Raw genomic sequence first — 72089 nt, forward strand, 5'->3', positions numbered from 1 at the left:
ATAATTTGTGGTTAATTACATCTGGCATGTTCTTGCATTATATTTTGTAGGTACTTAGTTCTTGCATTATATTTTGTAGGTACTTACTGCAACTTAAGAGTTGCATATGTAATAAAAGTCAACCAAAAGGTTCCATTATAGAAAGATATTTGTCGATGAGTGTATGACATTTTGTTCAACATATTTTTGTGATATTGAGAAAAATTCAATAAACCTAAAGGAACAGCGAAAACATTATTGTGCATTCAGAACATAAATCTTGTTTGACTCGAGTATGAGATGTCATAGTGATAACTTTGGACGCTTTAATACATTAACAAGTACATGCATATATACTATTCAATCATAAGGCAATGGAATAATATTTTATGTAATTATTTCCTTAGGGATTTGAATACGTTCATTATTTTGATATATATGTATATATACATTATCTTTCCTTTAATGTGTACGTATTTGTGTAGGCATCACCTTAGATTAGTCAGACATCAATGCTCTAAAAGGCCCCACGATGTTGAACATGTTCATAAAGAAACATTTTCAGATTGATTTCAAAATCACTTATGTATTGGTAATATAGAAGTCTATCTAGGTCATTCCTCAAAAAATCAGTCTACTACATCTAACGTTCATGGTTTTGTATGTGACAGATTCATTGAAAACGTGACCAGCAATGTGTCAATATAGTAGAATATGTTGTATGGTTGTCTCAATTTCCTAAAAAAATTGCACTATGATTTTAAGTCACATCCAATGGCTTTAGATTTCATACAAGGAACAAAGAAATGAACATAAAGTACCAAAATAGTAGTGTACTTGTACTTGCACAGACTCTAGTTTCTCGAGTTCTATGGATATGTCATGGACATGTATGGAGGTCACCTATACAAGTATTCTAAAGTATAGATGTCACCTACATGATGGATATGTCACAGACATTATAAAGGTCACACGGTCATAGCATTAAATGAAATAAATTCCGATTCACTTGCATCAACATCAACTTCAGACGTTTGAAAGACAAAGCTTTCAGCTTATCATCACAAGCGCAACAAGTTTTTTACGTAGAAGACCCGCTAAAAAGTAATTTTATGTTGCTATTAAAACAAGATCTAGAGATATGTATGACATTTTAGGAAGAGAAGTGGATGACAGTAATGATGACTGTAACATAGATCTAGACTTGCATAATGTGCCGGTTGCTGATTATGATAATGTGACTTGTGGTGATGTGCTCTCCCAAGTGATGGGAGAAGATAGTTATGGTCGGGTACGTGCATTGAGAATACTAGATGTGAAATGTTCTTAGTTTTCTACTAAAAGCACAAGGGTCAAATTGAAGCACAAAATTCAACATTAAAAGAATAAGTCAGTACTTTGCTAAGAAAGTCATGCTTGAGGAGAAATAAGTATGATATCATAAACTCAAAGAAACATGTGCTAGAGTATCTGAGTTCGAGGCAACCTATGGTAAGGTCTCTAATATAGAGGCTAAATGTGCAAGAGTGAATATGCTCGAAGATCGAAGAAATCAAATTATGACTTCGCTTTCGAAATTATTAAGTTAAATTTCAGTATATTATGTGTTCAACTGTCTTCTTCATTTTTTCTAACATTGTCAACACCTTTCAACTTCTCTCATTGATGCATGTCAACCAAAGTTGAAGGCTAAAATATTTGTACTTCTTTTATATATTCAATGTCATGTACAAGTGCCATGTTAATATGAAAGATGAACTAAAATTATCCAAAACATTGTTTATTTTATTTCAGTTTAAATGAAGACAGGAATTGTGGTTTTTGCTGTTATGTTTATTGCAGGGGTTTGAATTGCATTCTCATTATTTGGGGTGTGCAAATATAATGTAATATTTTAAAAAAATTACATTATTTTTACTGAAGATATCAAGCCATCAATAAAAATTGACTTATTGTTGGCATCTTCACGTCAACAAAAGAGGAGGTTTACTGATGGAAAACCTTAATGTAATGGACCTACCATGATGGGCAAGAGCTGCCAGTAAATATAATATTTATTGACGTACTCATTAGTAAATATCTAGGATTTACTGATATTCTACAATGGACGGTTAGCAAAGGTTCGGATTTTATTGACATGCTTTTCTGTCAGTAAACATGCAAGTATACTAACGTTCTTCACATCCATCATTGGAAGTTTCAGGGACACTGTTTTATACTGACGGAATGCAACTTCTATCAGTGATACTTATACTGACGGTTTGGTCTTTTTATTGGCACTTACATCCCGTCAGTAAATCTTCTTTTTTTGTAGTGTCTCTAACATCAAATACTTGTATATGAGATCCTCAACAATGTCAGATCACCTTCGGTCTCAAACTATGCTCCAATAACATGCAATCTTCTGACTTGTAATCTCTTTAACAATCTGCAGGTGTCCAACTCGTGCTGAATCATCCTTCATTCCAGCACCTTCCAACTCTGGTTCTGATGTCCTTCACACATGCATGCGACAATCCAGAAAGGAAAATACTAACTATGCAGTAGAATACCTAAGCAGAGTCTTTCCAAAATTTCATTTAAATTTTTAATTAAGCTATCTTTTTTGAAAAAAAAAACTGTTTAAAAACTGAAATTATGAACTAAATAACTAAAAGCCAATTAAAATGCATGAAAGAGGAAGAAAATAAAGTACCTATAGAACATGTTACCCTTATTCCTAGACAACATTTCAAAAGCTTATTTATGAAAGCATATCTGAGGGTATTCAAAATCTAGAGGTAACTAAAAAATGCTTAATCAAACTTGGGAGACAAAGATACTGCGACCTGATCTAGAAAAATAGAGAAAAAAAACTTCAAATTTGTCACGCAGAGACAATTTACTGTCATGCAAAGACAATGTATTTTATATCATTATCACAAATATCGAGTCTTTTTCAAAAAATACCAGATATTTATGTTAGAGATGATGAAAACTAAAAAACCAATTTTCTGCTTTTTTTGGAAAAAACACCAAAATGAATTTAACACCTACTTTTCGCACTTTGATTTCTTTCTATGACATTATTGTTGCCTTAATTTTACTTTAAAGTTTAAAATTTGCCGAAAAATGCCCAAGAAAAACCTTGCCCTTTAAAACCTCAGACCACTATTTATGGCAACGCTTTACATATCCAAAAACATTCAATAAAAAATCTTTAAGTTTAAAACACAGAATATGCTACCTAAGCTCCTTATATCCTAAATCTAATTCCAAATTTCTTCTGGGATTGTCTAGCCCAAAAATTTCAGGAAAAACTACACTTCTGAGATGGACAAAGGTCTGGCTGAACTAGGTAGGATGACGTAGTTCTTAAATTGATTTTCCTAATTGGATTTTGAGTATCAACCACGGATTCTTGACAATATCACTAGCGCTATATAAAGGTCAGAAGCTAAAGTTTCTAAAAAGATAATAATTCATCGACCTTTAATAATTAAAACAATGAAAATCAAGTAAGGCCACAAGTGGGTGGAGAGATCTACACCTTATGCCACCCTAATTTACTAAAAAAAAAACTCTGAATATACTCATTAAATCATACTTTTCTACATTAATTATGCATGAAACATAAAAGAAAAAAATTCTACCTAGTTCATCGTTGAAGAAGATGGTATTATGAATGTCTTGGCTAGAGCTTCCTCTAGTGACACCATTATACCCCTTGCAATATTTTTTTAGAAACTTCTGGCAGTTTTATCTTCATGGTAGGAAGTGCGCAGTTTGGGGGAAAATAAAGGAAGGAGAAAGAAAGAAGAAGATGAAGGAGGACAAGACGAGGGCAAGGAATATTTTGGAGGAAAAAGAAAAAGAGAGGCCATAAAAAAACCCCTAAGGGAAGTGGGAACTTGGGATTTTATGGGGCTCTAAAGGCTAAACTGGTTATATGTGTCATATTGGTGCTGGTGTATGAAATTTCGTGCATTAATATAGTTAACAATGAAAGTAACCCCAGTCTATAAAAAAAAGGAGTTTTTGTAAGAACAAAAATAAAGATCTAAAAAAATAAAAAGATTAGAAGGACATTCTTTTATAAAATTGCCAAAATGTCTCCTCTGCTCTTACATGCTTACGTAAAACTCACTCCGCTCTACAGGGGCTTTTGTAAATGGACAGGAAAGGGGATTTATGGCTTAATTATTTTTGCTAGGGAAGGGGAGAGAGAGAGGAGAGGGGAGAAGACATGATGCCGTCAACGGTGGACATTAGCACAAAAGTTTTTTCTTCATTTATATTTACATATCTGAATACTTATACATATTGAGGGGCACAAACATACTTCATGAAAAAGGTCCCCTAAAACAAGGACACAAACAAGATGGTAGTAGCAACATGTATCTAGCAGAATCTCCCCCACTCCTCGAACTGGCACCTCGATCTATGGGCCCGATTGTCTGCCTGACAAGAAGAACGATATACTAAACCTAGGTATCCTAAATTGAAGAAATTGGATAAGAAGACAAGTGTGGCTGGGGTAATGCATGAATAAAGTAATCACTTTGACCTAGACAAGTTTTTAAGTGCTCTCCAACTGAAGTTCATTGATGTTCTTCAACCGCTTTTCAAATGATGGACTTCTCCAATTTTTGGAGCAACAGTGACATTTATATCATCAACTAAGTACTCTTAGATATTTGATTCCGGAGCTTCATTTCATATGATCTCTTGTAGTTCACTACTTATTGAATGTACTAAGGAAGAATCATGCCCTTTTGTTAAAACCACCAATGAAACTCCTCTTAAAATCAAATGTACTGGGAATATTGATCAAAATTTAATTCAAAAGTTTTCAAAATACCAAAAGTTAGATTTATTCTCAAACTTAGCTTGAATTTCTTGTCAGTTTCTCAAATAACCAATCATGGATGTGATATTGTCTTCTTACAAAATAAATTTTTGATACATGACCATCTTTCCAAGAAGACGATTGGTGAAGATTCTAGGAAAAATGATCTCTACTATATTGATTATTTGGATCTTTTTAACCCTACTTGCAATGTTGTCAAGAAGAGTGACATTCAAATTTGGCATAGAAAACTTAGACATTCAAGTTTAGAAAAAATATCTTGCGTCCCATTTTCGAAGAGAAATGTAAAGAAATGATTTCTTGTGATGATTGTATTGAAGCCAAAATTAAGGCTTTACCTTTTGGTAATAGAAACTTTATTGCAAAAGCACCCTTTAAATTAGTGTATTTGGATGTATGGGGGTTCACTCTTATTATGTCTAAAGGTGGTTTGCTATATTATATTATTTTGGTGGATGATTACCCTTGATAAGCTTGGGTTTATTTTTTTAAACACAAATTGAAAGTCTTTATGAATTTCAAAAACTTTTACAAGATGATTAAAACACAATTTGATGCCAACTTAAAAAATTTTAAAAGTGATTTTGGGGGAAAATTCATTTCCAATGAATTTAAAGAATTTTTAAAGGAAAAATGAATTATACATCAAAAGTCTTGTTTCAAAACCCCCAAACAAAATGGAGTTGCTGAAAGAAAACATAGACATATTCTTGAAATAGCAAGAGCTTTTCTTATATCAAAAAATATTCCAAAAAAACTTTTGGGCAAAAAACATTTTAACATCCATTTATTTAATTAATAAAATGTCTTCTAAGGTTGTAGAAAACATTTCACATTTTCAAAAACTTTTTAATTTGAAGCAATTTGTAAACGATTTAAAGTCTTTAGTTGCAAGTGTTATATTATAAATGACAAAAATATCAAACTTTCATCTAAGGCTATTCAATATGTCTCTATTGGCTATTCTGAAACTCAAAAAGGATATAGATGCTATGTCATTGAAAAAGATAAAGTGTATGTTTCAAAAAATGTGATATTTTTTTCGAAGAAGAAAATGACTTTGAAGCAAATGAACCTAGCGTGAAGAATAAATATTTTTTCATATGGATAAAAGATAATGATGATGATGATGTTTGACATTCTTCATATGATGGTTCTTTGAATGAGATTGATAGCATTTCTTTTGATAATAGACCACCAAGAGAAATTATAGTCTATAAGAGAAAGCCTCAAGAAAACGCATAAGGGTCTCAACCTACTCTTAAGAAATCTCAATGAGATAGAAATCCACCTCAAAAGTTTGTCTCATACGAGTCTTTCTCCCCAAAGCATAGGTCTTACTTATTAGCTATTTATTCCTTTGATGAACTTTCATCCTATCTTGAAGCCAAAACTAACCCACTTTGGATTGAAGCTATGAACAATGAATTTAGAACCCTTGAAGACAATAAAACTTGGAACATTGTTTCTCTTCTTATAAAAAAAAAGACAATAGGATGTAGGTGAGTATATAAAGTTAAGACTATAAGTGATGGATCACTTGAAAGGTGTAAGCTAAATTAACTGTTAAAGGGTATACTCAAAAATATAACATGGACTATGAAGAGACCTTTGCTCCTTTTACTAGAATGACATCTATTAGGACCCTAATGACTGTTGCAACCATCAAGCAATAGTCTATATATCAAATGGATGTCAAGAATGCTTTTTTGAATAGTTACTTCAATGAGGACGTGTACATGGACTTACCCCCTGGGCTTGATTTACCTAAAAGAAAAGTTCTTCATCTTAAAAAGACACTATATAACTTGAAACAAGCTCCAAAAGCTTAGTTTAACATGTTTAACAATGCTATATTTAAACAAAGTTTTAAATCATGTTATTCTGATACTGCTATGCTTGTTAAAATACTATTGTAAGTATAATTGTGTTGCTTTTATATGTAGATTATTTGATTATTATAGGTAATGACGCCAACAGAATTATGCAAGTAAAGGATTTCCTAACTAATGAATTTGAAATTACTAATTTAGGTAACTTAAACACACTATCACTAAGGGGCTTTTTCTATCCTCATCTAATTAAATATGATTGTCAGATTCTAACAATAGGCATTTCATGTGTTTTTCTATGTGACTCTTATTTCTTGAAGGCATGAAAAACAAAATAAAGTCTCTCTATCTTTAACCAAAACGGAGATTGTATAGTTGAAAAGTTTATTAAAGGACATTGGAATTGACTTCACTGAAGCCACTAAAGCCCTATTGCAACAATAAAAACGTCATCTACATTGCTAGCAATCATACTTTTCATGAAAGGACAAAACATATTGAAATTGATTGTCACTATGTGAGAGAAGAATGTCTTAGCCAAACAATTAACATATCTTATGTTCCTTCAAAATATCAACTTGAAAATTTCTTCACCAAGGCACTTGCTTCAACATGATTTCAGTTTCTTCTTGGCAAACTTTTGGTGATCACACTATAAGTTTGTAAGTTTGAGGAAAGTGTTAGAATTTAAGGTTTAGACATCATGTAAGTATACATACGTGCATTTTACTGTCATATATCAAATACTCTCGTTAGTTTGATGTATGATTTATGTATATAAATATATCTGTATGCATAGACTTTTTATGCATTTATTTTCTCTCTTTTTTTTTGTATTTATTTTCTCTTTTTCTTTGTATTTTTCGTATCTTTTTATCTTCTTTTTTTATCAGCTAAGAGAGCTAGTTGTTGGCTGCTCCCAATGGCTAGATTTCTAGCTTTTGGAGCATTCCCAACAACTAGTTCCTTTAACCCCTTCTTCTTTCCCTTTCTTCTACAAATAAGGGACTTGGGTCCCTTGCTTGGTAAGGGCTTTAAGGGCCTGATTTTATGTATCATTTGAGATTTTATACAAGTTCTTTTCACCTCTAGTTTGACGTTTCTCCTTGTGTGACTTCTTAGAGTGGTTGGTATCTTGAAGAGTGTAAGTCTTGAAGTGTTTCTATCATCAGGTTTGGGCCTGGTTTACAGATTTCACACTCTCTACTTTAGAACACACCATGGCCATCAGAGGAAAGGCTTGCTTCAAATATTTTTACCAGCTTAAACTACAATACTTTAGCTTTATAATCACAAGTAATCACAATTAACTCCATACCCACAAAGATACACATTTTCTTCTCATTTGGCAAAATTCAGTTCATACCAAGGAACTATTACAATCTTCTATATTTCATTCCTTCTCATTAAAAGAACAAGCTAATATGACTTTTTTTTATTACAACTTAAACTTTCTTGCTCTAGATTTGAAATGAAATAGGAATCATGCACCAAAAGTGCCTCTTCACGGGATTATGAATGGTTTTGCCTATATGGCTTTACCAATTAGGTGTCTTGTTTTCATTGGAATGAGGTTTTTATGGTCATTGATCTATAAAGCCAAACTAGGGAGGGGAAATGGTCCTAGCTTTTACTAGGAACAGCACAGCGGGGGAGGGATATGTGCTTCAACTAATCATGGTTTATTGGTTCCATAGAAAAAAAGGTCTTAGTTTCTGCTGTGTTGTGATTTGGAAGTAGCATCTGTTAATTATACATGAACTGTTTTAACTTTCAATGGTAGTCTGTAGGAGGAAATCTTCAGTTGAATTCATGTGAAAAAACCTCTTCATCCAGTCTCCATAGTCACTGATGGTATGCTTCTGGTGCTACATTCTTGTTTGCTACAGGTCTTCCTGAAACATGTCCAAGGACAGGTACATATGCAATGGTGAGCTTTCTCCATCCCTTTCAGCCATCTTTTTGTGGATTTTTTAACTCTACTATTAGCTCCATTGAACTTCATGCATGAACGAATGTTGCTTATTCAGAGCAACCGTTAGTATGCGATTTGAGGCCCATTTCAATGACCTTGGAATCTTAGATATCCTGAATTATATGTACTTGAAGGTCTTTTTTTCCTTTCCTCTCAAACTGTCACTTTTTGGAACATCACATCCTCCCACGTTTTTTTCCCATGTTGTATTGACCTTTTGTTGACCATGTGTATAGACTTTTGGTTCAGTTCTCTTAGCGAAACGTGGTGATTTTACCTTCATAACTGAGCCTGAAGTTATGGGGTAAATGGTTAATTTGACGCTGCTCTTAAATTCAATCCGTTTAAATTTGGTGCATAGGAAACAAACGATTGCTCAAGCACATTGATCTCTCATATTACCATATCTGGTCAGCTGAGAAGATATTTCCAGGCAAGAACTTTGCTTGATTTGTTAATATTTTTGGCATGCAACCAGTGTTTTTGGGATAATTTGCATTTCTTCATTCTAGCTCTTTATTCATTTGTCATTTTTGTCATTAAGTTTTAGTACATTAATATAGATTTAGTTAGCTGCCTCGTTAGATATGAATTCCCAGGTGGCCTATTTCTGATATCTAAAAAGATCATATAGCAGGTTCTGTTCAGCTGCCACTGTGATAGCGAAAGATCACAAGTGGTTTATTGATAAATTTAGGAAGGTAACCAGGCTTCTGGTTATTTCAATAAAGCTACACCTTTTTCAAAATATGAAGCTAATATTAGACTACTATTTGGCCTGAGGTTTATTTCTACTCTAAGAGGTTCCAGGTGGCAGGTGTTCATGGAAATTTCAATTGTGTCTTTTGATAGGAAGCTTGGCAATCACCTTAAAGATCCCATACTTTGGTTTTTTCAAATCGTTATTTGTATGTGCCACCTGCAGAAGACCTTTAGAGAGATGATTTAGTGAACTGATGACGTAAAAACAATACAGTAGAGAACAGATTTTAAGGGTGAACATATTTTCACTTTTCACGACAGAGATGTTAAAAATAGATCTAGTTCTTCTCATATCAGTCAAGGTCTATGTATGTCCTCCTTATTCTAATACGTTTTCACTTAGTTTGTAGTTTTAGCCCTTGTAAGTGGGGTCAGTCTTTTATTAACTGAGGGTAGTCTTATATTTTACCGTCTTTAGTAGAGTATTAGTTAGAACTTTGTTCCCTATTGCATGCTCTATTAAGAAAAAAACTCAAGTGGTTTGGTTAGCCCGAATAAAGCACCAAGAGTGGATGAGAATATTAAGCATCATGCCAACAAGTTGAGTTTCATTTCTATTTCACATCTTTCTAAAAAAGGCTAAGCTTAAAAAAGGATTTGAAAATTTCATTTTTTCCCAAGAAATATTGGAGACATTCATACGCTTCCCACTGCAAATTTAAGTTGTACCTAAACACATGCAAAAACAACAATGCTAAACTTATGTAACTTGGTCTGGGCTGCATTTTCCCATCTTTGTCAGCAATTGCAACTACCATTCAAGATTTTACTATATATTTTGCGAAACCTATCATAAAGTTATAGCACATATTATCAGATGAGGATAACATTCAGCTGAAAATGCTTTTACTAAAAAACTAAAAAAGGAAAACACAAAATTCAAAGTATGCATGATAATACATTCTGATCAATCTACACCTAAGGAAAGAAACTATCATCTTCCATCTCCAACAAGATCATGCAGGGCAGCCTGCTCATCAGTAAGGGGCACATAATGTGACACTCCCGCGTCTGATGTTGTAATTGATTGAGTGTGACCATCTTCAAGTTTAGAAGTTGCAGAAGTAGAAGTGACATTGCTGATGAAGTTGCTTGTGTCATCGAAATCCCAATCAGTCAAATATCCAGGTCTTGACATCACTGGGTTTACGTCTATGTCACCTGATATCATGGCTACCACACGGGACATGGGTGGTCGAAGTCCTGGAGATGCTTGTGTGCACAGTAATGCAACTCCAATCAATCTAAGAGCTTCTTTCTCATTAAAATCTGTAAGAAACTTGTCCACCAAGTCCAACTCAGAGTTGCTTTCATGTAAATGCCAGGCCTGGCATGTTAAAAGAGAGGGTTAGATCTAACAGGAGATGACCTCACAAATGCACTTCATAAATGTTTAGTTGGAAACAAGAAGAGCAAAGATCATTGTGGATCCACTATCCTGGATTAAATTTGATTTTACAGCTAACAACTTCTGTATAAACTATGAGAAGTACATATCTCCATATTTCTATTTATATCCATATAGTTGTGAAAAATGTTCAACATCATCTGCACATTGGCAACAATTCTATCAATCTTAGGAACAAAAGAGTCTCAAATGGTAATATAACCTATTTCATATAATTTTCAAGCATTATATTTTTACCCATTCTAGTAAATAAATCTTGCTTCTATCCAAGCTTGTGTCTGCATTGGGCCTTCCACTGAGGATTTCAAGCATGACAACACCAAATCCAAAAACGTCTGCTTTCTCTGTTAGGTGCCCACGCATTGCATACTCTGGTGCAAGATATCCACTACAAAAGGTTCCCAGTAACCAGGTATCATGAGTTTTGAGAAATTCTACATCCAGAATTTAGAATAGAGAGCTGAATATTGTGAAAGAAAAACTTACATCGTTCCAGCAACTCTTGTACTAATATGAGTCTTCTTATCATCATAGAGCTTTGCTAAACCAAAATCAGAGATCTTTGGGCTAAGCTCGGCATCAAGCAGTATATTACTTGCTTTCACATCTCTGTGCACAATCCTTATCCTTGACTCTTCATGAAGATAAGCAAGCCCCTGAGCTGTGCCCAGGCAGATTTCATAGCGAGTAGGCCAATCAAGGTTAAGTCCACTTTTTCCTACAAGAAAGTATATTGACGCTTATTACAGAGGCAAGTCTCTGGTGATGTAGCAACACACATATCTCTTAGTTCTGGACCGGCCTCATAGTCCTTATGAAGTCTCCAGCACATTTTCCAGGTAAACCAAAAACAGAGCTAAAGATGATGGTCACATCTCAAGAAGAGCTTGTATTGCTAGGTTTTAAGATACAGAAAGTTAGTTCCCAGGCCAACTTATAGTTCTAGTCTTTGGATTAGTTCAATAGATTTGGTAATTTCTTTTTAGAAAATTCATTAAGAATCTCATAGCGTCATGCTGTAAACCCTTAAATAAACAAGCAACTGGACATACTGGTGCACTTACATTATGTTCTTCTAGTACATAACCATTAACCTGCCTAAACACATTAAAACACCCAAAGAACCCCCAACCTTAATGACAATATGTTATTTATACTGTCTTATCTTTCTGGATTGGATCCCAATGTCTAACTCCTGTCAGACCAAAACTCTAATAGCTCACCATCCTAATTGTCCTGGAAGTCCTTTGGCTCACACAAGTTACTCAAACTATGTAAAGGCATTGAGTAGAGGCTAGGATATCTTAATCAAGATGTCAAAAGATACATGTAACCAACATTTCATGGGGGTGTGTCAGAAAGCTTGAGTGAAAATAAGATCTTTTCATTTTTCTTCAATCACAAACCTGAAAGGTCAGGCAGCATAGTTTGGCTGCCATTAAGCAGACTGACCAAAAGAGCTCTTCGAAGTAATCATGCCAAAAGCTAATAGTAAAGGAAAAGGGCAAAGGGAGTAAGAGAAAGAAACTCAAATTTTTAAGCTTCTGATCAGGCTATGGTTGCCCAGCTACACAGCATCAAAAAGAGGACGTACCAAAAAGTGCTTGGTCCAGGCTTTTGTTTTCAAGATACTCATACACCAAAAGACGTTGATCTCCCTCAAGGCAGCATCCGTACAATTTTACAAGATTCCGGTGCTGCACTGCAGATATGGCAGCAATCTCTGTAAGAAACTGACTCCTTCCCTGTTGAGATGCAGCCGAGAGACGCTTTACAGCAACTACCTTCCCATCAGCAAGAGAGCCCTACACAAGGTATTCTGCGATGAAGGCCTTCGTTTCTTTGTTTAAATGCACAAAGATCAATTTCAGGCATGGGAACTAAGAGTTAAATTGTTTACAATCCTCAATGTTTCCATTTCTCAGGCAATAGAAGAATAGGAAGTACATAACAAGCTTCTATAACTAGACAAGAAAGTTATTTCTTCATAATTGTTATGACCAGAGAAAGAGAGCGTAAAAACATATCATTAACTTTACCCTGATCTCAAAATTAAAAGTGATTATGGTTGGCAGTAACAAAAATTAAAATATCAGTCCAAATAAAATAAGATATCCTTTAAAAACACACACTCTAACTTCCTAATATTGCAGAAAGACTTTAAGTGACAGTTAAAGATATTTAACACTCCCCCTCAAGCTGGAGCATAGATGTCAGTCATGCTCAACTTGTTACATCCTTTCAAGAAATCGCCTATGGGAAGGGCCTTGGTAAAAATATCAGTTGCATGATCTTCATATGAGACATGAATAGTACTATTACTCCTTCCTGTACCAAGTCTTGAACATAATGACAATCCACTTCAATGTGTTCTATTCTCTCATGAAAAACAGGGTTGTTGGCAATATAGGTGGTTGCCCTGTTGTCACAATGCATCTTCATTGGGAGATTCACTGACATACCCAAATATAAAAGCATTGATCTGACCCATGACATTTCAACTGTATTTTGGCCCTGATGGTTCAATTGAACGGTTCAAGGCATGTCTTGTCGCTGAAGGATATACTCAAACTTATGGTGTTGACTTTTTTGAAACTTTCTCACCTGTGGCTTGGTTGAGCACTATCCGATTGATTATATCCCTTGTTGTCCAGCGATAGTGGCCTCTATTTCAACAGGATGTGAAAAATGTTTTTCTGTATGGAGACCTTTTCAAAACCGTCTATATGCAGCAACCACCTGATTTTGAGCGACAGGGGGAGTGTTTCAAAGTATGCAAATTAAAGAAGGCTATTTATGGACTTAAACAAAGTTCTCGTGCATGGTTCCAGAAGCTAACTAAGGTTTTATCTATGTGTGGATTTCGATGATCCCAGCTTGATCACTCGTTGTTTATCAAGTGAGGCACATCTGGTATAGTGATATTGATTGTATACGTGGATGATATTGTTCTCAATGGAGAAAGTAATCAAGAGATAGCTCAGACAAAGGAGTTTTTACAGCAACGCTTTGTCACAAAAGACCTTGGACAACTCTGTTATTTTCTTGGTATTGAGGTGACTCGTAGTAGTAAAAGAGTTGTAGTGTCTCAAAGAAAATATGTTCTTGATCTTATGCAGGAAACAGGTTTATTGGGAGCTAAACCTGCCATACTTCCCATGAATCCCCGCATTCATATACATGATGATGAATCAGAGCCTTTTGACTCTAGATCTTACAGATTTCTGATAAGGATACTGTTATATTTGACTGTCACTCGCCCCGACATTAACTTTGTTGTGAATAAGCTAAGTCAGTTTATGGAAAAACCCAAAAAGGTTCATTGGGACGCCGCTCTAATGATTGTCAGATACTTGAAATCAGCCCCGAGAAAAGGGTTATGGTTCAAAAAGGGAGAAGGTGTTGACATCGAAACGTATATTGATGCTGATTATGCAGGGTCTAGATGACAGAAAGTCTACTACAGGTTTTTGTGTCTTTGTGGAAGGTAATCTTATTTCTTGGAGGAGCAAGAAGCAGAATGTGGTGGCTCGATCTAGTGCTCAATCGGAATATAAGGCCATGGCTCAAACTGTGACTGAAATGTCATGGGTCAAATCATTGCTTCTAGAGTTGGGTGTTTCAGTGGATCTCCCAGTGAAAATGTATTGTGACAACAAGGTAACTATCTATATTGCTAAAAATCATGTCCATGAGAAGACGAAACACATTAAAGTTGATTGCCACTATGTTCGGAACCTAGTTCAAGAAGGAATTGTTAGCACTATTCATGTCTCTTCAAAAGATCAGGTAGCTAATATCTTCACCAAAGCTCTTCCCATAGGAGATTTCCTGAAAGCTTGTAACAAGCTGAGCATGATTGATATATATGCTCCAGCTTGAGGGGGAGTGTTAAAAAGTGTTTCTGCAATATTAGAAAGTTAGATAGAAGGTCTTTAAATATTTTCTTATACTTGTTGAACTGTTTTTGTAAATTTTGTATCGTCAGCCCTAATCTCTTTTAACTTGAGATTAGGGTTACTATCATTATTTTGGGCTCTCTCTCTCTCCCATCGTAACAGGCATTAGGGAGACCTCCGCTCTGATACCATGTTATGACCAGAGAGAGAGAGAGCGTAAAAACATATCATTAACTTTACCCTAATCTCAAAGTTAAAAGAGATTAGGGCTGGTGGTAACAAAAATTATCATCTCAGTCCAAATAAAATAAGATATCCTTCAAAAACACACACTCTAACTTCCTATTATTTGCAAAAAGACTCTAAATGACAACTAAAGATATTTAACAATAACAACTGAGAGCTTCTGTTGACTTGTATACAAGACATGATCGAGAGAAGAATTTAAAAAGAAATATTGGTCAAGCCACTGTAGCTGATAAGCCAATATCAAAGTCATGCAGATAGAAAGACATATCAATTAATTAACAAGGGAAAATATAAAAGAATAATTTTAATGAGGCAAGCATTAGGGACCAAAACTGGCAACATGAAAGAGTAAATCTGCTTTCATAAGAATGCCAACAAACGGTGTGTTTCTCTGTGTCTTAATGGGCATGTGCAGGATACCTTATAAACTGTTCCAAAACCCCCTTGTCCCAATTTATTTGCAGGGTTGAAGTCTTCAGTTGCGGTCTTCAGTTCAGCATAGCTAAATGTGTTTGGTCTTGCACCCGTTACCAAAAGCTCTGTATTTTCAAACAAAGCATACTTACAATTATGATGAATGATTTAATCAAATAAAAAGCATTTTACCATGCAACATTTACAACAGCTAAACTTGGAATCAGCACCAGCAATGCAATTATGTTCTATTAACCAGAGGTCATTGAATATATATGGTACTTCTTTTTCAATCATCTCAAAAAGATTTCATCACCTTCATCTGCAGATGCCAAGAGGAGTTTTTTCTTTCTTTGCTTTAGAAAAAGAACTGAAATGATGACCGTGATTCCAATTGCCACTATGACAGCCGCAACAGTCCCAACAACTAGTCCAGTTCTGCTCTTTTGGGGGGGAGGATTTGATGAGGGGCTACTTTCTGGTATAAAGTCTGGATGCCCGAGCAAATAATCAGTCACATAGTCCTGCTTTGTAATTTCTGGCAGATAATTAATCTATTGTTTGAAGTTTTCCTGAATTTTAAATGAGGGTAATACCTGGGGTTACACTAATTGCTGAAACAGTTGGTCCATAAGTGCCTGCTACTGGAATACAACAAGTTCCTTTTCCAGCCCAGAAGAAGTGGATTTCAAGGAAATTTTGAGATACATTTGCCGTGTAGTTCAATGAAACAGATCTTAAATAGGTACCGCCTGCTTGCTTTGTTATGTCAAAGTCTTTCTTTGCCAGGTTACCCTACAGAAGTGTAGGCCCAAATTGTTTAACCTTATGATAATTTTTCCCACTTCTATTAGATATACGATGATAGATAGCACAACTATTCCAATGAAGTGTGTCGGGCAACTTGCCTGAATGTGGATGTCAAAAAGACGCCTGCCAACAGAACCTTGGATAGTTGTCTCAGCAAATTCTAGCTGTACCGTATAGTTCCCATTTTCAAGACCCAGGCCATAGTATCGCAATGATCCAGGCGATGCCCTTGCCGTTTGGAATAACTCAGAGTCTAAAGTGTTGGTAAACTGTGACTGGCTGTTTAGGATATATTGAGGATTGTCGATGTCAATAAACACCCCATTGCTACTGACAGCCCACTTCTTTGTCTCAGTAGTAAAATAGGATGAAGCATTTAGAGATGCATTGTCTCTTTCAAATAGTGTGCCCAGAGTCCCGGATTTAATGTCAAGGCCACCACAATTTACTGCAAAGGAAGAATCTGTAAAATAGAGAAAGGCAATCACCACCTAACTCACATTTCCTTTTTGATCATGAATACTTGCATTTCATACATGCATGACAATTTGAACACAAGTTTCCATTCATATTTGATGATTTCGATTAAAACTCTATTGCCTGTCGTAAAAAAGGAAGCATACAACCACATACCAAGCATACAGTGTGTAATACAAATCAACCCTGAATTTTCTCGCTACTTTTACCAACACATCCAAAAGAGATTTGTGCTTTTACATATCATCACAGTAACACATTTTCCTGATATCTTCGTAGTGTCTTTATCATGAGGAGAAAGCAATCTAAAAGCAAAAATCTCACAAGCTGTTGAATATACAAGACATGTATTTACAACACTATGATACTATTACAATATTATAAAGAAAATTTTGTTTATTTGGTTAATAAATAACTTTCAATTTTTTTTCCAGTTTTTTATGAGTTCCCAGTTCCTAAGAATTATCAGAAAAATGTCAAGATCATAATATTATCCCTGTCGAGATATTGAATCCAGAACTGAAACTATGACCAAGATTCTCCTTTTTCAATTGGGGATAAGCCCCAATCACCAAGACTAGCAAGGAAAACATTATGAAAAAGCCTAGGCAACACAATGGCAGGTTGAGAGTTGATCCAGAGTCTCCAATTTGACACCTTCAACATTATCCTCCTACCACTTGCAATTCTGGTGGTTTACGATTATGATTGCCATGAAGGTAGCTTGCACACTACATGACAGGTTGCTGAGGAAATTCAATGAAGGTTGTTCTACTTGTTAACGATGCAGGATCTATACTTAGGTGGTTATGCATTTGTTAGAAACAACTTTATTCTCTTTCTATGTCCTTCCCTTATTTGTTTTTCTGTATTTTTCCTGAACTTCCTTTTTATGAATTTTTCTGTTACCTTTCCTTTTTGTGCTTTATTGGGGACTCCAATGGCTAGAATTTATAGCCATTGGGTCTCCAACAGCCCTTTCTTATGCTCTATTTAGGGTACCATTTGGCCCCATTCAAGGTAACCTTCCTTGAAGTTATTTTTTAGTGAACTCTTTAATACCTTAAGTGCACTGCTTTTCCTCATCTTGTGAGGTACACTTTGTGTGAGAAATGTAACTTTCATATTTATATTTGTTTCTTAAGTGGATTGAGTATTCTTAATCTAAATAATGCGTCTGAGAGAACATGATAACATATCACTATTTCAGCAACTACATAACACTGAAACCAATTATGATAGGTTTAAGGTTTTTGGCTGCAAATGATACACATTGGATGATAAAGCTGTTCCTTTAAACACTAACTTTTGCTCCTTGGTTGTAACAGCAACAAAAGAAAAGGATTCACGTCTGGGTTATCATTTTCCCTTGTCAGATCTCTATATTTGCATGTTGTTGAGTCATTGACTGCTGATTAAGTCCTTTCTTCCTTTCAGTCTCAAGTCATACTTTCTTGGCCTTAAATTCTTCCTTGTCCTTTATGGATTCCTCTACTCATACTGGGTTTTCCTCAAATTTCATGATTCAACTTTTTTCTTTTTTCTTTTTTGAAAACTTAGCCCAATTTTTTGAGTTGGAAGATGCAAATAATCCCTTTTATAAGAAGTCATGATTTGTTTGGCCATCTGGATGGTTCCATTCTAGTCTCACCACAGTTTAGTTTGCAGGAAATAGAGGATGAGAAGGGATTGCCTGTAGACTATGTTGTTAAGACCTCGCCCAGCCGTGGACTAAGTGTGAGTGCACACCCGTCGCCTACGTCCACCACTTAGGCGACGGGATATATGTTGGCGCTTAGGCTGGTGCCTAAGCTCGCCTAGGGTGGCATAGGCTCCAACACGCCTATGTTAAATAACATTAGTAGCATGAGAATACGTCTTCTTCAGGAAAGACCACATATCTTTAGCTTTGGTGTAATATGCAATTTTTGGAGCTATACGGGACTCTACACTGTTCACAATCCATGCCATTACAATGTCATTATCTTCAACCCATGCAGCATATTTCCCTTTTTCCTCAAGGGGTTTGTCTTCTTCAATAATATATTTCTTTCTATGACCAGCCACAGACATCATAAATACCTTCATAATTCGAACCATCAAGTTTGATTGTGGTTCCATAAGAAAAAGAGTTCCCAGCCATCTTGTATTCATTAGGCCCTTCTGACCTACTACCGTCAGCCATAGTAGGAAACCAATGTAATAGAACACGATTACCACAGCCAAAGGACGTGCAGGCAGCATTTTAATTTTTTTTCAGACGACGGCAACAAACAGCAATTTCAGATATAAATTGCAGGCAGTAAACATACACAGGTCTAGCAGTAAATCTCAACACAACATGTTAGCTCCACTCAACTTCAACTATGTTGTAACTGTTAAGTCTGTACGTATAAGTGTAAGGGGATCGGGTCTCTTCAGACCCGATCCACTTTGTTTTTATGTCTTCACGTCTAAGTGGTGGCATCTCTTGTAATTACTTCATGTTTTATTCCTCTTTTTGTTGTAACCTAATTAGGTTTATGTTTTAATAATAGAGATCAAGCATCGTGTGGCTGCATTGGCCGACGGTTCTCTTACCTTCATTGCTTTCTTCTATTCTCTATTTTCCATCCTCCTTATTTTCAGACGGAGAGACGTGATTCGGTGGTGTTTTAGTGAAGATTCTCACATGGTATCAGAGCCAGGTTACATCGTCCTCCGGTGAGTGATTTCTGCTTGGAGTATTCTGCCATAAATCTTATTTTCTGTCGTGGTTATCCCCAAACTCTGTTTCTGCCCTTAATCCCACGATTTGCCCTAATTTCTGTTGCCCTAAATTCTGTTTTTTGCCCTAAGTCACACGGTTTTCCCTAATTTGCCCTAATTTCTGTCGTGACCTTTAAAATTCTGCCCCAATCGTCTGTTCTAATCCTCTCTTTCAATCATGGACCAGCCGACTCCCTCTCTTCTATCTTCTAGTTTTCTCTCACAACTCATCTCTCAAAAACTGAACCATAGTAATTATTTGACTTGGAAACGTCAAATTGTCCCATTTATTAAGAGCCATAGACTGTATGGGCACATCGATGGGACTACTCCAGCACCTCCAAAGTATGTTAACCGTGAAATAAAGAAGACAGTCGTGGGAGATAAAGGTGTTGGGGCCTCGGCTGGAAGTGAAATCAGTTTTGAATATGAAACTCTTCCTGAGAGCAATCCCGAATATGAAGTTTGGCTGGCTCACGACCAGTCTCTTGTTGCTTATATCACTTCTACCTTGTCAGAGGAGGTATTGGGAGGTATTGATGATGATTTAACTGCCCTAGAGTTGTGGTCTACCCTTGCCACAACATATTCTCAAGTCTCGGAAGCACGTTTTCTACAATTAAGAAGGCAATTTCAGGATATCAAGCGTGGGACGCGTACAGTTTTGGAGTATTTGAATGAAATCAAGAGTGTTAGTGATCAGCTTGCTGCAATTGGACATCCCGTCAGCGACAAGGACAAAGTCCAACAAGCCTTGAGTGGACTGGGAACAGAATTTGATATTTTTTGCACAGCCTTGGAAGTCTTACCTGTTCTCCCATCTTTTGAAGATCTAAAGGCCAAGCTTTTTCAACATGAAGCTAGTCGAGTTCAACGACATAATCTGGTTCCTTCCAACAGCCACAATGTACTGATCACAGGAACTCACGCACTGCAAGGAAATCGCACTCGTTCTTGGACTCCTCAGGCAGGCATGGGAAGAGGGATTCTCCCAACACCGCCAAGCATGAATACTACCTCTGCCACATCTAGAAGAATCCCAACATGCTTCTATTGCAACAAGAAGGGGCATGTAAAATCAGAATGTTGGCACAATCCTCAGAACAAGAATAGTCAGGTCAGGCGCGAGAACAGGACAGCAGTGGGGTCAGCTCCATCCTCATCTGGATCAAATCCAACTTCAAAGGTTTCAGCAGACGTGCAGCAACTTCTAATGACAGTCTTATCCAAACTTAACTTGAAGCAAAATGAGCAAGGAGAGTGGTATGTGGACTCTGTAAGAATCTTTGCTTATGCACGTCTCTCCGTCTGAAATCTGCTAGAATGAGAAGAAGAAGTAGAAGAGAAGACAAATGGAGAAAGAGAGTCACCGGCAGTTTCCTTTTTTTTTTTAGCCGTGTGATCCTTAAGCTATATTAAAGAATAAACCTAATCAGGTTATAACAAAATGTACACAAATTATATAACATTTACAGATGTGCCACCGCCTAGTATGTTTAGGCGTGTGGATTAGAAAACAAGTGGATCGGGTCTGAATAGACCCGAACCTCCATACGCTAACAGCCCCCCTCAAGTTGTGCATGAGATTTGACCATGCATAACTTGTTCTTCAAGTCCCAAAAATGCTGCCCTGTGAGTCCTTTAGTAAAGATATCAGCTATCCGTTCACTGGTGGATATATAAGTAGGCACGATCTCGGCTTCTTCAACCTTCTGACGGATGAAGTGTTGATCAATCTCTATGTGTTTGGTACGATTATGCAAAATGGGATTGAAGGCAATTTTTATTGCACTTTGATTGTCACATAGTAATGATGATTGGGCAATAGGAAGATTAAGCTCTCCAAGCAAATGTCGTAACCATGATGCTTCAGCGGTCCCTGCAGCCATTGCTCTATACTCTGCCTCAGTGCTGGATCGTGCAACAGCACGCTGCTTTTTACTGCTCCAACAGATGAGATTAGAATCAAGAAAAAGACAGAAGCCTGAAACTGATCGTCGATCATCGGGATCGCCTGCCCAGTCTGCATCAGTATATGTATATATGCTATGTCCAAGAGAAAGATTGGGGCATTTTGTGTAGACTAGTCCATCTCCAAGAAAAGCTTTGAGATACCGCAATATCCGCTTAGCGGCATCCATATGTCCTTCGGTGGGGGCATGCATGAACTGAGAAATCTGATTTACAGCATATACTATGTCTGGGCGAGTAAAAGTGAGGTATTGTAACATACCAACAATGCTGCGATAGAATGTAGGATCGGAATATGCTGCAGTTCCATCAGATGAAGTCAACTTAGTGTTTAGAACACTAGGAGTAGTTATGGGTTTGCAATTAGTCATGCCTGCCCTGTCCAAAACATCTAGGGTATACTTGTGCTGCGTAAGAGTCAATCTATCATTTGTCCTGTCAAGCTCAACACCCAAAAAATACCGTAATTCGCCGAGATCCTTCATCTTGAATTCTTGCTTCAACATATTTTTAACATAGGATATATGTGATGTCGAGTTCCCAGTGATAACAATATCATCAACATATATAAGCAACCAAGTGGTAGCTTCTCCGGAATGATAGATAAACAAAGAGTGATCGAGAGAGCTTCGGAGAAAACCAACTTGTTGTATATGATGAGAAAAACGATCGAACCATGATCTAGAAGCTTGCTTCAACCCATATAGAGATTTTTGTAATTTACAAACCCATTGTTGAGGATCATGAGTAGTATAGCCAGGGGGTTGCTCCATGTAGACCTCCTCCTTAAGAATCCCATGAAGAAATGCATTTTTAACATCTAACTGATAAAGAGGCCACCCATATGAGACTGCAAGAGAAATAATCACGCGTATTGTTCCCATCTTGATGACTGGACTGAATATTTCATCATAATCTTCCCCATATTGTTGAGTGAACCCGCGTGCCACAAGACGCGCCTTATGTCGATCAATGCTACCGTCTGGCTTATATTTCAGCTTGTAAACCCACTTAGAACCTACAACATTCTTAGTATTTGGACGAGGAACAATCTGCCAAGTTTGACATTCATGTAAGGCTGCCATTTCCTCATTCATAGCTTCAACCCAACATTTTTCCTTACTCGCATGGTGATAAGATTTTGGTTCCACCTTTTTGTTGACTTCTGTCATAAACAACTGAAAATCCAAAGAAAAAGTATTATAGCTCACCCATCTATCAATAGGATGTCTCACGCGTTGTGACTGGCGTGGAACTGCGGTAGGTTCTGCCGTAGGAACCGATCGCCTAGAATACACCAGGCCTGAAAATCGATTATATGGAGGTGGATCATTGGGTTGAGGAAATGGAGGCACGCTGTCCAAGGAGCTACTGACAGGTGTTTCGGGTTCATTAACAGCTTGCTCCTTGTGTTCATTCAACTTTTCCGCCCCTTGTCTTAAGATTTCAGCATGTAACCAAGTATCATAAACCTCATTTTTGTCCTTGAGTGTTAGAGAAGTTGCCTTGGAGTCCTGTAACCTGCTTTCATCAAAAACAACATGCCGTGAAATATGTACACGCCCAGTTTTAGGGTTGTAACACCTATAACCCTTGTAATTTTCTGCATACCCTATAAATCTGCACAAAACAGCACGATCTTGAAATTTGTTTCGTAAGGAAACATCAACATGGACATAGCACACACATCTAAAAACACGTAAATCTTCATAACACGGTTGTTCTTGATGTAATAGAAAAAATGGAGATTTTCCATCAAGCAAAGCCAATGGCAGTCGATTTATAGCATGAACAGCTGTATGAAAAGCCTCGGTCCACAATGTCATAGGTAAGTCTGTGTCATGCATCATGCTAAGGGCGCTTTCAACAATATGTCTATGTTTCCTTTCAGCAATTCCGTTTTGCTGAGGTGTATGTGGGCATGAAGTTTGTCTAGTGATCCCATTATCTAGTAGATACTCAGTAAATTCATTAGAAATAAATTCACCACCACCATCACATTGAAAATGCACAATATTGCTGGAATATTTGTTCCGAACCAAAGCATGAAATTGAGTAAACAGGCGGAAGACTTCTGATTTGTGTTTGATGAAGTGAATCCAAGTATATCGGGAATATGAATCAATAAAAATAACATAATATCTACTCCCAGAAGAAGAAGGAATTGGAGCAGGCCCCCAAACATCGGAATGTATAGTGTCAAAAACCTTTGAAGCTCTTTTATTTATTAATTGAAAAGGAAGGGCATGGCTCTTACAGAGATGACAACTCGAGCACATGCTGGACTCACTGACTGAACTCAGACTGGACTTATCTAAGCGCCCGTCTGCAACAAGACTTCGAACAAAAGACTGACTACAATGAGCTAACCGACCATGCCAAATGGATGGCTTATTATATTCTGCGACATTGATTTCACTATGAATTGAAAAGGATGGATCTGAAGGGTGAGATTTTGACAACTTTGGAGCTTCTTCAAGAACATACATGTCGCCTTTGCGAGTGCCCTCAGCGAACGTCCTCTTGGTTCGAGCATCCTTGACATAAACAGAAGACGGTGTAAATTCAACAGAGGAGTGAGTATCATCAATCAGTTTGGACACTGAGATAATATTTTTCTTGACACTTGGAACAACAAGGACATCCTTTAATGGAATGGAAGAGGAACCCATAGATATTTGTGCATTTCCAATGTGCGATATTGTGTGATGGGAACCATCTCCCGTGACAACTGAGCCTTGATCTAAATAAGGGAAAACACTAGATAAAGTACCTGTGTCACCAGTAACATGAGCTGCTGCTCCAGAGTCCACATACCACTCTCCTTGCTCATTTTGCTTCAAGTGGAGCTTAGATAAGGCTGTCATAAGAAGTTGTTGCACCTCTGATGAAACATTTGATGTTGGATTTGAGCTAGATGAGGATGAAACGGACCCTGCTGCTGCCTTGTTTTCACGCCTGACTTGATTATTCTTATTCTGAGGATTGTGCCAACATTCTGATTTCACATGTCCCCTCTTATTACAATAAAAGCAAGTTGGAACCCTTCTAGATGTGGCAGCAGTAGTATTCATGCCTGGTGGTGTCGGGAGAATCCCTCTTCCCATTCCTGCCTGAGGAGTCCAAGGTCGAGTACGATTCCCTTGCAATGCATGTGTTCCTGTGATCAATACATTGTGGCTGTTGGGAGAAGTCAAATTCTGTCGCTGGACACGACTAGCTTCGTGTTGAAATAACTTGGCTTTCAGATCTTCAAAAGATGGGAGGATAGGTAAAACCTCCAAGGCTGTGCAAAAAATATCAAACTCTGTTCCCAGGCCACTCAAGGCTTGTTGCACTTTGTCTTTATCGCTGACAGGATGTCCAATGGCAGCAAGTTGATCACTTACGTTTTTGATTTCATTCAGATATTCCAAAACTGTACGCGTCCCACGCTTGATATCCTGAAATTGTCTTCTTAATTGCAGTAACCGTGCTTCCGATACTTGAGAATACGTTGTGGCAAGGGTAGACCACAATTCTAAGGCTGTCAAATCATCATCAATGCCTCCTAATACCTCCTCTGACAAGGTAGAAGTAATATATGCGACAAGTGACTGGTCGTGGGCCAGCCAAACATCATATTCAGGATTACTTTCCGTAAGAGTATCATATTCAATGCTAGTTTCACTTCCAGCCGAAGCCCCAATAGCTTGATCTCCCACTACGGTCTTCTTCACTTCACGGTAAATATATTTTGGAGGTGCTGGAGTAGTGCCATCGATATGCCCATAGAGTCTATGACTTTTAATAAATGGAACAATTTGACGTTTCCAAGTCAAATAGTTACTATGATTCAATTTTTGGGAAATAAGTTGGGAGAGAAAGCTGGAGGATAGAAGAGAGGGCGTCGGCTGATCCATGACTGAATAAAGATGATTAGGGCAGACAACGTGAGGCAGAAAACAGAATTAGGGCAAAAACGGACCGGAATTAGGGCAGAAAACAGAATTGAGGCAGAAAACAGAATTAGGGCAAAAACGGACTGAAATTAGGGCAAATGGATTTAGGGCAAATCACACAAGATTCAAGGCAGAAACGGAAATGAGGGATATCCACGCCAGAAATGAGTACTTAGGGCAGATTAGGGATAATCACGTCAAACTGAAACCACTCACCGGAGGACGAGGGAACCTGGCTCTGATACCATGTAAGAATCTTTGCTTATGCACGTCTCTCCGTCTGAAATCTGCTAGAATGAGAAGAAGAAGTAGAAGAGAAGACAAATGGAGAATGAGAGTCACCGGCAGTTTCTTTTTTTTTTTTAGCCGTGTGATCCTTAAGCTATATTAAAGAATAAACCTAATCAGGTTATAACAAAATGTACACAAATTATATAACATTTACAGATGTGCCACCGCCTAGTATGTTTAGGCGTGTGGATTAGAAAACAAGTGGATCGGGTCTGAATAGACCCGAACCTCCATACGCTAACAGACTCTGGAGCAGCAGCCCACGTTACTGGTAACACAGGTAATCTTTCTAGTGTTTCCCCTTATTTAGATCAAGGCTCAGTAGTCACGGGAGATGGTTCCCATCACATAATATCGCACATTGGAAATGCACAAATATCCATGGGTTCTTCTTCCATTCCATTAAAGAATGGCCTTGTTGTTCCAAGTGTCAAGAAAAATATTATCTCAGTGTCCAAACTTATTGATGATACTCACTCCTCCGTTGAATTCACACCATCTTCTGTTTATGTCAAGGATGCTCAAACCAAGAAGACATTCGCTGAGGGCACTCGCAAAGGAGATATGTATGTCCTTGAAGAAGCTCCAAAGTTGTCCAAACCTCACCCTCCAGATTCATGTTCTTCAAGTCATAATGAAGTCAATGTCGCAGAATATAATAAGACATCCATTTGGCATGGTCGGTTAGCTCATTGTAGTCAGTCTTTTGTTCGAAGTCTTGTTGCAGACGGACTCTTAAATAAGTCCAGTCTGAGTTCAGTCAGTGAGTCCAGCATGTGCTCAAGTTATCATCTTTGTAAGAGCCATGCCCTTCCTTTTCAGTCAATTAATAAAAGAGCTTCAAGGATTTTTGACACCATATATTCTGATGTTTGGGGCCCTGCTCCAATTCCCTCTTCTTCTGGGAGTAGGTACTATGTCATTTTTATAGATTCATATTCCCGACATACTTGGATACACTTCATGAACCACAAATCTGAAGTTTTCCATTTGTTTACTCAATTCCATGCCTTGCTTTGAAATAAATACTCCAGTAATATTGTGCATTTTCAATGTGATGGTGGTGGTGAATTTATTTCTAATGAATTTACTGAGTATCTACTAGATAATGGGATCATTAGACAGATTTCATGCCCACATACTCCTCAGCAAAATGGAATTGCTGAACGGAAACATAAACATATTGTTGAAAGCGCGCTCAGCATGATGCATGACACAGATTTACCCATGACATTGTGGACTGAGGCTTTTCATACGGTTGTCCATGTTATAAATCGACTGTCATTGGCTTTGCTTGATGGCAAATCCCCATATTTTTTATTACATCAAGAGCAGCCACGCTATGAGGAATTGCGTGTTTTTGGATGTGTTTGCTATGTGCATGTTGATGTTTCCTTACGTAACAAGTTTCAAGATCGTGCTCTTTTGTGCAGATTCATAGGGTATGCAGAAAACTACAAGGGTTATAGATGTTACAACCCTAAAACTGGGCATGTTCATATTTCACGGCATGTTGTTTTTGATGAAAACAGGTTACAAGATCCCAAGGTTACTTGCATGGCACTCAAGGATAAAAATGAGGTTTATGATACTTGGCTGCATGCTGAAATCCTAAGACAAGGGGCTGACCGTTTGATTGAGCACGAGGAGCAAGATGTTAATGAGCCTGAGACACTTCTGAGCGATTCCTTGGACAACATGCCCTCATCCTCACAACCCCATGATTCACCTATACATAGTCGGTTCTCAGGCCTTGTGTACTCTAGGCGATCAGCTCCTACTGCAGCCCCACGTCAGTCCCAACGTGTGCGACATCCCATTGATCGGTGGGTAAGTTATAACTTTTCTTTAGATTTTCAGTTGTTTATGACAGAAGTCAGCAAGAAGGTCGAACCAAAATCCTATCACTATGCAAGTAAGGAAAAATGTTAGGTTGAAGCTATGAATGAGGAAATGGCAGCATTGCATGAGTGTCAGACTTGGAAGATTGTCCCTCGTCCAACTGATAAGAATGTTGTGGGCTCCAAATGGATCTACAAACTGAAATATAAGCCAGATGGTAGCATTGATCGACATAAAGTACGTCTTGTGGCGTGCGGTTTCACACAACAATATGGAGAAGATTATGATGAAACATTCAGTCCGGTTATCAAGATGGGCACCATACGTGTGATTATTTCTCTTGCAGTCTCATATGGGTGGCCTCTTTATCAGTTAGATGTCAAAAATGTTTTTCTATATGGGATTCTTAAGGAAGAGGTATACATGGAGCAACCTCCCGGCTACAATACTCATGATCCTCAAAAATGGGTTTGTAAGTTACACAAGTCTTTATATGGGCTGAAGCAAGCTTCTAGATCATGGTTCGATCGGTTTTCTCATCATATACAACAAGCTGGTTTTCTACGAAGCTCTCTAGATCATTCCTTGTTTATGTATCATACCGAAGAAACTACTACTTGGTTACTTATCTATGTAGATGATATTGTTATAACTGGGAATTCTTCTTCTCATATATCTTATGTTAAGGATTTGTTGCAGCAAGAATTCAAGATGAAAGATCTCGACGAACTTCAGTACTTCTTGGGTGTTGAACTTGACAGGGCAAATGATCGATTGACTCTTACGCAACATAAGTATACTCTTGATATTTTGGACAGGGCAGGTATGATTCATTGCAAACCCGTAACTACTCCTAATGTTCTAAACACTAAATTGGCTGCCTCTGATGGAACCGCTGCCTATTCAAATCCTACCTTCTATCGCAGCATTGTTGGTATGTTACAATACCTTACCTTTACCCGCCCAGACATAGTCTATGTTGTAAATCAGATCTCTCAATTTATGCATGCACCCACAGAAGGTCATATGGATGCCGCTAAGCGGATCTTACGGTATCTCAAAGCTACTCTTGGGGATGGATTGATCTATACAAAGTGTCCCAATGTTTCTCTTGGACATAGCATATATACTTATACTGATGCAGACTGGGCAGGAGATTCTGATGACCGACGCTCAGTTTCAGGTTTCTGCCTTTTTCTTGATTCTAATCTCATTTGTTGGAGCAGTAAAAAGCAGCGTGCAGTTGCACGATCTAGCACTGAGGCAGAGTATAGAGCAATGGCTGCAGGGACAGCTGAGGCATCATGGTTACGACATTTGCTTGGAGAGCTTCATCTACCTATTGTTCAGTCCTCATTGCTATGCGACAATCAAAGCGCCATCAAAATTGCCTTCAACCCCATTTTGCATAATCGTACCAAGTGTTAAAATATAAAGCCTTCACCAGCACGTTGAAGAGGAGTCTCTTAGGATTTCACCTCCTTGTAGAATGTGTTAAAATATTTAATGTCCTTGTAACATGTGAAGAGTCTCCTAGGATTCTATGTTATAGTTAATATCCTTGTTATATGGGAAATCTCCTAGGATTCTATGTTGTAGTTAATATCCTTGTAATATGTGAAGTCTCTTAGGTTTCTATGATGTAATTAATGTCCTTGGAGCTTGTGAAATCTCTTAGGATTCTACGATTGGAGACTCTTAGAATTCTGAAAATGAGATTATAAATAGAGGCCGTGCAAACCATTTTGGCTACGGCTTCTTCTCCTCAGTTTCTTCTTGTTTTCATTCTCTCTCTCTCTCTCTCTCTCTCTCTGTGTCTCTATCTTCCTGCGTGAGTGCTGTTTTCGGGTTACAGATATTGGTGCTACATTTCTATCATGGTATCAGAGCGCCAGGTTACGTTATCTCTACCAAACGAAATGCCCAAACAGGTCTGATCTGGTTAGAACTCTTTTCTCATCTTGTCTCTATCCTGAATTTACTTGTCTCTTGCGCAATTCTTGTTCCTTTTTCTTCTTGCTTACCAAGGACACATCTTGTTATATCGTGTCTTCTTTCCCTCTCATCTTCTACCTATATACCATTCCTTTCTGCTGTCATGGAAAACCTTTCGCATTCTGGCATGTCCTCAAGTTTTCTTCCTCACCTTATTACCGAAAAACTCAACCATGAGAATTATCTGATCTGGAAAAGGCAAATCATGCCTTTCATAAGAAGTCAAGGCCTCTTTGGACATCTCGATGGTTCAACAAAGGCTCCACCAATATCCGTCTTACAGGAAATAAAAAATGAGGCAGGAGAAGTTATTGCTGTTCATGAAGACAACAATCCTGAACATGCTATGTGGATGAGACGTGATCAAAGTCTGGTTGCGTATATTTTGTCCACTTTATCTCAACAAGTGTTACTTTCAGTTTCTGATGATTGTACTGCAGAAGAATTATGGGAAACCCTTGCTGATACCTTTTCCCAAATATCAGAAGCTCGAATTATGTACTTAAAGAAAGAATTTCAGAATTTGAGCAAAGGTTCAACGTCTATCATGGATTATTTGGGGCGTATTAAGGCCGTTGCAGACCAACTTGCTGCCTCAGGGAATAACATTTCTGATAAGGAAAAGGTGCAGCAAACCTTGAATGGACTTAGACATGATTATCATGCTTTTATTACAGCTCTTGAGGTCCTTCCTGTTCTGCCTTCCTTCAACGAACTACAAGGTAAACTTCTCCAACATGAAATGAATATGAAAAGAGTCATTGAAAGGACTGATCAAGGGAACTCCCAAAATGTGTTGGCTATGAATGTAAAGTTTGGTAAGAGCCATGGGAACTCCAACCATGGTGGTCGTGGCATTCTACCAACACCACATAACCAAGGTATGTCTCCTTTGGATACTTCAAGAAAAATACCAATTTGTTTTCAGTGCAACAAGAAAGGACACATGAAGGCACAATGTTGGTTTAATCCTCAAAATAAAAACAAAGGGGTAAGACATGATTATAAACAAGGAGGACAAAGTTCTAAATCCACCGCTGAAGATATGCAACAGCTATTGATGGCCGCATTCTCAAAGATGACTATAAAGCAAAATGAGCAGGGAGAATGGTTCTTGGATTCAGGTGCAGCTACCCATGTGACAGGAAATGCAGGTAAATTGACTAACTTATCCCCTCATTACGGTAGAAGTTGCATTATAACAGGTGATGGAAAATCTCATCCTATTACACATATTGGAAATGCACATATTCCATTGTCATCCTCGTCTCTATCACTGTCTAATGTTGTTCTTGCTCCCATATCAAAAAGAACATCATATCCATTTCTAAACTCATTGATGATACAAGCTCTTCTGTTGAATTCACACCTTCTTCTGTCTATGTCAAGGACCTCCAAACGAAGAAAATGTTCGCTAGAGGGGAGCGTCAAGGGAATATGTACGTCCTCAAGGAATGTCTACCCAAGGATTCATCCACTTTTGATATAGGATTGAAGACATTTTCTCTTTCTCATAATGCGTCATCAGTGCCAAGTTCTTGCCATTTTCAATCAAAAGTAAGGGGCCCTAACCAATTTTTGGAGTCTGATTTGTGGCATAGTCGGCTAGGACACTGTGGTCGACATTTCATTGAAAAACTTGTCACAGATAGTCTCATTCCAAGATCAAGTTTACCTCTTACTTCAAGTGTCAAAAAATGTTCAAGTTGTGGACTTTGTAAGAGTCATGTTTTACATTTCCATAATATAAATCAAAGGGCTTCCAAACCTTTTGAAACTATTTTTTCTGATGTATGGGGGCCAGCCCCTATTGATTCCATGTCTGGGTCAAGATATTATGTCTTATTCATTGACTCTTACTCACGTTTCACCTGGATTTACTTCATGAAACACAAATCAGAAGTACCTCACATATTTCGAAACTTCTATGCCATGATTCAAACTAAATTTTCATCCAATGTGGTGCATTTTCAATGTGATGGAGGGGGAGAATATTCCTCGCTTGATTTTATTGAATTTCTACGTGAAAAAGGGATAACTAGACAAATTTCCTGCCCTTACACACCACAACAAAATGGTGTAGTTGAGCGGAAACATCGACATATAGTTGAAAGCGCCATGAGCATGATGCATGATACTAATGTGCCCATTTCCTTGTGGACTGAAGCCTTCCATACTGCTGTATACATAATAAATTGTTTGCCTATGACACTCTTGATGTCTAAATCGCCATATTTTACACTCTTAGGCAAACAACCTGATTACAAGAACTTGAAGGTTTTTGGTTGTGTATGCTATGTTCACGTTGATGCTGCCTTGAGGAACAAGTTTCAAGACAAAGCTATTCAATGTAGATTCGTTGGATATGCTGATGAATATAAAGGTTTTCGATGCTATGATCCAACAACTAAACGTATCAAAACTTCAAGAAATGTCATTTTTGATGAACATAGTTTTGATAATACAAATGAAATGCCTATGACCATTGAATCTTATGATCCCTGGACCAGTACACAGTTATTCAATGCAGATCCTGTTATAGAAAATGATGTGCCTCAAAGTGAAGATTCAGAGAGAGCAATGCAACCGTCGGATATGGCTCAAAGTGAAAATCAAGAAGATCCAACACAGTCATTAAGTCATCACGAAAACAATAATGAACAGAGCAACGATGCACATCGGTATTCGGGTCTTATCTACAGTCGACGACTAAGGGACAGAGATGCTCACAGTGAAGAAGACAACATGCCCCACCTTAGAAGATCCCAACGCATTCGTCATCCCATTCACAGGTGGGTTAGCTATGATTCTATATCACTTGATTTTCAGTTATTCATGGCAAAAGTTGGCAAGGAGGAAGAACCTACTTCATTTGATGAAGCATCAAAATCACATCATTGGAGAAAGGCTATGAAAGAAGAAATGGATGCCTTGCATGAATGTGGAACATGGGAGATCGTTCCGAGGCCACACGAAAAGAACATAGTGGGCTCCAAATGGGTATACAAAATTAAATACAAACCTGACGGCAGCATAGAAAGACACAAAGCAAGGTTAGTAGCAAAAGGGTTTACACAACAATATGGAGAAGATTATGATGAGACATTCAGCCCTGTGATCAAAATGGGAACAATTCGCGTGATTATATCATTGGCAGTTGAATATGGATGGAGACTACATCAAATGGACGTGAAGAATGCTTTTCTTCATGGTGATTTAAGGGAGGAAGTATATATGGAACAACCTCCAGGATACACGAAAGGAGACTCTCATGCATGGGTTTGCAAACTAAGAAAATCTATTTATGGACTTAAACAGGCCTCACGTTCGTGGTTTGACAGTTTCTCTTGCAAGATTCAAGAATGTGGTTTTCGGAGATGTCCTCTAGATCACTCTCTTTTCATTTATCGAAAGGAAAACATATTTACTTTACTTCTTATATATGTTGATGATATTGTTATCACAGGCAATTCAGAAAAACACATAGAAGAAGCTAAAGTTTTGATGATGCAAAACTTCAAAATGAAAGAGCTTGGTGATTTACGATTCTTTCTTGGAGTGGAGATTGATAGGCACAATAATCGCCTCACATTGACACAACAGAAATACACGTTGGATTTGTTGAAAAAGTCAGGTATGTCTGATTGTAAGCCTGTTGGAACTCCTAGTGTTCTAAAGCAAAGACTAAGTGCTCAAGATGGGGAGTTATATGAAGATCCTACGCAATATCGAAGTATTGTTGGGGCACTTCAATATCTTACATTTACTAGACCAGATATTATATATGCTGTGAATCAAGTATCCCAATTTATGCATGCACCTAGAGATACTCACATGGATGCTGTCAAAAGAATATTAAGATATCTTAAAGGGACAGCAGGAGATGGCTTAGTTTATGGTAAGAGTGAAAATATAACTACTGGACATCAACTTATGACATTCACAGATGCAGATTGGGCTGGAGATCCCGATCAAAGAAAGTCCATTTCTGGTTTTTGTATTTTCATTGGACGTAATCTTGTGTCTTGGAGTTGTCGAAAGCAAAAGGCAGTAGCAAGATCCAGCACTGAAGCTGAATACAGATGCATGGCTGCAGGTACTGCTGAAGTTACATGGGTTAGACATTTGCTAGAAGACATTGGAGAAAAGATTAAAACATCAATGTTAATGTGCGATAATCAAAGCGCTATTAACATTGCTTTTAATCCCGTACAACATGGTCGAACAAAGCACATTAAGATTGATCAACACTTTGTTAGACAAAAGGTGGAAGACAAGGAAATTCAGCCTATTTATGTTCGTACAGATGAACAAGTTGCAGACTTATTTACAAAAGGATTAACAAAGGAACGATTCTGGTTTCTAAAAGGCAAGTTGTACATGGTGCAAAACCATGCACAACTTGAGGGAGGGTGTTAAAATATAAAGCCTTCACCAGCACGTTGAAGAGGAGTCTCTTAGGATTTCACCTCCTTGTAGAATGTGTTAAAATATTTAATGTCCTTGTAACATGTGAAGAGTCTCCTAGGATTCTATGTTATAGTTAATATCCTTGTTATATGGGAAGTCTCCTAGGATTCTATGTTGTAGTTAATATCCTTGTAATATGTGAAGTCTCTTAGGTTTCTATGATGTAATTAATGTCCTTGGAGCTTGTGAAATCTCTTAGGATTCTACGATTGGAGACTCTTAGAATTCTGAAAATGAGATTATAAATAGAGGCCGTGCAAACCATTTTGGCTACGGCTTCTTCTCCTCAGTTTCTTCTTGTTTTCATTCTCTCTCTCTCTCTCTCTCTCTCTCTGTCTCTATCTTCCTGCGTGAGTGCTGTTTTCGGGTTACAGATATTGGTGCTACATTTCTATCACCAAGCACATTGAGATTGATCAACACTTCATTCGTCAGAAGGTTGAAGAAGCCGAGATCTTGCCTACTTATATATCCACCAGTGAACAGATAGCAGATCTTTTTACTAAAGGTCTTACAGGGCAGCACTTTTGGGATTTGAAAAACAAGTTGTGCATGATCAAATCTCATGCACAACTTGAGGGGGGTGTTAAGTCTGTACGTATAAGTGTAAGGGGATCGGGTCTGGATCGAGTCTGTTCAGACCCGATCCACTTTGTTTTTATGTCTTCACGTCTAAGTGGTGGCATCTCTTGTAATTACTTCATGTTTTATTCCTCTTTTTGTTGTAACCTAATTAGGTTTATGTTTTAATAATAGAGATCAAGCATCGTGTGGCTGCATTGGCCGACGGTTCTCTTACCTTCATTGCTTTCTTCTATTCTCTATTCTCCATCCTCCTTATTTTCAGACGGAGAGACGTGATTCGATGGTGTTTTAGTGAAGATTGTCACAGTAACTCCATACGATTTCAAACCTGCCAATACGACATACCTTTGCCTATTAGGATCCACCAGGTACCACACAACCAAGCAGATTTGAATGTCCTAGCCGATCAGACATTCTCTGGTCTGACCTTCTTCCACGGCAACAAATAAGTCAAATCTGATACAATCTGATCTGATCCACCATTCAGCAACTTTATACTTTATCTGGCTAAACTTCTTCAGCATTTAGATCTGAACGACGACATCAGGTCTGTTTTTTTTTTTTTTTTATCCAGCAATTTAATGACTCCAAGAGCGACACAAGGGTGCTAATCACGTTTCTACATGTTAAACGTGATTAGCCCCTTTCCACCAAACAGTTTACTTGCTTCTCTTGTAATTAGCAGAGATTGTAGACGTGAACCCTAACTTGGAGGAAGAGATGAGAGATAAGGGAAGGAACGTGAAACCCTAGATAGCACAGTCCTAGACCTAGGGCTCTGATACCATGTTGCAGATTGAAGGGAGGAGGAGACGAAAGAGAGAGAGAGAACTTTTTTCTTCTTTGATCACGTAACCCTAATCTCATATTAAAAGAGATTAGGGTGTCGACAATATATATTTACAATTTCAATCCACTAAAAATAAGAAAATAATAAATAGACCCATTTCCACTTTCTAATACTTCAAAAAGACTCTAGAAAACTTTAACAACTATATTATGTCTTTCTTTAAGTACAAACGGATTGGAGCCTTCTTGTGGATTTACATTCCTTCTGACAAAATAAAAAAAGAAGATAAAGCTGAGCTGAAAGAGAGCTAGTTCCAAGAGCACAAAAAATAGCCATTGGAGCTATAGGCTATCTCCAACGTGGTCAAGGACTTGACGAGGTTACAGCAGCAGAATAAAAAGTAAAAAAATAGCACAAAAAATTACATAGTCAGCCCAGTCTACCATTTAGGCCAAGCCTAGATGGTTGGACCCTGCTGCTGTAGAGGTGATCTGAGATATCTCAAAAGGCTTCACTGCATGTTACCCTTGGTCTATCTAGACCATCTAATGAAGATTGGTTATGTTCTGCCTATGTTTGTACCACAAAGATTTTCTGTTGTTGTTTGTCACTATGATTATGATTGATGGCCATTAAACTGTCGGTGTAACTCGTAACCCATGTAACCCAGGATGGATCTTGTTGGTTCACTACCATAGCGTAAGGCCTATGGTTCATGAGGACAGTCGGGAGATATATACATTGTTTTGATTTGATATGTTTGTATGTATACTTTGTTAAACTATGTTACACTGATGGTTGGGTATTTCCATACTCACAGCAACCTGATCCCTTTTATATCTACAGGTAGCTCTTGACTGAATATCGGCTTCTAGATGGACTCCCTAAGTTTTGCAATGGACTGGCATTGGCAATCTAGGCATTGAGCAGACAAGGGTCTCTTGTGGCTGTGTTGTCACTTGAGTTGATGTAGTCTTTTGTTTGGGCTCTACCTGGATCCTTGTGACGTTGTCCTTCTTTGTTTTTGGATCTGTTTTGCTTTCATCATTACTCAGGATTTGATTTGATTTTTATGACTCAATGTTCATTTTCATCATATCTATGAAAAAAAAAAGTTCGCTGTCAAAACTTGGATCATGATAGTCATACATCGTTTCGGTGATATATTCATGTATTGTAAGACTGACTGTTTCTTGTGGAATTATTGATTATAACCTTGAGATATTTTTTGTAGGCTGAAAATTTGAATTCCTACAATTTTTTTATTCTCTTACTTACAGGGATGTCATGGATATCCAACAAGCTATTATGGGTACTCAGTTCCCAATGATACTCAGTTAAGATACCACAAATATAGTGGAACCTCAGAACAATGGGTATGTATGAGATCGGTTGGTGATAGATTTACATCCATAATCAACAAAAAGGTCTATATTGAACATGTGACTAGCTTGAAAGTAGCACAAGTAATCTTGAGAGACTATCATGAAGAAGAATCATCAGCCAGATGCATCCACAAAGAAATGGTTGCAACAATGGACTGTTTCATTAGGAATTCATGTGCATTTTGGAACTCTTTAGCCAAAAAATGAAGTCACAGATAACCATGTTTAAATTGCCTATACATGTCACAAAGAAATGGATAATGTACTCCTGCAGAACTCACTCATCAAACTCAGTGTGAATAGTTGTTCTGCTCACAAGATGTGTATAAATTCTCTTCATAACAGAAAACATTATTTATCTGATGCTATTTTATCATTCTAATTCAATAAAATCCAAAATTGGTTACACTAGACCTATCTAGGATAAACTTTATTTATCTTAAAATCAAGTTAGAAGACATAAAGAGATATAAAGGTCTCGTATCTTACAGGGAGGGTTTATGTGACATGGGAAGCTCTTCTGAAGACAGTACAAACCTGAAGGCAGGCCACTGGATGTACAACAAATATGTAAGTTTTATGAACATTAAAATTGAATACTATTAATGAAAATCATAATCAGTAACTAGAAGTATTGCTTATCTGTAGTCCACCTGATATTAGAACTAAAAGAATTGCCCACCAAATTTCTGTATAACAAGGCCCTTGTTAGGCTATTGAATGCAGGATGTCAAAGCCCATGAAAGGTGAAACGTTTGGCCCAAAGTATCATGACTTACACTTGCAAATTTGTTTGATTAAACCAAGAAGGTAAGCTTCCCGTCATATTGTTGTACGACAAGTCACTGGAAGTAAAATGGAGAAAAAGTGTATAACTCATAAACATGACCAACAACTATAGTAGAACATTAAAGGACAACATTAGATAAGAGTTGATTCATAAGAATTATAGAGTAAAGCTCCCTAAAGTTGCAGCATGAATTTATTCAATAAACCATGATCTAACTACCATTTAAGAAGATATCTGCTTCTTTAGAAGCAGGTAACAACAGCACCGAAGGTTAAAATTCCAACATAGGGAATTTTCCTGTGTTAGCTTCATAGCTAGATATGTCCTGTTTGCATTGGAACAGCAAGCATGTCAATCTTATTCGTCTGCATCGGGGCAAGGAACACACAGAAATCTGTTTTTGAAATAAAAAGCAAGGTAATAAAATTGTGCATAGTTACTTAATTAGGTTAAGAAAAGGACAAGGTAGTTATGATTTCACTGTTTTGGAGCTTTTTTACTAAATGACCATGTCACGCCTGCCTGGTGGAGATATCCGGACATACTTTATTGCCAAAAAGTAGGGCAGTACAGAAAAGCAAACAAGAAAAAACGAAAGAGTCCCTAAGCACAGGAAACTCCACTGTGCATATCAACATAGATAAGCCTGTTACAACTTACAACTAACATTAGGAAGCCTGAAAAAAATACTGTTCCACGTTGCTAGCTTGGAAAAGTAGAAAATAATACTTACAAATTGATCAGCACAACTTAGAAGCTGAACTGATCAGTTTCTTAGTTCCTACTTTTAAGAACAAGGAGTTTCAAATTTTTTCATGTTTTCCCCTGAATTTCATTAATATGTCTCATGCTTTCTTTGGGAAAGAAAATAGAAATCCTAAATGGAGAAAATGGAGAACATCAACACATTTTCCAAGTTAAACATACATACATGTTCAGCAGAGATGAACTTTTTTGTGAAGGCACAGAACCAGATAACAGATTGTTCCCCAAGAACCTGCACAATGTACAAGATTATCCATGAATATCACCATTCTTCATACTTTAGCAATCGTAAGTACTGATAAATGAATGTGTACTGCTGCAGTTACATACAAGTGAGAAAGTGAACTCATACTGAAGAGGGAAGATGGCAGCTGACCAGTAAAGCTGTTGAAGCTTAAGTCTCTGCAAAAGGCACGTCGACCATTTGATAAGTGTGAATTAGTAAACCGATAACATCTATTATTGCATCAACGTATCATAGATTGGAAATATTACACAAAAGGATCAATGTGTCATGGAATTATTGATGGCTTTGGGAGTTGAGATTGAAAGCATAAAAATGGAGTTTTGCATCGTTAAAATCTGCCTTCATTAGTCCAAACAGTTTCTAAACTTATGGCTGAAGAGACTAAAATAAGTCTCTTCATGGGAAGGCAATAGAAGACTTAGTCCTGACAGTGACTTAGACCTTTTGTCGGAAATGAGGGAATGGCAAAATGTTTGGAAAGAGAAGGGATATGAATAGAGAACGGATATGAATAATATTCAATGTAATTATTGTAAGGAATTGGGGCATATGAAGTTTAACTATCCCAGACCATTTAGGTCAAGAACAAAAACCAAGCTACTTAGATTTATAATTAAAGTACTTTTAAGTTTTAACAAAACATGAATGTTAAAATACTCGAGTCAAACAGCCCCTTTCTCAGTCAAAGTCAATTTTACCGTTTTACCCCTTCTAAATGAGGGCACCTAAGTATTTTATCTCTTTTTGCTATATCTTAAGTTATGGTTTCAGCCCCTAGTTAGTGTACGGTTCTTGCCTTCTCTATTGTATTAGCTGGTTTTTGCTATTGCCATAGAGCAACTTGAAGATTAATGAAGATATGACTTTGAAAGCTACGATTTCTGTTCAATCTTGGTTTTGGGTTTGATTTTTGAAAATGGCATCAGAGCTTGAGCATATGATCTGACCAAGGTATGTTGGATTTTGCTTCATTTTGGAAGTGATTGTATGTATTCCATCTTGAAGTTGAACTGTCTGAAGCTGCATTGCACTCTGTAGTCTGTACTCTGTAGTATATAGATCTGTTTTGGGTCAGTCTTGGGTTTGGTATGAGTTGCTCGCAGGTTGTTTAAGGGTATATCCCAGTGTTGCTGGTTCTGTTTCTATGGTTTCCTGAGAGGAAACGTAAAGTTGGGAAGGCAAGAACTGATCTTGTTATAGGAAAGTTGTACATTTACAGCTCGACCTTGTTGTGAATCTTGCTGGGCGTTTAATTGTTTATCATTGATCTAGTCTATTTTTCTATTGTGGTAGAGCACGATTTTGATGGTGTGAGGTTGAAGGACATTATTATTGTGGGAAATCTCATACCCACAGTTTGCTATTCACTCAAATTATAGTCAGCTTTCTATCATACACACTGTCTATGTCAGTCTTTGCATAGACTGTGTGTTGATTATTGATCTAAGCTGGATATATTATCTATTGACTGCTGAATCTTAGAAATATGGACAAGAAAGATCTTGTGCAAGTGACTGCTATAAAATTTGATGGGTCAAACTATGTAAATTGGGTTGAATACATGAAGGCAATTCTAAAGGGACTTGGACATTGGGAGTATGTTAAGGGCTTTAAGAGAAAGCCCAAAGATGATGATGAAGACTTTGAGACAACATTTGGTGAATGGGATAAAAATAACTCTAAAGTGAAGTTACGGTTACTTGGAGATATGGAAACTGATATAGCTCTAAGCATAATCAATTTTGAAGATGAAGTGATACTTGGGAATATCTCAAATTGATGTATGTGCTGTCAAATTGGGCAAAACGGTATCAGTTGGCACATAATTTGAGAAGTAAAAGGCAAAGAAATGAGTCCATTCAAATATCTTTTGTAAAATTTATGCAAAATTCATATAACCTTGCTATGATGCTGCCTAATGTAAGATGTGTTAAATGTAAAGAATGTTTAGAATGCAAGAACTTAGAATCAGATGTAAAGAACAGTAATATGTCATAGATTTTTTGATGGCGTTGAGGACAGAGTTCGAGAGTATAAGAAGGAGAATCTTACACCACCAAAGTACTCTCTTTGGTACAAGCAGTTTCTAAATCTATGGTTCAAGAAACAAAGAAGAAGTCTCTAGGAGGAAAAAGTATAGAAGAATCAGTGCTTGTGGTGACTAAACCCTATGGTGAAAAAAGGAGATAGCTGGAGGTTTCTTAATAGAAAAAAAGATACAAGAAACATATAATGTAACTTTTTGAAGCAATGTCAGAGATTGGGTTCCAAAGATCTCCATCTGATCATTCTCTTTTTGTAAAAAGAAGCCCTCAAGGTATTGTGGTTGTGGTGGTACACGACATTATCTTAACAAGTGATAGTAAAATTGATATCCAGGAAACCAAGAAATATTTACAACAGAATTTCATTACAAAAGATCTTGGTCTTCTCAGATATTTCTTAGGAATAGAAGTTGCAAGAAATAAAAAAGACATTGTATTGTCTCAAAGAAAGTATATCATGGATCTTTTATAAGAGACAGGGATGTTAGGGGCAAGACCTGCACTTATTCCTATGAATCTTAAAGTTCACCTACATGATGATCATTCAAATCATGTAGATAGCAAATCATATTGGTCTCTGATAGATAAGCTCTTATATGCTACTGCACACAATATATCTACCAATTGGACAGCTAAGTCAGTTTATGGACAAACCACAAAAAGTCCATTGGGAGGCTGCTATGATGGTGCTCAAATGCTTAAAATCTTGTCTTGGCAAGGGCCTTCTTCCTTTACTGATGCTGACTGTGCAGAATCAGTTGATGATAGAACATCCACTGCTAGTTTTTGTGTGTTTGTTGAAGGAAACTTGATATCGTGAAGAAGTAAGAAACAAGGAGTAATAGCTAGCTCAAGTGCAGAATCTGAATATAAATCTATGGCACAAACTGCCATAAAGATGACATGGGTAAAATCACTACTTGCATGCTTGGGAATTCAGGTTTCCTTGCCCATGAAGATGTTATGTGATAATAAATCAGCTACATATATTGCTAATAATCTAGTTTTTCACAAAAGAAAGCATATCTAAGTAGATTGTCACTACATCAGGAAGATTGGAGTTGGCCATGAGAAAGGTGAGTTATTGATGTGTTCCCAACAAAGATCGCATCCGAAACGCCTCCTCGATGCTCAGCCATGGGGAGCCGAGCCTTCTTTTTTCCTCATCACCCTTACCATGAGTCATCTTCTGGCTGGACAACTACCATTCACCTAGGTTCCACTAACAAGGGTCCAAGCCCTTCTCGTACTCTCGGAGTTCTCGATTGCCCAGGGCAGGAAAGCCGGTGACCTGCTGGACCATGGTATCCTAGCCAAGTTCATGCTGGCCACATAGGCTGGATCAAGCCCAACCATGCTGGCCCTATCCTGGCCGGACATAGTAGCTAAGCCTGCCCGACCATTGTGGCCGAAATAGGGCCAGCCATTGAGGCCGAACCGTGGCCAGCCATCATGGTCGACTATGGCTGGCCATCATGGCTGAGTGACGGCCATCCATCCTGGCTGAGCCCAACCCGACCATACTTGCCTTGCCTAGTCCGCTCTTCCTAGTCGAGCCCGGCCTGGCCTTTCTGGCCGAGTCAGGTCCAGTCTAACTGCTAAACCTGGCTGAGCCACGTTTGATGCTAACACACTGGCTATGGAGCCATCCACTGCACGACCACTTTAGCCAAATAGTGGCTGACCACCCTAGCCAGGTTGTGGCATCTTCGGCAAGGCTGGGCATGGGTGACCCGACCCGGACCCAAGAGGTCTTTGGGCAATGCACCCAGCCCAAGCTTGGATCAGAGTCCAGTCCAGCCCGACCCCCATGCGAAGACACTGGCTAGCCATGTCATACCCCGACTTTTAACCCCCAAATTTGTTTTCTTTCAACATAACTCGCCGGGGTGCGATGATACAACAAAATTAATGGAGCTATGCAAATCAAATAACAGTGGGGCGAATAATTCATTTTTGCATCAAAATCAGTTCACACAAAATGACTTGACATTTATCAATGACACTCATGAAAAAAGTGCCCCCAAAACAAAACATCGATGTCTAAACCACCTACTTCAAGATGTGGATACCAACATTCAACAAGTCAATATGTTCCTCCATAGAAATGACCATCCATATTTTGATTATTTCTCAACAAATTTCACATGGTTCCACCACTACACAAGTGTGTACTGGATCATATAGGAATCAGGCACATGTTAAGGAGAGCTCATCCTTGACATTATGGTGGAGAAAAGGAACCTGATTTATTCAAATGAACTGGAGCCAGAGACAAATTCTCTGGAGAAACACTTCAAGGACAAAACATGTTAAACACAAAGGAACTGAATTCTTCTTCAAAACCCAAAATGATGAAACACGCCTATACTTCTCATCTTTTCCATCAAAGAAGGTTTATATTCACTCAAAAAATATTAATTATATTTATAATGCATAAAACATTTGAACAAATGGACACTGTGACTGTTGTCACTTCATAAAGTGAAAAAGGTAAAAGCTCAGAATTCTAAGGAAAGGTCTGACACTAATTTGGGCTCACATTCATGACACAGAAATCAAACACTCTCTATCTGCATTGACAACATTGATCATCAATTACTAAAGAAACCAAATAACTGATGAGGTGAAAGGAACAACTATGAAAAACATTGAAACTGAAGTAGCATGCTCGTTAAATATAGAGCATGCTCGTTAAATATAGAGCATGAAGAAAATCAGGTACACATACTTATTCTCTAGAATTTTTTGTTTTCAATATATACAAGCTTGCCAATAGAGAAAAATATGCAACATTAGTTGTAGCACAATAATGATAACAAAATAACATCAAAAAAATCAACTTACAGGATCCGTAAGTTTTGAAGATCCCAAATATCAGCAGGAAAAGTACCAGACATCATATTATTTCTCAAAACCCTGTATGAAATAGGAAATCCAAGTTTACATTATTTTTACTTCTAACCAATCGATGTCAGACAAAAGAGATTGATAGTCATGAATACTTACAGTGTCTTTAACGACTTCATATTTTTGATGAATGACAAAGAAGAACTACCATTTGATAATTCACTTATCCGCCTACGTGATTTTATGAGAAGCATGAATTAGGAGAAAGATAACATTATGAGCAACAAAATCACACCAGAGGGACTCACAGGTCAGCCATTGAAGTCAAATTTGAAAAGCTAGAAGGTATTGGACCTTCGAAAGAATTCCCTTGCAGCCTCCTGCAGTGACTTATGGAGATGTCAAAAGCATCTGGTATCACTTCAACAAACATCAAAGTAATCATTCTTATTTCAAGTTTCTTCTTGTGAACTCAACAAATGAAGCATAAACCAGACTTATGCTGCTGGTAAATTATCTTCAAAGGACCACTATTAATGTAGGAATTCAGCTACATTAAAATGGATAATGGCTTATGTGAATTCATATAAAGTTACACATATTTGTGAATGTTGTATGCCAGGCACATATCCCACAGGAATATGAGAGTTGTCAACCAAATGATGGACCTCTCAATCAATATGAATGAATAGTTAACTAAGAGTGCGACATGTACTTGTTAGAATCTGTGTAAATACTTAAATATTTACCCTGTGCATATACATGTTAATTTGTGTGTGTGTTTAGTCCTTTATATATTTATTATTTTATGATATACATACTGGTTAGATTATTTAGTCTATATAGGTTAGTATACAAAGTCGTTTTCATTTAGCATTTCTTGTGCTTTTTTCTGTTCTTTTCCCGTTTCGATTTTGAAATTTGTTGTAATGGTCAAATTTAGTCCTTGACCATATTTGGCCCTAAATGGAGTCAATTGGCCTCAGCCAGTCATCAGTGCAGCTCATTTGTCTATATATTGAGGAACTATTCCTTTTTGAGGCTTATGCTTTTCTAAGAATTATATTTCAATAGTAGGTTTCATTTTGTATGTTTTTGTATCATAGAAAACCCTCGACACGACGAGAAAACCACAATGTTGGAGATGATTCCGGCGCTCACCAGCTTCCGGTCACTCTCTTCCTTAATTTTCATTAACACTCCAAAATAGGGTTACATAGGTTACTTAGATAAGACTCAACATGGACTGCGGAATGGATAGTGTCTAGACCTGGACCTAGACAAACATAACACGTCAACACTCCCCCTCAACTTGGGCATACAGGTCAAACATGCCCAACTTGGGTACATTTTTCTAAAATGAAGTAGATGGCAAGGCGTTGGTCAGTGCAGCTGTCTGATCTTCGGACTTCATATAGGGTAGGACAAGCTCTTTAGCATCAATTCTCTCTTGAATGAAATAACGGTCAATCTCCACATGCTTTGTTCTATCATGTAACACCGATTGTTGACCAAGTTAACTGCAGACTTCTTACCACAGTACATCTTCATTGCACCCTCAGTTTTGATTTTGATGTCAGCCAATAGCACTTTCAACCACAACAGTTCATGCAATCTCATGGCCATAGCCCTATATTCAGCCTCAGCATTGGAGCGGGAGCAAACGTCTTGTCTCTTACTTCTCCACACCACGAGATTTCCTCTCAAGTAAATACAGTAATCTGAGGTGAATCTTCTAGTATCCACACATCTTGCCTAGTCAGCATCTAAATAACCTTCAATCTCAAGACAGTCTACTTAACATACAAGAGACCCTTGCCAGGACTCCTCTTTAAGTAACATGAAATCCTGTCAGCTGCCATTAAGTAAACATTTGTTGGTGCATGCATAAATTGGCTCGTCACATTCACAACAAGGATAATATCAGGTCTAGTAAGATGGGATAAATCAACTTCCCAACAAGACATTGATATCTTCCCTTGGCTTATTCACAAAGGGGCTCCCCATCTCTAAGGCTAAGTTTGTTTTCAGCATCTATGGGAGTAGAAGCAGGTCTACACCCAAGTGTTTCGGTCACCTTTAATAAATCTAGAATGTACTTTCTTTAATTTAACACAAGGCTTGCGTCTAACAAATTCAATGCCAAGAAAATATTTTAACTTTCTAAGGTCCTTGAGATCAAACTCGATAGTCAACAGTTTCTTTCACTTCATTATTTCATCTTCATCATTACTAGTGACAATCATATCATCAACATATACCAACATAAGAGTTATCAGTGTTCCTTTCTCTTTACAAAGAGAGTGTGATCCTCATTCCCTTAATGATATTCATATTGTCTCATTACAAGTCTAAGTCGTACAAACCCCGCCCTGAGAGATTGCTTGAGTCCATACAAGGCTTTCTTCAACCTGCAGCATTTTCCAAGTTCTTCATAATCTGGAGGCATGCACATATATACTTCCTAGAAAAATGTCCTTAACATCTAGTTGGTACATCTTTTTACGACTGCTAAGGAGATGATAACTCTAATAGTTTTCATCTTTACAACAGGAGTAGATGTTTCCAAGTAGTCAGTCCCATATTCCTCAAAATGGGGTTGTTGAATGAAAGAATCAGCAGTTGCTACATGTCACCAGAGCTCTTCTGTTCCAAAGACATCTTCCAAAGAAGTATTGGGGGGGATGTTGAGCTAACCAGTGCACATTTGATTAACTGTATGCCTAGTCATGTGTTGAATGGATGTACGTCTCATTCTATTTTAGCAGGGAGTCATGAACATTTTTCTCTCCCACCTCGGGTTTTTGGTTGTCTGTTCTATCCACAATCACAGTCCCAATATCAAAAAACTTGACCGCAGGTCGATTAAGTGTGTGTTGCTTGGTTATTCTCCTACTCAAAAAGGATATAAGTGTCTAGACCCTTCCACTGGTCGTGTACATGTAACCACAAACGTCTCCTTCCTAGAACATGTTTCCTATTTTGGTGAGAATTCTCTTAAGGGGGAGAGGTCCAAAAAAAGGGAAGAATATTCTCAAAATCAAGAGATTCAGTTTGCAAACTTTCTGAGAGTACAAAAAGGAATTTACAGAATTTCTGAAGCACAAAAAGGATGATGATTGCTCAACTGGAAATGAGGAGGATCGTGATTGCTTGTTTAGGCAGGTTTATTCCAAGAGAAGATCGATTGTCACTGAGCTAGTTGGTGAATTGACTGGTGATATTGATCCCAATCCTAATCTCACACCTTCCTTGGATGACCCAAGGCGTGGCCGTGAGATGTCAATTGAGGGTAGGCAAACATAAGCTGAAATTGAAGAGTTACCCATTGCTCTCAGAAAGGGTATAAGGTCATGTAGTCAACACCATATTGGTGATTTCATATATATTCTAAATTGAGCAAGAACTACAAATGTTTCATATTTTCTCTTTCTATAGCTATGATTCCCAGGACTGTTACTGAGGCTCGGAGTAATCCAAAATGGGTTCATGCGATGCAAGAAAAAATGGAAGCATTGAAGAAAAATAGAACATGGGAGATGGTAAATGTCCCTCAAACGGCCCATCTTGTAGGATCCAAGTGGGTCTACACCATCAAATATAAGTCAAACGGAAGTGTGGAAAGGTACAAAGCTCGTTTGGTTGTCAAGGGGTTTAGTTAGAAATATATGATTAACTGCTTGGAAACATTGCTCATGTTGCAAAGATGAAATCTGTTAGAATTATCCTCTCCTTAACAGTCGTAAAGGAGTGGAAGATTTACCAACTAAATGTTAAGAACGCTTTCCTAAATGGAGACCTCGAAAAGGAAGTATATATGTGCATGCCTCCAGGATATGAGGAACTTGGAAAATGCTGCAGGTTGAAGAAAGCCTTGTATGGGCTCAAGCAATCCCCCCAGGCATGGTTTGAACGACTCAGACTTGTGTTGAGTCGACATGGATATCATCAAGGGTATGGAGATCACACTCTCTTCGTAAAGAGAAATAAGCACAAGGTGACTCTTATGTTGGTATATGTTGATGATATGATTGTCATAGGTAATGATGAAGATGAAATAACGAAGTTAAAGAAACTATTGGCTATCGAGTTTGACCTCAAGGGCCTTGGCAAGTTGAAATATTTTCTTTGCATTGAAATTGCTAGGTCAGGCACAACTGTCGTGTCAAATCAAAGAAAGTACCATCTAGATTTATTAAAGGAGACTGAGAAACTTGGATGTAGACCTGCTTCTATTCCTATAGATGTTGGACACAAACATAGCTTCAGAGATGGAGAGCCCCTTTGTGAAGAAGCCAATGGAACAACGTCATATTGGGAAGTTGATTTATCTCACTCTTACTAGACCTGATATTACCTTTGTTGTGAATGTGATGAGTAGTTTATGCATGCACCCGTGGATGCTCACTTATTAAAGGCACTTGATAGGATTTTATGTTACTCGAAGAGGAGCCCTGATAAGGGTCGCTTGTATGTTAAGCGAGACTCTCTTGAGATCGAAGGTTATTCATATGCTGTTGGGCAAGATGTGTGGATACTAGGAGATCCACCTCAGGTTACTGTATTTACTTGGGAGGAAATCTCATGGTGTGGAGAAGTAAGAGACAGGGTTGCTCCCACTCCAGTGCTGAGGCTGAATATAGGGTTGTGGCCATGGGGGTGTCTGAGCTGCTGTGGCTGAAAGTGATATTGGCAAACATCGGAATCAAAATTGAGGGACAATGAAAATGTAGTGATAACAAGCCTGCAATCAACTTGGTCAACAATTCAGTGTTATATGATAGAACGAAGCATGTGGAGATTGACCATCCTTTCATTTGGGAGAGAATTGATGCTAAAGAGTTTGTCCTTCCCTGCATGAAGTTCAAAGATCAGACAGCTAATGCACTAACCAAGGCCTTGCCATCTACTTCATTTGGGAGAAATGTATCCATGTTGGGCATGTTCGACCTGTATGCCCAACTTGGGGGGGAGTTTGACATGTTATGTATGTATGGGTCCAGGTCTGGACGCTATCTGACCCATAGTCCATGTTGAGTTCTATTTAAGTAACCTTTGTAACCCTAATTGAAAGTGTTAATGAAAATAAAGTGTCAAAGAGACTGGCAGATGGTGAGCGCCGGAATCATCTCCAACATCGTGGTTTTTTCCCTCGTGTTGAGGGGTTTCTATGTTATATTTGTGTTCTTTGTGTGTTTTACAATTCAACACTCTGTATATATCATTTCGTTATAATAAATGTAAGGGTCTAACCCCCAACAAGCTTCATTGCAACAAGGTCTTTATCCCTATATCTTCACAAGCAGTTGAACCTGTACTCATCTCATCAAAATGCTTTCCAGTTCTGGAGAATATGACAGGCTATTAAATTTAAAAGAACACCTCCTTATGGTTATTATTTGATTTCCTAGTACTGTTATGCCCTTACATGGACTTGTCACATTTCTAGCATAGATAAACCACAAATATTCATAAATTATCATAATATCAGAAGAGTTCCATTTTTTCATACAAGAGTAAATGGTGTGAAGCACATAACCATGCTTAAGTTGCTAAAGATAGAACCTGATATCAGCAAATATGAACAGGAAGTGTACTTACAACGTGGTAAGTTTTGTCCACTTGCCAATGAAATCAGGTATCTTTCCAGTGAATTGGTTGTCAAATGCCCACCTAAAAGAAAAAAATATGTGCATGATTATCATCCCACCAATGATACAAATGCTCTCTGAATGAAAGAAAAGGGGGGAGAAAATGGAACTCTTACAATGTCTGCATGTTCTGCAGTTTAATGAAAGTTGAAGGAATTGGACCACTAACTCCAGCACTATCAATGTATCTGCCACATCAAAAGATTGGTGATGAAAGAAATTTAAATGCACATGATAAATAACATAATATCTGTAACCATGAATAAATAAGACACAATGTCAACAAATGAACCTTGAAAAGTGACAAAAAAAAAAGCCTTTTCAAAAATCGTCAGACCTCTTCTTTGTAGATTTTTCAGTCAAGTTTTCCAATCTAACTGCATGCACTGACTGTAAGGACCCTAAAAATGGAACAAAAAGATGATTGGCCTTCTCTGTTAATCTCATGGTGAAAATAAAAGAGGAGTTTTGATAAAATTTATACCTGTACAGTTTCATTTTTCTCACCATATCAATTAGGAATATAACTGATTTGTGGAAAAAGCACATCCATACAGTTAAAGCTTCTATCAAGTTGCTCACTTATGACAGCTAGCTCAGACTGTTGAGTTATGGAAGACTAGCTAGAAAGATTAGACTGGGAGACAATGGACTAAAATGTATTACCAATTTGGTTTCACTTATTCAGTGTAAAAATGTGAATGTTGCATTAGTTGTAAATGGTTTTTAATAATTGCTGCTTTGGGGTGCACAGTTATGGAAGGGACATCCTTTTTACATTGCATCAACATAGGAATGCAATAACTCTTACCTCTTCAAAATGGGAATATTAATGAAGGAAACCTTTTCAGTGCTGTTTCATGAAAGCGGCCTTCTAATTCTTGCATTCTAGAGCATAATAGATAAATATCTAGTGACCCTGATCTACCAATCATAGCAAAACCATTGGAATATATATAGCCTGTATGACCCAAGGTCCAAATTTTCAAGCAGCTGATCTTTGAAAGGAAACAGTGAAAGGTTATTTCACCAGCTTAAGACTGGGCAATATGACATTTATAGTTGAAGAGATATGACGGTTGTTGAATAATATTTGTATTAGGTGGTGTTTTGAATATTTAAGAGTTTTAGGAACAACTCTTTACAAATAAATGTTCTAGTAGTGGACTAATCTTGTAATTTGTTATCTTACCCTAATTCTCATTTAACGTGAGAAAAGGGCCGACTATTGGAACAACAAACAATTTTCTCGCTCTCTCTCTTTCTCTCTCGCTCTCAAACTCTTCTCCTTTCCCTTCTTGCTTCCAGCAACATGGTATCAGAGCCCAACAATTCTTGGGACTGACACCTATTTCTCTCCCTCGTCATCTTACCCATCTTCTTCCTCTTCTTATGTTATCGTTGTGGATTTTGTGGGTAAAACTTGTGGATCGTGCATGTTGGGGCTCAATCTAGGGTTTTCTTAACAAAAGATGAAAACCCTAGATCGATGCCTTGTTGAAGTGGATGTGGTTGCAAAATAGCTAATGGTCCTTGTTGCTGGTCACTTCTACTAAGTGTGGGAACAGCAGAGTATTTTTCATTGATGCTGGTCACTTTTGCTAAGCGTGGGAACAGCAGAGTGTTCTTCCTTGTCGCTGGTAACTTCAGCTAAGCTTGGGAACATCTTCAAGTTGTGGCGTGGCGTGGATGTTAGGACTGATACATGTGAAGTTAAACAAGGCATGGAAAAGATACCTACGATAATCTGCTTCTTGTCTGCCGTGGACCAGCTCTCTATGTTATAAAGTGAAATTTTTTTTTTCAGCAGAAAGCTTCTTATCAACTGTGTTGAAGAGTGTTTCTGCAATACTAGAAAGTTGGAGAGTAGGTCTTTAAATATTTTCTTATATTTAGTGGACTAAATCTGTAATTGTTATATTGTCAACCCTAATCTCTTTTAATATGAGATTAGGGTTACGTGAATGAGATAGAAAGTTCTCTCTCTCTCTCTCTCTCTCTCTCTCTCTCTCTCGTCCCCTTCTTCCTCTAATATTCAACATGGTATCAGAGCCACAGACCTAGGGTTGTGTGATCTATGGTTTCACGCCTAGGGTTCCCTCCTTCTCTCATTTCTCTTCTCTTCCTCCGAACTAGGGTTTCACACCTAGGGTTCCTGCTGTTTACAAAACAAGCAAGTTGATTGGTTGGTTGGATAGGGGCTAATCACGTTTAACATGTAAAAATGTGATTAGCACCTTTGTGTTGTTGTTTTTGTCGTGAAGTTGCTGAAAGTTGTTGCCGTTGAAGCAGATCACGTCGCTGAAATGGTGAATCAGATCAGACCTAGCTAGAACATTACATCTAACTCAAGTGCAGCCGTGGAAGATGTTCAGGCCAAAGAACGTCGAATCTACTAGGGCAGTCTAATCTGTTTAGTCGTGTGGTGCCTGGTGGATTCCCACAGGCAAAGGTACGTCATGTTGGCAGGTTCAGTTTCTGCATCGTTAAAGTGAGACAAGTTTGAAATTGTATGGAGTAGGCAGATTTCTGGTTTCTCTCTGCATCGTTGAAGTGAGACAGTTTTTCTCCTCTGTCAAACCTGTGCTTGTTTGCTACCTACTATCAACATCTGAAAGTGTTGCCTGCTATCCACGTCTGCCAATTTGTTTTGTATTTATGTTCAACCTGATCCTTAAGTGGATCTCGTGGAGGTTACTACGGCTGTAATCAGATTTGTATGTTGACCGTGTGGGGCAGAGTCAATCTGCTGTTTGTGGATGTAATTTGACGTGAGGAGCAAAATGACCTACAGATCGTGGATGTGAAATCTATAAGTTGAGGTCTCATTAGTTGTGGACTGTTGTTGATTGTAAAGTTTTTGCTTGTGTTGCAGTCATCAGCTGAAACTATTTTATTGAGTTGCTACCTGAGTTTCTGCCTATGTTGCTGCCTGTTTTAGTGAATTTCTGATTTGATGGTTGGAGCCATAAGTGTGTTCCAGATTCTTCTGTGTTGTCGTGCCTTGATTGAAGTTGACTATTGCACCTTATACATACATATTGTGAGTACAATTCTAGTTGGAATTTTACTATGGCTAATGGTAATGTGCCTGAGGGTTCCAATAACTACAAGATGGCTGGAAATTCCTTCTAATATGCCAACACTATTGTAATAGACTCTTCCTTCTCTGTTGGTGCTCCTACCGATGACCGAGATATGATGTGGATGATAGATTTTGGCGCCTCCAGACAATGTTGTAATCAACCAATATTTTTTCATCATTAGTCAGATTCTCTCCACCACAGCATGTCAAACTGACTGATGGCAAGCTATCTCCTGTGATGGGCAGCGGTGATATTTATCTCCCACATTTAGGCACTATTACCCACGTGTTCTATGCTCCGTAGTTTCCTATTAATTTGTTATTTGTTAAACAGTTGGCTATTGATTTAAAGTGTAGAGTCATCTTTTACCCTAGTTCATGTTCTTTTCAGGACTTACTAACTAGGAAGATGATTGGTGGCGGCCATGAACATGAGGGTCTCTATTACCTGTCTGTCCCAGTAAATGTTGTTGCATCTTCATTCTCCTCGAAGCCTTCTCTTTTTCAGTGTCCACTCAAACTGGGTCATCCTTCAGTGTCCAAACTTCGTCACATGCTTCCAGGTATTATTGTATCAGAGTCCTTATGTGATGTTTGCCAGTTAGGCAAACATACATGGAGTAGCTATCCTTCGAGTCAAGAACCATCTAGTCAAAGTCCATTTGATCTCATTCGTGTGGATGTGTGGGGTCCTAGTCGGGTTCCTTTTCACTCTCGTTTTCGGTATTATCTTGTTTTGGTTGATGATTTTACTCGAGTCAGTTGGGTATTCTTGTTACGGGAAAGATCTGAAGTCATATGTATTCTTCCTAAATTTGTCAAGGAAATAAAAACTCAATTTGGTTTCATTATCAAAAATATTCACACTGATAATGCTCTTGAATTCAAATCTTCCGTTCTACTTCAATTTTATGTCAATCATGGAGTTCGACCTCAATATATTTGTCCATACACATCCCAACAAAATGGTGTTGTCGAACGCAAACATCGGCAACTCCTAAATGTGGCACGTACTGTATACCTACTTTTGGGGGATGCTATTCTTACCGCATGTTATATCATTAACAGATTACCCTCGTCAGCCATCCAAGAACGTATTCTCATTCAACTTTTATATCTAAGTCGACCACTATTTCATATACCTCCCAAAGTATTTGGATGCACTTGTTTTGCACACATCCTAGGCCCAGACAAAAACAAATTTGCTGCCCAAGCCATCAAATGTGTATTTATTGGATACTCTGCCAATCAAAAATGATAAAGTGCTTTGATCCCCAGACCAAGAAAGAGATTATCAGTGCGGATGTTACATTTTTTGAGTCTCGTCCTTATTTTTCCCCTTCGAGTCCTCCTCCGTCTGAGATGCCTATACATGTTCCTCTTCCTATTCCACCATTGTCACTTGAGTCATTCCCGCCATCTCAACCTATGTCACATGAACGTTTCCCTGATCTTCCATTGGTTTACACTCGTCGTCTTGGTCCCTCTCCCAACCGCCCACCAGTGTCTTCCCAAGAGGTAAGCTCCACTGATCAGACTGATTCAGATTTAAATGATGAACACTATACAAATGATCTCTCTATTGCTATTTGTAAGGGCAAGCGACAGTGCACACTACACCCGATTTCTAATTCTATCTCTACTGATCATTTGAGTACAAGTTTGGTGCAGTTTGATCGAGCTCTGTCTAGTCACATGATCCCTTCTTCTCACCATCAATCCCTATTAGATTCACAGTGGCGGCATGCCATGCAGGAGGAAATGGATGCTCTTATCTCTCAAGAGACTTGGGAATTGGTGGATCCACGAGGGACTGTGATGTGGTTGGCTCCAAGTGGGTGTTCACCATCAAGTATCATTCTGATGGTTCAGTTGAACGGTTCAAGGCACGTCTTATTGCTAAAGGATATACACAGACTTATGGTGTCAACTTCTTTGAGACTTTTTCTCCCGTGGCTCGATTGGGCTCTTTCGACTTATTATATCTCTTGCTGCCCAGCGACAATGGCCTTTATTTCAACTGGACCTGAAAAATGTTTTTCTATATAGAGATCTTTCTAAAACTGTCTACATGCAGCAACCACCTAGTTTTGAGCGACAGGGAGAGTGTTCCAAGGTATGCAAATTAAAGAAGGCTATTTATGAGCTTAAACAAAGTCTCAATGCATGGTTTCATAAGCTATCTGAGGTCTTATTTAAATGTGGCTTTCGTCGATCTGATTATGTTCATTCTATTAAAGCTTAACAGAGAGCCAATTTCTCTGCTTTTGGTGATTATTGGTGTTGACTTGATCCAGTTTGTACATGTTTATCATGTAGCGTTGAAAAAAGATTGCAATACTTTCAGTCTGGAGTGCTAGAAAATATTAAAGAAGGAGAATTAGGCACAGGCGCAGAACTATCTTACTTCAAGAGATAATGGCATCAAGATTTGATCTTTAGGTCAATTAGGGCAACCATTTTTACTAAAATTTCCAGTTTCGACTTTTTCATTTTCAATAAGAAAGTTTTATCTTTCAAAGTTTCCCTAGTCTAGCGACTGATCAAAACCTAAAATGTAAATCTGAATTCTCATCAAACTTATGATTTGTGAAGAATTTCATGAAAAAACAACTGTTCTGACATATATGTGGTTCATTGTTGTTGGTTGAGAAACAAGAAGCCACCAACAGAAACAAGATTTAGACTTTTTGTTATTTTTCTCAATAAATCTAAAATCAATGAAGTCTCCAAATCTTGGATTACTTTTTGATTCACATAGCTGTTTTAGAAGAGTTGGGTTTCAACCAAATTGTACAAATAATAAACCCAAAATGAAAATAAAATTGATAACCAATTTTACTCTTGTGCACATGAAATTGCAAATCTCAGAGAAAAACTTACAGCTCCTGCAGATTAAGTAAGTTCCCGAGTTCAGACGGTAGGCTGCCAGAAAAACTGTTTGGGCCAAGTCTCCTGAAAATTCAATGCAAAACTTCAATAACCACATTCATTTGCCTTAGGGAAGATTTGAAACTTAGGTTCAAATTTTTTAGAAATAAATGAAAATATATTTAAGTTTTCCAAGTTCCTTTGGAACTGTCCCAGAGAGGGAATTAATACTAAAAGCTCTGGCAATAATCAAGAAAATGAAAGGATCACAAGAAATTTCCAGATAAATGGTAAAAGCAAAAAAGAAAAAAGAAAAACAGATCAAACTATCAGAACTCAGAACTATCGAAGAATTGAGTCACAAACTATACAGGGACTGCATGGACGTTAAATTCCCAATCGATGGAGACAACGTCCCTGTTAACATATTCTGACCCAGATTCCTGCAAAGCATGAAACACACATTATGGCTGATGGCGATGCGTTAGCAACTAAATGGATGATAAATCAGCGAAAATAAGAGTAATATACAGATAACTCAGGGCAGTAAGGTTCCACAGGGCTTCCGGTATACTGCTATTCACACTCTCACCGAAAACTTTCCTGCAAAAGGAGAGGAAATGAATGACTACATAATATAAGATGTAAAACCTATAAATCAAAACCTTATATTTACAAATCAATTGCCACTGAAAGTTACTCAATTCCGCCAGATATCGAGTACTTGGAAATCAAAATGTGTGTATGAGTTGTGCATCAGAGAGAGAGAGAGAGAGAGAGAGAGAGAGAGAGAGAGAGAGAGAGAGACAATTTAGTTATACGGCAAATGGTGCCGTTATTAACGCTGCAGTTACACTTGATTGCATAGTTGCCCAGCCCGCTCTCTATGTCAGTGGAATCGACGGCAGTCCCGGTGCATGGTTCGGTTAGATTCCACGAAGCAGAGGATTGAAGACTCCATTGTCGTGATATGCTTCTAAAAGCACTAGCTGTTCATCCCAAAAGTACTTAGCTTGTTAGTATCATCTTTTCAAACGTCTAGCAACGGAAAAGAAGAAAGCGTTTCTCACATAAGAAATGGAGAATTAGATTAGGTGTTAACTGGAACGAGATCGATTTGTAGAGCTAGAACAGCAAAATAGAATCTACCCAGTTGCTTATCCACAAATTCGGCAAATAAAAAGCTTTTAGTTGAAGAGATGGGGGGTGAATCAAATGGAAACATCAGAGCCCCAAATTTTTTGGAATGTGGTAACTGTTCTTTGCTTTTCCTACTAAAACTAGGTAAAAGAGTTCAACGATAATGCAGATGAAGAACAATCAAAGGAGAGCAATTTCTCATCATTTAAGCAACAAGATGAAGATTACCATCAGCTGGGTCAGTGCTCGTGGTAGCTTGAGCTTGGACACCCTTGCCAACCAACACAAAGCAGACAAAACCGTGAAATGTTAAAAGAAACAAAATCCGCAGAGACCAACCAAAATTAAACACCTCCATTGACAAGGGTTCTGTTATCTCCGGCTTATGCACAGCTCTCCAACGCAAAACTTCTCAAAATCCGCAGAAGGTTCTGAGATCAACGCCTATCTCCAGGGAGATGTTTTGGGTACAACTTTCTTTTTCCTGTCATTATATGCTGTCAACTGGGCGGAGCGGAGGAAAAGTCAGCAAGGATGAGAGGGGGGCAATGAACTTTGTTATATAATATTACAGTTACAATATGCAAGCTTTTCTTGAGAATATCATTTTTTTTCGCTTCTTCAAATTCATTTGCTGCGATTTCATGGCCGCCACAAGGCCGCCAATAATGCAGGCAGAGATGGCGGTGGGGCCAGGATGTTGCTTGGCAGAAAAGAACGACTCAGTCGGTTTGCTCAATACATTACCAGCCGTCGTTTTATGAATACCGACGTTTTAGATTTTAGGACCTCGTTTTTAAGGATTCAACATTTTGCAGTCATCACCCTTTCAATGTCAATGAATCGGACTTTTTCTATTTTGAATATGAACAAGTTTATATTAGATTTGGCATTAGAGACATGAGTTGGATGAGCATAAGCACTTGGAAATCTAATAGCAAGCTAGCTCGAAGTTTTTGTGTAGATATAATGAGTAGGAAGATTATTTTATTTTATAGTTCAGAAAAGATTATTTTAGAAAAGTACTGAAGCTTCCATCCAATGTAAAAGATATTGAGCAACTTTGGGTGTTTTGGGATACCGCCTCCAACGTGCCATAATTTTCATGTTAATAAGTACAAGAGTGTTGAGTGGCCAATATATAAACAACCCCTAACCCTTCTCCCTAACAGTACAATGGCAAAGGTAAAAATTTTTGGTTGAGGAGCACTCAAGTCACCAGCTCAGATTTAGTGGAGCTGCTGCCCGTATCAACCCCAGTATATCTCTGCCACGGTTCCCCAACCTACTAAGTCTGACGGATGCCACATGGCCAGCACGTATCCAATAGGCCTTTGTGCACCATCTCTTGGCCAAGCCGAGAGCTCCACCTACATTTTTTTTTTTCCTTCAGAAAATAATATTAATGATAACTAGCACCTAACTGCATCTTTTTATTGTCTTATATCATTTCAATTTTCAAGAAAGAATATGAGTGATAATTTTCTTGCCAAGGGATGACAAACCGTAGCTGCAAGCATAACCATCATAGGGCATTGATTCGGGGTTGAAAAGCTTCAAAAATCATATTCAAAAGGAAACTTGTATCCCCTTTGCTTAATCAATATTGATTTGGTGCAGATGGTATCAAGATAAAATACCTAACATGAAAGCGTTGACGGACTCCAATATTGTCAATTTCAGCTCTAATTCTCATAGATGGAAAAAGTAGCAGAATTTGCCGTCCAGATTCAATGTCATCTCCTTTAGTTTTTCTTCTTTCTGGTTACCCTTGTTATGAGGAATTAATCAAAAGACATCGTTCGAGAGTTCCTCCATCTAGGGGCTTGCCATTTGCACCATCGAAAGAGCAAGGAGGTCAAATTGGGAAATCAAGTGTGGAGTCAATTTTTTTCTTTTTTTTTTCATGGGATACTCAATATATAGTTAAGGAATTTTCAATTGATCATGTGATAGCGACCCAGATCTGATCGGATGAAACTGCCCTATATAACTGAAGTTAGGTCCACTCAAATTCAACACTGAATGCTCCCAATCTAAATCTACCCCTACAAGAAACACTACAGCTCAGGCCGTGGTAAGGCATATGATGTGGTGCCACCAAACACGTACGTATTACTCATATTTCATGGTATAGCGGAGTGATTTTTTTTTTGTTTGGCCTGCCTAGTTGCCGCTTGGCTCAACTTATGTTAAGGCACAACATAATAATCGTTTATGTAATTTGGTGCATGACACAGTCTGTCCTAAGCAATTAATGTGTTCTAATCTATTATGCTTCCGATTAATATGTCAGTGGATGCTATGATTATACATCTTTAAGAATTAATGCATTAATTAACATTGATAGTGCATCATATGTGCTAGAGGTTAACAAATTATGTGCCACAGGCTGAATCATGGGGGTTCTAATTACATGGTACAAACTTCGAAGATAGTGATTAAATTAAAAATGCCGATGGTTGCTACTCTCTCAAGGTCTCCCTGTTTCTAGACAGATGTCCCGTCTCATGGATATGATCACTTGCTCCGAGGACACCTGAAAGAGAGAAAATATTAAAATGTCAGTACAATAACCGAGAACGATACAATTTTTAGGTTCTCACACAATTAAATGGAGACTCGATGTGATCCTCCAATTAAGGGACTAAATGGAAATCAGTGGTACAGTATATAGTAAAGATCAATCGTGCAATGTATAATGGAGATGAATCATGCAGTGTAATTTCTGGGTTCTCTCTCTCTTCTCGGTAAGGTCCACTCACCCTTATGCTGCCCAACACTGCCTTATCTTTTTTTTTAGTAGGCTTAACTGACTTTAGTTGGTAAAGTCCGTTCGTGGTAAAGCGGGCCTTCGGCTATTGCCGATGCTGTAAACGTGTTGAGGTCATGCATTTGCATAGAATAAACAACAAAACATCATACATGGAAAAATGCTGGTCACGAATAAGAGGAGATAGCAAATATCGGACATGAAACCAACAACACAGTACTGCTTGCTTACTGCAATTCAGATCTCTAGACAATATATCAAGATCATAGTCCATTCAACTCTTGTTCGAGCTAGCGGATGAGTTGTGCCATATCTTACATCAGCATCTGAAATCATCTGCACATAAGTGAATCCCAGGGCCTATATCTGATATTAATTATCATCAGGCATTACTCATCATATGCTATCGTAGCCATACGTCGTACTAGGGCCGTGCCCTCCATTTATTCAAGTTATACCAGTCTTTAGATATCTGATAATAAATAAATCACGAATGTAGTAAGAAATGTGTGTTTGGACCTGATTTGGTTCCTAATTTATCCAATTTCTTGCCAGTAACATGATAATCTAGTCGCGAGAGCATGATATGTATAAGCAATTTCTTGCCAAGGCATCCGACTAAAATTTAATTGAACCTTGAAACTGGAACCAATCTCGGCATACAATCTCAATAGTTAAAGATGTTTTTTGTGATTCCAAACCATGGGATGGTGTTACGCATGCAGAAAGCGCGATTCATGACAAGAAACGTGAGTTCTAATTGTCAACTCATTGTAATCTTCGAATGAATAGAAGAAAAACCCCACAAAGTGGACTGCGTCCAGCTCGACTTCTTCCCCGATCTCCCGCGCCCCGTCCCCGTTTTAACATTGTTGGTGGATTCTTGACCCTGTCCAGGTCTAGATCCAATTCATGATTTGTATCCAATTGATTAATGTTAGTATTTGCAATTAATTATTAATTAATTGTGGTTTAACTAATTTAATTAATTATTAGTGAACTTAAGCGGTCATTAGCATGTGCTTAAGATGTCCTAATTCTGATTAATTTCCTTATTCTATCATTTACCTAGCAATCAGTTTACCTTAATCCCGATTTAGTGTCACTAATCCTATTATTATTAAATGTCTAATCCACCCCAGTATTTTACTTAAATATCACCCATGTTTCTAGTGTTGTTAATTATGATTAATTAGGGTTTCGGCGGTGGATTTATTGACTTAATCGGGTAATTAGCAACTTAATCCACAAACTAGGTAATTAAGAAACAGTAGCCTTATTAGTATCCTTAATCTCATAATTAACAATTGACCATTCTGCCCCTGAATCTCTTTAAAATCACATCCATGCCCCTTCCTCATCTACATATTTGCCCTCGATCTTTGTGATATAGTTGGATAGAGGACCAATTCTGATTGAGCAGGGGGCAGTACCAGGATTTTTTTTAGGGAGGACCGAACAATCCAACTTTTGAATCCGGGTAGGGCCAAACTGAATTTGAATCCAAATAATACATGACGCAACTAAAAATTTTAATTTTTTCAATGTAATTTTTTTTTTCAATTGGCTGGGTGGGGCCATGGCCTAGGCGGGCCCCCGCTTCCCTCCGCCCTGAGTCTAAACTAGGGTTACAAAGTCCACTTTTTCTCCCAAGTTGAACCACCGGCTAGCTAAGAATTCTTCTATAGGACTTTTACTTGTCAGCAAACACACAAATATGTGGGAAAGCCAACCGATAGAGTCTGGGTCTCCAAAATCACTTCAAGGACTCAGTAAAGTCAGACACAAATATGTGGGAAAGCCAACCGATAGAGTCTGGGTCTCCAAGATCACTTCAAAGACTCAGTAAAGTCAGGTTTGGGTAGCGTTGAAAGGCAGGATGTTTGATCATTTTCAAATTTTGCACCTTAACATTTTTCTTTCCTTTTTTTTTTTTGCCCAATATTCTTGACCAAAGGAGCACCAAATTCATATGCCATGATGCCATCTTGTAAAATTGGCCACAGCACAAGCGTTGGCCTCTCGCTCACCTTTTAGCGAAAACTCACTTCCGACTCTGCACATGTGGCCGTAGGCGAGGTATCTTCAAAAACAAAAAAGAATTATTTTTTCCCTTATATTTTTATTTTGTTCTAAGAAGAAGAAGAGTTATTGCTTTTGGAAGAGTGTTACGCTTTTGATTATGAAAGATGTTATTGTCATAAAAGTCATAAAAGTCCATTTCTATTTTCGGGTAACCTACTTCATCAAACAAGAATTCTTTCTTCCGATGGTGGTGACAGGCACACATTTTTTTACAAAACCTTTTCACTAGTAATTAGTCTAGTGCACCTTCACTGTTCAACGAGACTTCCTCCTTGTAACATGAAGGGTCCACTTCAAAATTTCCAAAAAAAAAAAAACTTTATTTAACACGTATAATGATTTTTAAAAATTATATTTTGGTCGTTATTAAAAATTTGAAATTATAATTCAACCCCTTTAATAAAAAAAATTTGTGGCTCAATCCCTACTTGTTCGTCGAATACTAACTCTATGCGCAGTCAATTGTAGGCATCACTTCCAAGTATCAGTGATACTTGGGGGAGCCCAAGTACCCGTACCGGGATTAGGTATGTTTGGATCGCGAAATCACAAAAAAAACATTGTCTTTTGTTTTTTAGAATTAAAAAAATAAAATTATCACCGTACCGCCATATTAAGATTGGTGAAAACATCGTACCCGTATCTGTTTTTTGGTACCAAACCAGCACCATACCCGTACCTACGTGACATAGTATAATTTTCAAACTTATAAGTTGCGGTGGGCGTTTTGATTGTTTAGAAACACTTCTCCGAACTCCAAAGCAAAGCAAAATGTAGTACACTATTTTCCTGGCGCTGAGAATGTCCCAGGATCACGTGCAACGCAAAGCCTTTCTACTTTCTAGTTCCTTCTACGGGAGCAGTCCATAACGGCATGCGGTTGACGCAGAGACACCATGGTCCATCGATTGGAACATGCCTTTTGAGGGGCCAACTTTTGCTTTCTTATGTCAGAACAAATGCATTCCGTTTAGCATGCATCCGGCTTGGTAGGCATTCACTCGCTGGCCGTTAGCAAATGGCCATCACAGTGTGATTATGTTATTGCCAATGAGTTAAAATGATAAGGGGACTTAAATGGCCCACCAAGTTGGTCGATATAAGGTCTTTGGATTGAATTCGGTTTTGAATATAAAAGTGATCTTTGGATTGGATTCGGTTGCGAATTTTTTTGAAAATTAGATTCAATTGTTGATTTGACTCGGAATAGGATGTGGCATAGACTTTTCTCTTTTGAATCTGAATTTAAATTTGGATATATGTCTGATAAATAGAGCACGGTAAAAGGGTACATCTGATTTGATTTGAGTTCGATCCATTGGCATCCTTTACCCATCACATTATATTAGTTAACGTGGTCTTCTATTAGCTGATCTATTAATAAACTAATAACGATAATCAACAACTTTTTATTTGTAACTTCATGCATCTTCTTTCAGTTTTGTCCTGTATGAGACCACATCGGATGCTTACAATACTGGTTGCATTGATGGTAGGCCTGGGCAAGTGGGCATCGGAGAGTGGGGCTTGGGTTCAATACCTGAAACTCGAGCCCGAGCCTGACTTGACAACTAAAGCCTAAGCCCAAGCCCGGCTCGGTTAAATTAAAAAATATATATTTAATATACAATAATATATAACTATAATTAATCTTAATAAAATATTATAATTATATATAAAAATCAAGAAAATTTAAATTAAAAAAATTATCATGCCTAACCAGGTTTAGTCGGGCCCACCCGGTGCTTTTTTTTTTTTTGGTTTGACTGAGTGAGGCTGTGTACCCAGTTCGATGTCCAAGTTTAATTGAGGATGGAGCTAAATTTTTTTTAAGAGTGAGACTGAATTATACTTTCAAAACTTTAACAAGGGCCGAAATACATTCAAAGTTGATCTCGATTGGGTACCACTTTAACAAGGGCCGAAATACATTCAAAGTTTATCTCGATTGGGTACCACTCTTGCAGCCTGTAGTGAAACAATGTTTTACCTCTAAATGCTCATAATCTTGTAGTGTGTCCAATCAACTGCTGAGCTTCAATGTTTTTTTTGAAGAGAACCAGTTACTCTGAGTTCGAGTGGCATTTCACCTCTAACCACAAACCATCCACTGATTCTACATCAGTTGGTTTAAACCTCCAGTTAATTTCACTTAAGCTTCATTGTGGCCAAGAATAGATGACCCAAGTTTGGGTCCATAAGTAATCGTCCTCTGAGGTATACCACAGATCATAGGACCAAGTCATTCACTTTAAAATTTCTCTCAATAACTAACTTGGCAAATTGTCTAGCCACCCTTTGGCGATAGGCTTCAGCATGCTTAGCCACTTTTAGTCACTTCTCATTTAGCAAATCGAGCTGCGTTAGCCTCTTTTGTTGATATTGAGTTAGGGAAAGCTCTATGAGAGAAGTAAACTTCAAAGCGGCTTTCAACAAATGTAATGTAAAACCACTTTCATTCTGTAGACTAGCTCTACTGGAGTTGCATTCATTGGTGTTCTCATAATGGTGTGATAGAGCGTCATGCAACTTTTCGTACCAGTCTCTTCCAATTTCTACTGTCCACTCCAAGATGCAGATCTGGATCTTGTTGGTGGCTTCTGCTTGCCCATTACCATGTGGGTAATAAGGAGCTGAAAAATTATGCATGATATGGTATTTGCTTCACAACTGGCTCATCTTTTCATTTTTGAAATGAGTCTCGTTGTCAGATACTATATCATGAGGGACTCCAAGTCTACAAAGAATATTTTTCTGAATGAAGGATACAATGTGATGCCCTTCTACTCTTTTGAGGATGATGACTTCTACCCATTTGAAAAAATAGTCAACAAGAAAATAATTACGGCCATTAGAAGCCACAGGGGATATTGGTCTGACTATGTCAAATGCCCACATTGAAAACAACCAAAGAGATGTTACAGAATGTAAGTGAGAAGTTGGTGCATGGATCATTGGAGCATGCAATGGACATTCTTTATATCTTTTGACGAATTGGTAACAATCTTTTTGCATAGTTAATCAATAATATCCTTCTCGAATTATCTGTTTGGAGAGGGCTTGGTAACCAACATGGCCCCCACAGTCTCCTCCTTGTAACTCTTCAATGACTTCCTTTGCCTCATCTTCATTGAGGTACCGACAGTATTCGGTACTAAACCCAATCCTATACAACACTCCTATATACCTTACTGACATACGAAGAATTGCTTTTGTTCATTTTTGGGCATTATAGTAAGAAATTCTTTTCTTTTAATGCATCTTTTGATATCGTGATACCAAGGATTCTGACGACGATCACAATAGTTCCAAATGATCTCATCTTCACCCAACTACTTGATCAAACAACGACATTATTCTAAGACTGTCAATGCTCTATAAGTGTTCCTGAATAGACTGGCTTGGGGTCCTGAGTGGTTGAGAAACCACAGTTTTAAAGCATATGTGCACCTTTCTATGAAGTTGGTACCTCTAATGATGAAAGAGGTAAGTCATCGGTAGAGAAAGGCTAGGGCTGTCATTGCTACTAACAATTGTTAGGTTCCACTATGTCCCCAAATCGAAAAAAGTTGAGCAAGACGAACATCTAGGAGGTCACTACCATCGATAGAAAGGGTCACTCCCACTGTGTAAAGCATCATACAATGTTTAACTCTTCCTATGGCTTTTCTAGGTAAAGTGGAATGTTCAACATAGGCTCCAAATTCTTCATACAATTTTTTTAGGTTGATACTTTAGCTCTCATGGTTTTCTACTAGAGGCTAAAGTTTTTCTCCAGTAAAGTGAGCTATATGGTCATTTGTCTTAACCTTAGTCTGGTTCATGAGGAACTGTTTCTCCAATGGATCATTTGAGTCACAAGTCAGGGTGGGGAGGTCTAGTATTTTGGTAACTCCATCTAATAATATTGTCATTTCTTCTCATGGAAACCAAAAAGCGGAGGTCCTTGGGTTCCATCACTTTGCAATTGCATACACCAAATTCCCTTCTACTGATTGCATTCCTCTGGCTGCCACTATCTCTAGCTCACATTCTTCAAAGTATGAAGGAAACATCCGAGAGAAGGTGGGATGCCAAGACCAATAACATTCAGGAGCCAAAGGTTTAGACTTAAGACAATATAATTAGACCATTTGGGTCCTTCCATGACAAGGATGTGGTCATAAGGGAAGGTGATACCAGATTGGAAAGAAACGTCTTGAGTGATGACTTTGAAGGATAAAGATTAAACTAGTGAAAAAGATTGACTGGTATACAATGATGATATGAAGTAGAGGTATATAATGATGTTGTAAACCATCACATAAGGTTTTATGGACATCAACATCCTTCATATACCATATGAAATAATTTGAAGCAAAAGGGGTGTTGGGACCTAATTGAAATAATTTTGTGTCATGATAATCGAATGTCAAGTTATGCTTATATACTTTAACCGAATGGTTTAGTAGTAGCATAGATTCTTCTTTACGCAACAAGGGGTAAGGTTTATCAACTTCTTCTTGGACACTCGTCGATATATACTACAAGTTATCACTCATGGTACTAACACTGGGGCTTTCACATCCAAGGTGTGGTCTAGCTGTAAGGCTTAGTCTTATGCTACCACCTAAGACCAAGCCTAAGAAAATGATTATCGGGAAAAAGAGGTATTGAAAGTTTCTGAAATATGAGCAAGCATACAAAATCAGTTGTCTCTAATGTGATGTTTCATAAGATGGTGACTAAAATAAGTAGAAGAGCAAACATTATTTTTAATCAAGCCTTAAATTGAGGAGGGTTGTATTTGATCCTTGATCTAAGTGAACATGATTGATTCTCCTGAATTAGTCTTATATGCAGACATGATATACCAATGGAGTCAAGGCCAAGTAAAAGACATGTTTTATCATCGGCAATACGTAAGATGTTCAAGTTAGTGGAAATATATTAATGATAATCATAGCCAATTGATGAGGGTTCCATCACAGTTTCTATCTGTTCGCATTCTAAAAAATTTGGTTTTAGAGTGCTCTAGAAAAATGATATTTTGTCATGAAATGAAAGAAAAATAGACTCACCCGTCGATACGAAGATCGACTATCCCCGACGCCTTAACAGGTGTAATGCACATATATGTGTACGTACTATCGCACATACACATATATGAAAGTTTATAAAAAGAAGATATTGATTCGAAGAGAAAGAGAAAATTTAGAGGATAAAAAATAGAGAAATATATATGTATATGTATATATATATGTATATATATGTATATATATAAGAAATTTATAGGAGAAGACATTTAACTTGAAGAGATACATACAAAATTCTAGAGAGAAAAAATAGAACACATATATATCGATTCATGTGTATATGAAAATATGTAAAATAAAATGTGGAAACATAGAGAGAGAAGGGTAAACAACGTCATCATGTGCACACATATGTATATATAACTTGTATGTGTCTTCATGAGATTAAAAATCAAGAAATGACTTAAAATATCTAACTTCAGTTTTTATGTAGGCCAAAGAGGAACTTAGGCTCATGTAGGACCTAGCCTAGGTCTCCAACAATCAACTATTATCACCGTTCATTCATATATAAATGGATAAAACAATCAACTATGCATGAATAATATTCCAAAATAAAGCATCATTCTAGAAAAGTGATAACATGTCCAATTATAAAATGAAATATAATCTCATCTTCTCTTACCCTTGATGCACTCAAGAATAGCTTCTTGACTATGAAAATGAGATTTAAGAGTTATCTTATATGGCCATGGGAATATGAAGAAGAAAACGAGTAAGGAAACCAATAGAAAGTGAAACTCAAGAAAAGTAGGAACATGTTCCAATCACAAAATCAAATATCATTTTAATTTCTCATGCTCCCGGTGCACTCAAGAATAACTCTTAACTATGAAGTGAAGTTTTGATAGCAATCTTATATGGCCATGGGAAGATGAAGAGAATTTACCCATTTTGTTTACTTAAAATGTGTATGAATATTGGTTTTTGTTACAAATGGGTGGTTGACTTTGTTTTAAGTGACGGCGGACTCGTTTTAAATTGGAGTTGGGTTCAATTAGTCATCGACTCATTCCAGCGACAAGTTTTGGTGTGAGAATGAAACCTAAAACAAAGGGAAGGTCCATGCAAGTGCGCTTGGTGCTCGTACATTCAAATTTTGTTTTGATTTCAGTTTTGGGTTTTGAGTTTAAGTAATGAGTTTCGGGTCTAGACTTGGATATTGGATCTCATTTGGATTCGGGAGTTGGATTTTTTATTTAAATATTGCATCTACAGTTGAGTTTTGAAGTTGTGTTTGGGTAAAAAGAATGCACTCTTTTCGAAAAAATTTGGGACGATAATAAATTAACAACTGTAAAACACAAACAACTTAATTTTCTCTTGCAAAAAATTCTCACTAAGTGTAAAACTTGTCTTTTGATTAACAATTTTGTCATTATTGGTGTTGTCACAACATTTGATGAATTAGTAGACCTTTTTGTGGTTTCCTTTTCCTTACCTTGTTAATGCTAACCTCAACTTGAAATAGAGCAGTTCCTTCTTGTCAATTCAATAGTGGGAAGGAAATGAACAATTGAAGTATGTGGATAGATTTGTCAACCATGGCTGCAAATTAACTTCGTATCCACGTAACTAAATATTAACGTAAAAAAACATGGTTTTAACTTCTTTGACCTTTTCTTGTGGCTTTCATCACAATTCACAATATCAAGCAAAATTTAACAATCCACGAACATAACTAAAGATTAACCTAAAGAAACATGGTTTTAACTTCTGTGCCCTCTTCCTGTGGCTTTCATCACAATTCGCAATAGCAAGCAAAATTTGACAATTTTCCAAAGCTCGGTGAGTGGAATTTTGTCAAATTCTGTTTGCTATTGTGAATTGTGATGAAAGCCACAAGAAGAGGTCAAAAAAGTTAAAACCATGTTTTTTTAGGTTAATCTTTAGTTACGTGAATTTTTTTAACGTCTAGTGTGCCTATATGTGGAGTGAATTTGTGGCCATGGTTGAAAAATCTATCTACATACTTCAATTTTTCATTTCCTTCCAACTATTGATTTGACAAGAAGGAAGCGTTCTATTTCAAGTTGATGTCAGCATTAACAAAGTAAGGAAGAGGAAATTCCAAACGCTCTACTGACTTTCAAATGTTGTGGCGACATTAATAAACACAAACATCTGTACAATTCTTGCTAAGTGTTGACTTCTATCTTAGGTTAATTTTCTCGTAATTGTTGATGAAACATAGCTTCAGTAAGCTGTCATCTTCATCTGAGAGAACTACAAAATGGAAGCAAAAGTACCAACAACGGTTATCTTAAGACAATTGGTAATGTGACTATGAAATTGCAACCAGTTGAATTAATCATTTTCTTGGTCAAGAAAAGCCAACTGTTGGCCAAGAAGACTAATATTACTTGCTCTTGATACCAGCATCACCCCCAGCATCGAATCGTCATTAACCATTTGGAACGAAAATAAAGCTTCACAAACGGGAAAAGAAGAGGACAAATCAAAAGTGGCAACAACCCATAGTTTTACCAATACAATTGAAAATGGAAAGCACATGTTCAAATAAGAAATAGAAAACCGAAGAGTAATAAGAGCAAAGAACTAGCACGTTGAACCACTAATCCACTTTAATAAACCTTCCAAAGCTTTACAAAATCACTGGTTTTGAATCTCAAGATTTGCATAAATAGAGAAGAAGTGAATACAGTGGGGGAACGACTGGCAGTCTGGAACTTATTCCTAGTTTTCTTCTGTTCAGATGGTGGTTAGTGGTGATCTAATGATGTAGGGAAGGATCTGCCATTTTTTCATTCCATCCACCACCATGGAAAAAAAATCAAGTGTCTCTATGTCATAATTTTCATTGAAAGATTCTTTCTCCAACAGCCAAAAGGGAAACATAGGTGGTGGATGGTAATGGTGAAAGATGGCTCGGGTACAGTCTAAGCTAGTTGCTTAAAATTGATTAGGGTCCACATGGTCCATTTGTTGAACCCATGGGCAGGGTAAGCAATTGAGGATGTATATATACACTCTCTCTCACTCTCACCCCGCCATGAAATCTTGGCTAGTTGAACAAAGCTTCACTCAGCTGTGGCTTAGGCCTACTGGTCGTTTCTTTCTGTACGAGACACAAATTCTACCCACCCCCCCCACCCTCCCCGGTGTTTGGTGGAGTATAGTCCTTTGCTGCTTTAAGTAGCTAAGCTGAACTCAAAGTCTTCTTCTGAGGGGGTTGACTCCCGCTACTTCTTACTTGGTGATTCATCAATGGCTGTAAGCTGATACTGACTGGACTAGTAAGCAACTTGTTGTGACTCAACAAAGCCTTCCTTTATCTAAACGATAGGCTGTTGGAAATTAGGTCATACTCAAGTTGTTATGATGTTTAAATCTTATTATCTTCTATGTTGTCACCAGACGAATGAACATGCTCAGTTATCAAGGTACCAGTCTGGGACCAGTGCCTATTCTCAAAGAGTGTTCTAAGAGAATGGATGATGCCATTATTTCAGTTTTGTCTTTGGGGGGTTTTGGTGTATATTTGCCTCATGTTTTGGTTTAGAACGTTATATTTCTATATATACGTGATGCTTGGTGTACTATAGCTCATACTTATAATATGATGTTTCTATAAATTTTTCTTATTTCATCATGCATTATTAGACTCCTGCTTTGCTTTTTTATGGCAGAGCACAATATCTGCTTAGGACAAATCCTGTTATGTACCAACTATGAAATTAAACAACTTTCGTACGATTCACATAGATAATTCAAATGCTATGATAGACCCATATTCACATTCAAATTCAGATATGATTTTTTTTTATGCATATTTTAATATGAATTCGAATCCGAGCATGTGAATATCCAAAAGAACAGATATGACTATGAGTTTATCCCATTTGAATTTGATCCTTTGACATCCCTATAACGTAGTTGTTGAAAGCAAAGGTTGCAACGAACACTTAAGAATTTATAAAAGGCAAGGCATGGGGTACTCACCCCTACATATGGCTAAGAACAGGACTATGATTAGGAGTTGCAAATCCTACAAAGGAGGTATTTAAGTCTCTTGTTGATCCTTTTGCCTAACCTTTGGGTTAGTATTCAATCACTTGTTTTCATTTTTCGAGGATGGATTTTCATTTTTTTATTTTTTATTAATAAAAAGGAAAGGTTGCCATCTCCCAACAACTTTGCATCTGAACAGTCTTATCCTAAAATAAAACTTGTCTAGATAAAAAGAAAAGATAAGGATGAATTTAAAAACTTAATAAAGGACAAATATCTGCTATAGTGAGGAGAATTATGTGGAAACATATGGCCTCGCATTTACCAATACAAGTTATTTGTGAACCAAAAAGGATTGCATTTTTATTTTCCTTGTAAAATTAAATGCAATACTTAAACACATTTTCCAAATTGAGAAGTTTTTATTTTCCAAGTTCATTTGTTTCAATGCAGTGATGGTAGCATTACATTTGGTTTTAGTCTAAACATATAAATTATTGCATTTTTTGTTATTTATTAGTGAAATTGACCATGTATTTTCTACTTGGTGGCACGCGGGTGTCATGCCCAACTATTTGGGTAGGTACTTGCCCATGACTAGACTATATATTCCCCTTTTGCTTTTCAAGTATTCCAACTATATAACAACATTTTTTTTAGTATATACAATCCTACCAATCAATTTTTTTCTTTCTAAATGAGGGAAAAAAATCTTTATAAACGTTGCCCACACAAATAATCAAATTTGACACTCATTGGCATTAATCATGAAAAATTGGAAAAACAAATTTAAAAATGGATAGTATAGATTGTCATAATAAGTGAAGATGATACAATCCAAACTTTACCATTTTTCTCAGTTTAGAAAAAGAAAAAAAATATTTTCATATTTTCCTCCATTTCTTATTTGGTCACTTACCATTAATTATTCTTTCCTAAAATTATCATATATTATGTACTATAAAGTGCCCATTACTACACATTGGTGACCGTCCAAAGCCCTGTTCTTCAACCTTAGTACTATACGTTCTTGAATGTTGAAAGCCACATGTATTAGTTCCACAACTCAATGTACAACTCTCCTTGTTTGTGTTGTTATGCATTCTCCTCATTATTTTTGCATTTTTTCTTTTTAGTATGATGGCTGTTTCAATCTCAAAATTAACAAAAGCTAGTATAGGTCTTCAAAATTTCATGTTTTTACTGTTCCATTTGTTCAAAATAGGTACTTAGATAGGAAAGCTAACAAAGAAAAGTATGGCCGGATATATAATTATATAAAAAATGGATATTCACTTAGTAGTGATATAGGTCTTGTAGCCATATTGGAAATGGTCCGTCTCCTTTTTTGAAGTGAAAATGTAAAACACTTCACATACACATAGATATAGAAATTCGTATGTGCCTTTAGGTGCTTAACTTACCCACTTCAGCCTTCTACTTTTTCTAAATTGAAGGTTAATAGAAACACTATTGAAAATGCTCCATTTCCTTTTGCTATGTGCAAATCCAAAAAAGATACACACCTTACATAGATATAGAAATTGGTACGTGCTTTTAGGTGGCAAAGTTATAACAAACCACTTCAGCCATATGTTTTTTTCTAAATTGATGGTTAATAAAAACATAAAAACAAAAAGTCGTGAATTAATGTTAGAAAAAAGAAAGGCACCATGTCCGTTTATTGAGTCTCTCTCTCCTCATAGGTAGTAAAACCAGTTAGGTTAGGTAGCATATAGTAACCAAGTCCTCAGTTTGATTATTTGTAGAAACCAAGTGAACCGGTTTTTGCCCCTCCCCTGATTTGTCTTTTTCCTTGTCTCTCAATTGAATATGAATCCAGCAAATAATTGAATTATCTAGCATTTGATTTAAGTTTATTTCTTGAAAATCTGCATTTTGTTTTTATTTCTTTAATTCTTAAAATAAATTTCTAAAATTTCTTTCCAATTTCATATTTCTAATGAGTGAAACAAGAAGGTGGAACATGGCAAACAGTGGAAACTGGTCAGTTTCTGCACGTTGTCAGAAGATAACGATCATAGCTGGAGGTCATGACGTGAAGGTT

At 37.5% G+C, this 72089-nt stretch overlaps 1 protein-coding gene across 1 annotated transcript; it reads right to left on the bottom strand.

Annotated features, from left to right (window-relative positions):
* Nucleotides 1-10149: 10149 nt before the first annotated feature.
* Nucleotides 10150-56721, bottom strand: LOC116264030 (probable LRR receptor-like serine/threonine-protein kinase At1g56140). Its single transcript, XM_031643933.2, has 23 exons — nt 56345-56721; nt 55785-55965; nt 55508-55579; nt 55348-55419; nt 54989-55060; nt 49137-49208; nt 48971-49042; nt 43678-43749; nt 43529-43600; nt 43367-43438; nt 38558-38629; nt 38394-38459; nt 37452-37517; nt 37326-37361; nt 37162-37223; nt 16276-16640; nt 15964-16162; nt 15684-15857; nt 15374-15492; nt 12400-12610; nt 11292-11523; nt 11043-11193; nt 10150-10724 (listed from the first exon to the last, which is right to left on the bottom strand). Exons 1-23 carry the CDS (start codon nt 56472-56474, stop codon nt 10332-10334), a joined length of 3033 nt encoding a protein of 1010 aa, XP_031499793.1. The 5' UTR covers nt 56475-56721; the 3' UTR covers nt 10150-10331.
* Between the last annotated feature and the right edge of the window lie 15368 nt (nt 56722-72089).

This window comes from Nymphaea colorata, chromosome 11 (genome assembly GCF_008831285.2).
Source record: "Nymphaea colorata isolate Beijing-Zhang1983 chromosome 11, ASM883128v2, whole genome shotgun sequence".
NCBI classification, from domain to species: domain Eukaryota; kingdom Viridiplantae; phylum Streptophyta; class Magnoliopsida; order Nymphaeales; family Nymphaeaceae; genus Nymphaea; species Nymphaea colorata.

Coding starts and splice junctions, on each gene's coding strand:
- LOC116264030 (XM_031643933.2), bottom strand. CDS start 56,474: ATGGAGGTGTTTAATTTTGGTTGGTCTCTGCGGATTTTGTTTCTTTTA. Junction 37,362..37,451: donor AATCAAACAAATTTGCAAGT/GTAAGTCATGAT, acceptor CTTGTTATACAG/AAATTTGGTGGGCAATTCTT. Junction 12,611..15,373: donor GTTTTGGAACAGTTTATAAG/GTATCCTGCACA, acceptor TACCTTGTGTAG/GGCTCTCTTGCTGATGGGAA.